General features: G+C 38.5%; 2 pseudogenes; one reads left to right on the forward strand and one right to left on the reverse strand.

Moving 5' to 3' along the window:
* Positions 1-4,198: 4,198 nt before the first annotated feature.
* Positions 4,199-4,270, forward strand: LOC143269838 (U2 spliceosomal RNA; annotated as a pseudogene).
* Positions 4,271-11,332: 7,062 nt separating this feature from the next.
* Positions 11,333-12,102, reverse strand: LOC102927937 (high mobility group protein B1 pseudogene; annotated as a pseudogene).
* Between the last annotated feature and the right edge of the window lie 59,987 nt (positions 12,103-72,089).

Consider the following 72,089-nt stretch of genomic DNA (forward strand, 5'->3'; position numbering starts at 1 on the left):
CTAGAAAATATCACCCTGAGTGAAGTAACCCAAACCCAGAAGGACAAACATGGTATGTAAGTATCCATAAGTGGATACTAGATATAAAGCAAAGAACATTCAGACTGCAACCCACAGAACCAGGGAGGCTGTATAGTAGGTGAGACCCTAGGATGACTGTGGCTTATAATAAGTTTTGGGTTAACCCAATTACTGGGCAAGCCTCAATGAAACATTTCACTATTAGGATAAGAATTTATACTGTGTCAAGCTGATAATAAAAATAAATAAATAAATTTTTTAAAAAAGATATACATTACTGCAATGTGTACCAAAGAATGCCACCCATTCAACTCTACATCAGTAACAGTCATGGACTGAATAAAATATGTTATAGTTAACACACATGCTATTATATCACACAGCTATATGAAGAAGTAAGCCATACATATTTATCATCTTTTCATTATACTCTTAACAAAATTATACTATTAAGGAAAAACAAGAGGTATAAAAGAGTATTTTATTGAGGAAAGTACATTATTGAGGAAATAAGAATAAATGTATTTATATATGATACATATAGGCACGTTTTAATTTCAAAAAGTACCCATAGGATAAAGCAGGGAAGAGAGGAGAGGACCAGGAAGGACAAGCAGAACTCAAAGAATTAAGTTCATATCTATCTTTGACTATTAAACCATGTAACTATTTCCCAAGGATCAAGTGTGTTGCAATTAGAGATACTTCTGGATGGATTTCTGTGAGGACAAGCAGCCATCACCAGTCTTAGAGGAAGAAGGGTTCCTGGAATCCTTCCAGTCACAACTGCAGGAGAAATCCCCGGCAAATCAAGGAAATGCAAGTGACACTGGGGATTTCCTTACTTCTTTGATGCTAATCACATATCTGAGCAGATCCGGGACTTAGGGGCCCAGGTTTACGTACTTTCAAAATTAGGAAATGTTTTGGTTGTTACTTCCTAGAAGTTCCCACTCATTTTCTTTTCTTGAAGCGTGACATACTTTCTCCATTTTCAGGCCCCAGCCTGCTTGTTGGCTGGTGATCACAGTACCAAAATCTTAAAATAAAAATAAAAAAGAAAGAAAGAAAGAAAAAAAAAGAAAGAAAGAAAGAAAGAAAGAAAGAAAGAAAGAAAGAAAGAAAGAAAGAAAGAAAGAAAGAAAGAAAATGCCGGAAGTAGTTATCTTGTCTCCAAATTATAAGGACTTCTCTATTTTTTTAATGGAGAAAAGCATGGAGGCCTGGGTCTAAAAGAGATACCAAAGCAAAACCTTGGAAATCATAAAACTGGCACAAAATGCCTTTTTTTCTTGATATAAATGTCTAGAATGTGTGAAAAACCTTCCCTGTAGATCTATTTCATGCTCATGTCATACAATCACTTGCAAAATATTAAGATGTTGCTCAACTAACCCTTTCCGTGAAGACAATGACATCACCAACATATGGGGCATAATCCAAGGTATATCAGAAAAGGTAGTTTATGTGGACCCAACACAACCAAAAAGAGTTTCAAAGTCTATATAAATGGCTTTATTTCTCTATACAACACACACACACACACACACACACACACACACACACACACACACACACACCACATACACTCGCAGTTTTTAACAAAAGAGAGGTTTCCAAATACACTTGTCTGATAGTCCCAGGCCTGTCTCTGACTCCAGGCCTAGGTCTACAATAATAGATTATTGATTATATATAGCTCTGGCTTTATATTATCCCTTTCATACCTCTTTTCTCTGTATCTTACCTCAGCTATGCCTGCCATTTAGATATTGATTTTAACCTTAAAAGAAAGAAATTTGTTGAGCATTTCCCACCTTAATAAATCAACCAGCCATCTATAACAAGATAGACTAAGATTGGAGCCACACAGACCATCATTTGAAAGCTGTTCTATTTGAAAGCCACCCATTCTTTGGACTGCCATGATTTTTTCTTTTTCTCGTTCATATCTCTTGTTTTTATATAGATATATGCCAAGGAAGTCTTCATTGCCTCTGTCAATTTTTTCCTACTAATTTGTGCTTAAAATAGCACACATTTATTATTTCATTGCTGTGTAGGTCAATACTCCAGGATTGCCTCTTTGAATTCTCAAGCCTGAAATCAAGGGATCAGTCTACCTGATGTGTGTCAGTGTGTCCCAAAGGCCTGCTTGTTTAAGGCTTGATTTAAGCCTTTGGGGGCTCTTGGGAAGAGGTAGAATTACTGGGATATGGGGCCCAGTGGTTCCATAATGAGGTGTTTGGAAGAATACAATTGAAGGAAATATTATAGTTCCAGTCTCTCCTTTTTCTTTCTCTCGGCTTCCTGGCCACTTTGATGTGAGCAGCTTCTTCCACTAAAGGCCGTTGCCACGATGAACTGCCTTGCCACAGGCTCAAAAGCAACAAATTAAATCAGCTATTGACTTAAACTCCAAAATTACTAACCAAGACAAATACCCCTTTTTCCAAGTTTGATAACCCAGTTGTTACATCAGCCAAAAGCTGACTAAGACAGCCAACATATTGAGAAGAATCTGCTACTAAGCTCCTACATATTCCCAACAGCATCTGATCACTTCCAGGGGTTGAACTGTGGCCTCCAGTTCCATGCTGGTTGTTTTGTGGACTCGTCATTTTAGGGTCAATAGCTTTCTCTCTGTCCTCTCCTCAGTTCTCGCCTATGGGTCCCTATGTCTCAAAACCAGCACAATTGCCCCAATACTCCCCACACCTGGAATCACTCTGGGTTCTCTTTCTTCTGTTTATCTTTTACATTCCCCTTCTGTCACATCTTCCTGATTCATATTATTTTTTGGTTTATTTGTTATTATATTAAGCCAACCAGGATAATTTCCCTATTTTAGGTTCATAACCTTAATTACATCTGTAATAATTTTCACTATATGATATAAGGCATACATGGTTTCAAGAGATTATATTTTAGTCATTTAATTTTGGGGAGTGAGGAGTTAACTCTTCCATCTCATGCACATATCAAGTTAGGACATCTTTTTTTCATGCAAATCTAATCCCTTTCGTCCATCGTTAACAGAGATAAGGTTCAAGTTCGGATGCTAAGAACACAGAGAGCACTTAAAGTTTAAGACATGATTTTGTTTTAGAAGAGCTAGAGACAGACATGAATTAAGATGCAAAGTAGACAGATGCTCAGGATTATTTATTTGGCTGATATAGTACAAAAATTACCCCACCATACTCCATGCCAACTCATCTTCATTTGTGTTTAGAGTATGAATAACCACAAAGGGTACTAGGGGGCAGACAAAAAAATGGGCAAGTCCTAAAGGATAGCAACTTCCAAATGAGGCTGAAATGTAAAAACTCCATGTTGATAACACCTGTCTTATTTGTGATTGATTCTCACACTGGAAAATAGTTGAACTGAAGACACCAAAGACACCAGAGAAACTAGACTATGTGACAGTCTGAATAATATAGGGACAGATATTTACTATTTTTCCCAGCCCGTTTAACAACCCTGACTCTATCATATATTTGCTAGTGAGGCCACAATAATTTTATATGAAATAACAGTAACTGATCAATGCTAAACTCCTTTGGACTGACTACTCTGAGACATATTTTCTTGCTACTCTTACCTCCTTTCCTCTAGAAACTTATTTTCCCTAGAGTAAATATCTTCATGTTTATCTGAAAAGTATAAAGTCTAGTCATTGAAAGACTTCTCTACATCTGAATATATCCTCACTTTGATGCTGTCCTAAGAGTCCTGGCCCATATGTGACACAGCAGATTCTAGAAAAATCATAGAAGACCGGATGCTAGATCTTTCCCAAAGGGGAAGAAAAGATCTCTCTATTTTTTTTCATTAGCTCGGCAACTCAAATTTACTCCTCAGCTACCACATGGTGAAAAGAAAGCCCGACTCCTGCTAATTGTCCTCTGACCTGTACTCTTACATTGTGGCCTGGCACTGCACACACACACCAGACAATACAGACTCATGCATTCATGCACACATATGTACATACATACACACACACACACACACACACACACACACACACACACACACACACATAAGCAAAGAGAAATTTTAAAAGAAATGAAGGGCCTGTTTGGTTCTTAAACCCACCTGGCTGCCTGCCCTTTATGCCTTTGCTTCCATCTAGGCTTCAAACAAAATCAACTCTCAGTAGAAGAAATTAATCACTTCTCGGCCTTTTGGCTAAGATCAAGTGTAGTAGAAGAAATTAAAGTGAAAATGAGTGAAACCTCATCTGCCCAGCCTCAGAAAATGGCACCCCAGTTCTGGTCATCTCATATTCAAATTGAGATTTCAGAATACCTGAACAATTCAGGTCAAAATGTCCTGATATTTGAAAGAAGCACCTACCAGATAGGTGCTAATTGGAGAACATTCAGACATTGGTTCACATTCTGAATCCATGGACTAGCAAGCGTTCAAGCCTACATTGTATTTTGCTGATGAAACATTCTCTAAATGGGACTCTGGGGAAAAAATGGGGGGAAAAAAGAAGTTTATGACTCATGAAAGTTTTAATGAAAGCCCAGGCCCCCATACTAACTCTTTTGGATTGTATACAGATGCCAAATATTCTTTTTTTCCCCCAAATGTGCATTGATATGAAGGTGTCAGATCCCCTGGAACTGGAGTTACAGAAAGTTTTGAGGTGCCATGTGGGTGCTGGAAATTGAACACAGGTCTTCTGGAAGAGCAACCAATGCTCTTAACCAATTGAGCCAACTCACCAGCCCCCAACTTTCTTTTTTAAAAAATCAACTTTTAAATAATAATTCTACCCATTGTGAATCTTTAAGGATGAGCTTCCCAACACACTTATATCTTGAATCTTAAATTCTAAAGACCACAGGCTCTAAACCCACCATTATCTCATAAGATCTAAATTTCTAGAATAATCAAGCTCATTATAATGTTAATCCTGGAGCACAAAACAGTGCCCAGTGTACACATATTTGCCAGTAACAATTTCTTTAATAAATAGGTTTAGTTCTATATGGAAGACAAAATGATTGGAGGTGTTAACCTCAAGGATTTAAAATGTCCCATGATGTATTTTATCAGATTGTTAAATTTTAACATTGTTTATCTCTAAAATCATCGATATACTACTTAATCCTAAGACCAAGATATTTGAAAGTTGGAGTTTTACTTGCCAGATGAAAAGAGAAAAGAAACTCACCCTCTAAAAGTATTACACCAGCTCAGACCACCTCATAGCCCCTTCAAAATCCATCAAAACCAGCCAATCAGAGCCCTGTGGCATCTTTTCTATCTGTGGAATGGCTAGTTAAAAATCACCCCAGTCTTCTGTATTACATAGAGTTCTCTTGTCTTCTTACATGAATGGTTGCTATCATTACATCAGCCTCCAGTAACTTCAATACATGAATGGCTAGCTTACGGTCCAAGAGTGGATGGGCTTTTCTGTCCCTTTCAGAGGCATCTGCCAACCAACAGGAACAGGGAGACAAAGCTATCTTTAAGTATTCTGCCCCAATCAATGAATAGGCCATGCCTAAAAAGCAGCTTCAGATGAGACTGTGTGAACGTGGAGGATACCCAGGGGCTTCTGAAAACCTCCTTCCAGCGTGAGAGAGAACTCTCTTTGCATATAGGAATGAAAGTAAATTGAACTGAGAGCCGAGCTGTGTCTACTTGACTTTGAAGGGTAGGCCTAATAGAGGGGGGTGGTGAAAACAATTCAATAAGTGACAGGGACAAAAGGGGGTGTGTTATATGTGAACAGCCTTGCTTACTCAAACTGAGGAGCGGATTCCTTGATAGTGAGGAGATAGAACATATAAGCTCTCCTTCTACACTGAGTGATCTTGTCTTCCTTTGATTCAGCTTTTAATATTATTCCACTATTAATATAACCACACTGGAGATAAATTAGATGAATAGAAGTATAAAAATGCAATGACCTATCTATAATTCCAGTAAACACAGAGAATTCTTGTTCTCTCTCTCTCTCTCTCTCTCTCTCTCTCTCTCTCTCTCTCTCTCTCTCTCTCTCTCCCTCTCTCTCTCTCTGTGTGTGTGTGTGTGTGTGTGTGTGTGTGTGTGTGTGTATGTGTGTGTGTTTCTGAATGTGGAAGGTACAGGATGATACAGAAGCATGTGTGCCCATGTGTATGGAAGCCAGAGGTTAGTCTTGGGTATTATTCCTCAGGAGCCATCCACCTTGTTTTTGGGACAGACTCAGGTCTGGTACTAGTCAACTAGTCAGTCTGGGTAGCTAGCAACAGGAGGCTTCCTCCTATCTCTACTTCCCTGGCTATAGGCTTACAAACTTATGCTATGACATCCTGGTCTTATGTGGATTCTGGGAAGGGCGTGTGTCAAACTTATGTCCTCCTGCTGATGAAGCGAGTTATGTTCCTCGAAGTGCTACTTTTTTGGTACATTTTTTCCAGTGTAATTACCATTTGAGAGTTTTATTCAGATGAAACCAGACTAAACATATAAAAATATCTGACCTGACTCCCCTGCTTCCTTTATTCCTTTACCTTAAGAGAAAGGAGCCCCTCCACTGAGTTCTGAGTTCTGTGGGTATTTAGTGAGAATGACTTTCAACATTTCAGCACACACACACACACACACACACACACACACACACACACACACACACACACACTCCATTTATTATTTGTGGAAAAGGGGGATTTATAAACCATGGAGGATGCATGGATGTCAGAAGACATCTTTGGAGAATAGATTCATTCCTTAATACATGTGAGTCCTGGAATTGAACACAAGTCCTCAGGCATGGCAGCAAATACATTTACACCCTGAGCAGTCTCACTGGCCCTTATGTCTTTTTTGTATTATATTCATAATATTTTACATTATGGACATTTTGTACATAGTAGGGGGTGAGTGAAGTACTGAATGAGTGTATTGCTTGCCAAGAGCACAGTCTTTGCAAGGACTCCAAGGCTTCAGAGCTGTAGGAGTGCCAATACCTTCCTTTGGATCAAGTGCAAATGTTAACAGTGTGTGCAGGAAATCCATTATAGCTCCCCACCCCCAGGATGTTTACCACCTGAACTGCTCCCTTACAGAGACTGCACCTACCAAGGTTAGCTAGCCATTCACTTGTTTATCTGTGTGTAATTATCCTGCCTACTTGTTCAGCAGTATGCAATAACCATGCCTCCTTGTTCAACTGTATGTAAGGAACATATTGAGCATTCAAGAGGCTGCAGCCTCTGCTTCAGCTTTTCTGTGTGTCCCTGGGTTTGTCATTTCTTCATTCCCTTGCCACCCAAGTAAGTCAATCCCTGGAGCCATGCAGAATGCAGCAGTCCATGACACTGAAAGTTCTTTATGAACATCATTTTTTATTTATTTGTACTTGTAGTGCTGGAGATTGAACCCAGGTCCTTGTTAATCCTTACCATGGAACTACACTCTTCAGCTCAAAGCATCATTTTAACAGTAAAAAGAAAATCATGCAGATAAGTTATAGAATTATAGATATGCACTTTAAATTTACTTAGTTACATCTGAAGTGGTGTTTCAACAATTATTAGAAATCATTAAAAATATGGCAATAAACATCTTTGCCTAGCTCCAGCATGGAAATCTTGTGGACTCAACGTTAAAAATTCGTTGGTGTGTGTGTGTGTGCGTGTGCGTGTGCGTGTGCGTGTGCGTGTGTGTGTGTGTGTGTGTGTGTGTGTGAGAGAGAGAGAGAGAGAGAGAGAGAGAGAGAGATCGAGAGAGATCTGAGAGAGAGGTCAATTGGGTGTATGCATGCCATGGTGCACATGTGGATGTCAGAGGACCATTTCATGAAGCCAATTCTCTCCTCCCACTTTACATAGGCTTCAGGGATAAAATTCAGGTCAACTGGCTTGAAATCAAATACTTTCTCCACCTGAGCTGGCTTCCTGGTCCTGTCCTTCAAACTTGGATAGATCATCTAGGGAGTGTTTGGTTTGTTTTTGTTCCCACTTAAGATTCATTGAGCTAGAAAGCTGACCATGATGAGATGGAGGGCAGTTAGTCCATCATATACTTCAAATGTGTTTGATTAGGAGAAGCACTAAGCATTGATTAATGGAAATATAGTTAACATAGAAATACAGCCTTTGAAAGAGAAAATTCATTTAATTATATACCTTTTAACTATATAATCAGAACTATTTATTTGAGTTTCAAGACTGAATACCCAAAGCACTTTTCCAATATTTAAAGTATGTTACACTAAATTAAGAAAGGTAATAGTTTACGTTCTGCTTCTACTAATTAATAAGACATCTTTTACTTTAATTTTAAACATATAGTATAGAGGAAAATAGTACTTAACTGTACAGAAAAATCTGTACATATTTCTATCATTTCCTTCACTATACAAAATCTTTTATTGCATTCAATATAATGGTTTTAAAACAACTGCCCCAATTTGGTTCCATTTGGTCTGTTTTTTCATTCTTTGTATTTTGTCTATTTTCCCACTTGGGTAGGAAATGTGACTTATAAAGAATTAACTTAAATGATGCAGAGAGAAGCAAATGGCTTGGCGAATCTCCAGGTACACTTAGTGACCCATTGCCTGAAAATGGAAAAATTGACCACAAGAATTTTGCTTAAAACGCTTCCTCCCACCACTAAGCCTGTGCCTGTAGGCTTGGGGGAAGCCATAGAAGGAGGGAGTTCCGGTCAGACAAACATTTACTCACTTGAAAGTAACTTCCTCGTATTTCCTCAAGATTCTTGTTTAGTCAGAGACTGAATTGGTTCTCACAGAGAAATACATAGAAGATGCAGTCAAATTCTTTTACTTTGCAAAAGTAATGTGCTCCAATATGGCTTTAACATTTCAAACTGACCAAAGAAAAATGAAGCTTGAGCTTCTTGTGTGTGCTTCCTCGAAGAGAGCCTGAAGGCAAAGCTGTTTGCTAATGTTTGTACTCCAATAACCATATTTTTCTGATTATGAGATGAGGCACTTGTTATCTGTGTCAAGGAGGAGGGTAGGTCCTTGAATTCACATTAAAAGTACGAAAGCAGCCACATCTGGAAGATTTGGGCCCCGCCCAAGCCTCATAGTTTCAATCCTCTGGCATTTCAGCTCTTCTTAGGAGCCCACATGGAAGCTGTCAGAGCAAACCCACAGGGGATTGGTGACATTAGGCTGGACACATGCAGGATCCTCCCCGACACATCTCACTGGTGAATATAAAGTAAGTGGAACACTTTTACCAATTGTTTCAGTCTACAAATTTTCCAGAAGCTTCTTGACCTCCAAAACATTAGTCTCTAGTTAAAGCAAAGAGTAGAGCTGGGGGGAAATAGGTGAAGCCTGTTTTGTTCCAAAGTGCCGAGGCTTCTGAACATTTGGACCACCTGTCTGAAGAGATTGGCTCCACAAAAAATTAAGTTCATGACTGAATTTCATTCTTAATGTATAAGTCTGGGTGGAACTACCGAGTGATATCCCACAAAAGTGCACATGGAAAGAAGGTATTGCAAGGGTATAAGTCTGAATGGTTCTTTTTGCTTGAAGCAAAAAGTCCTAATTAGTCTACTAAAGAGCAAAGAGGGGGAGTGTGGAGGGAAGGATGTTTCCAGAAATAGGATTTTTTTGTGGTATGATTTTTGTAAGATTATGGGAAAATATTTTAGATATTTATAAAGGCTTTTCAAATCTTTGTCACTGCAATTCACCATCTCAGAGGATTTAGGAATTACTGATAAACTAATGAATAATTGCATAAATGAGTGAATTATACAGGTTGTGATTAAAGATCTTTGAACTGTGTGTATGAGAATTCATGTAAAAATCTTGTTAAGAAGACCTTATTATTATTATATTACTAACAATATTAGATTACTAACAATATTTTAGATATTTACAGAATGCATGTATTGACTACAGATTACCACTGAAGCTCACAAGTATTATTTAGCTAGTCATACAATGAAGAAATGAATATTTTTCTTTTTGAAATACTATAGCTTGAACCAAGGCCTCATGCAGACCAGACAAGAGCCTATCATTGAGCTACATCCCCAGCCTTGGGGCAAATATTTGAAGGATATGTCCTGCAGAATATGTATGCTCAACATACAGTCCTCATTCCCTTTGCTCCAAAGTGGGTCTAACTTAGCCAGCGTGCTTTCCTTCTGCATGTTGCACTATCTCCCTCTATTTACTTTCCAAAGCAACAGACAAGCTGAAGGATTGATCAGGAAAATCGGACTTCAAGGTCATTCTTGACCAAATAGCAAATCTCCTAGCCTGGGATACATGAATCTTGTCTCAAAAGTTTATATATATATATATATATATATATATATATATATATATATATATATATATATTTATATATATATATGTTTATATATATATAAGTATGTATGTATATGTGTGTGTGCTTGTTATGTGTGTGTGTATTACATGTTATAGGTAATTTTATATCAAAAGTCCAGAAAATTAAGTAAAACATAAATCTAGTTTAAAAAATATAGAAAGCTTAGATAGTGAAACTTTCTGGAAAGAAAAATAAGGGTACCAAAGAGTAACATCTAATAGTAGTAAGACAGCTATCTGTTCCTTTTAAAACCAAAACAGTATTTGTGAAAATTTTTAGTAAATATTCCAATTAGTGCAAATACTTCTTATTGAATAAGTAATGAAATTAGCAAAATACTTTCAAAAAGTAAAGAGTTTGGATTAAAAGTCATTTTAATGACATTGTAATTTAACATGTCTGAATGGAATAAACATATTTGCATAATGAATTAATATATTTACATATAAAACCACGAACAATAGCAGTCATATAGTGGTTAAATATTTGTATGTAATCTTTAGAATTATACATTTGTGTCTCCCAAAATTTCAAGATATGTTCTAAATAATTAGAGAATTTTTAAATAAAAAAAGGTATTTACTTAGAAGCATTCAGAATGTCAATAAAACAGCTGCAATTTTTTTTTTTTGCAATTACAGAGTGGTATTCAGTTAACAGAACAATTATCTTCGTAATAAGCTGCATCAGAGACAACTGAAGATGAAAAAAACAAAAATAAAAACAAAACAAACAAACAAACAAAAAAACCCTACCGTCCCCATATATAACTAATTTGTGCTGTGCACCAACAAGAAACTGCTTTAAATTTCCATGCCAATTTACAACCCGGAGACTGTACTAGGCAAGGTTAGTGGCTATTGAGAACACAGGGCTATCTAAAGACACATTCGGTAGTGTGTTAAGTATACCATAAAAGACACTGTAAGGTTTAAAAACAAATCTTATACAGCCTTACATTTCAATTTTTTTCTTTAAAAGCAGTGAGTTGTGTACAGGGGGGTTAAATGTTTTATAGACAAGAAAAAAACTGCGTTAGAAGCAACTTTTTCATCATCTTCTTCATCTTTGTCTTCCTCTTCTTCCTCCTCTTCCTCACCCTCTTCATCCTCCTCCCCATCTTCCTCTTCCTTCTTTTTCTTGCTCTCTTCAGCCCTGATGACCCCCTTCTTCGCTGCATCAGGTTTTCCTTTAGCTCTGTAGACAGCAATATCCTTCTTGTACTTCTCCTTCAGCTCAGCAGCCTTCTTCTCGTAGGGCTGCTTGTCGTCCACAGCAGTGTTGTTCCACATCTCCCCCAGCTTCTTCCCCACGTCCCCGATGGACAAGCCGGGGTCCTCTCCTTTGATTTTGGGGCGATACTCAGAACAGAACAAGAAGAAGGCCGAAGGAAGCCTCTTGGGTGCATTGGGGTCCTTGAACTTCTTTTTGGTCTCCCCTTTGGGGGGATGTAGGTTTTCATTTCTCTCTCATAATGAGCCTTGTCAGCCTTTGTCATGTCTTCACATTTCCCCTTTTCTTTAGCAGACATGGTCTTCCACCTTTCTGAGCACTTCTTCGAGAACTCTGAGAAGTTGACAGAAGCATCCGGGTGCTTCTTCTTGTGTTCCTCCCGGCAAGTTTGCACAAAGAATGCATATGAGGACATTTTGCCTCTCGGTTTCTTAGGATCTCCTTTGCCCATGTTTAGTTGATTTTCCTCCACGAGGCACAGAGTCGCCCAGTGCCCGTCCAGCTCTCGCTTGCCCCGGCGCTGTCTCTATGGAGCTCAATGATTTTTTTCAAAGCCTTAACATTTGCTCCTCATGATAGTCTCAGGTAGAATAATGGTTCTAATGTTTAAGATGTTTTCTAATACAAGATTGCTTATCTACCAGTGTATTTATAATATATTTTTGTCATTTAATAAGATATGTTTAAAATTCATTTACTATGTTTGTTTGAGCACAGAATACACAAATCTGTATACTCCTTGCTTTTCTGAAGATTTGAACAGTCAAGCAACTGGAATACAGCTCAGTCATAGAGTACTTACTGACCCTGGCTTTATTGTCTAGAATTTCCAAAATGAACTAACAAATAAAAAGCTAAGTTTTATTTTGAAAAAAAAAATGTTCAAACCCATAGTCTGTTGAGTACTTTACTGGATGCACAGGACAAGGTGACACATTTTTTTTCCTGATTCTTAAAGGTCAATATACTGAATCTTATGTGGTTAGAATAACCAATGTTGATTCAATGAAGAGAAGACAAGCCTGGACCTTTCCTTGATGAGTCATGCTGACTCCTTGGTGGTGGTGAAGGCCTCAATCCATTGAACCTTGTCTTCACTGGCAAGCATACAAATGGACATTCTTTCTCACCATTGTACACAGTGGTGACCACAAATAGACATTTGGAATGTGTGGAAGGATCGTCATTGGACAGCTCATGCAAGACGACTCTGAGGTCATCCCTCTGGACAGTGAAGATAAAGACATATTTGTACATTTCTAAAACACAGGCTTCAGTTTCCAGGAAAAATGTTGTCTGATTAATTTGAGCATACTGGTATTTATTTTTCTTTTTTTCTGTTTTCAATAATAACGTAAAGATGCAAAAACAAAAAAAAATGGTGATTGGAGGGGTCATGATTTTAGATTCCCCAAATTTCTTTTCATTACATGTTTCTTCTCATTTGTATTTGGCAAATTCAGAGAAAGCACTCTATTATCTAGCCTATCTTGGTGAGTCCAAAGTTTTATACCTAAACCACTTTCTTATATTTTTGGTTGTGAGCCTAGCCTTTAATGGCTGAGCCATCCCTCCAGCCCATAAACCACTTTCTATCATAACTTGTACTACGAGCCTAAAAATATCCATTCAGACCTTAAAACATTTTCTAAGATAAACAACTTAAACTTTTTTGTTTCTTAACCTTTAAAACTTCATATCTCTTTTTGCAAGTTTCTTTTTTGATTTTGATAACAAGGAAAACTGTCAAACTGTAACTATCTAGTGTTCAACCCAATCAGAGTCCTGAAAAGGATAAAATATTACCTGAATAAGCAGAAAGTACAGAGCAAGCAACTTCCTAAACTACAAAAATGAAGAAACATATGGCTGCCTGAACAGCCATCCAAGGTTCCTCTGTAACACCGGAGCATCCATCTTTGGCCTATAGGTCGAGAATATCTGATACACTTGTCTGCGAAGCAGGAATTTTGAAGGACCGTCCTGCCTTGTCTTGGCAAAGTTTGGCAGTCACTTTCCTATGTATCCTACTTGTCCAATTCCGACAGCATTCTGTCAGCAGTCAAGGCAAGGGCATTTTCTTGCTCAGTGACTAGCTTTGCCACATTGACAGTAAACTCCATATGGAGGTTCTTTGATACCCATCATCATCTCTGAAGTAGATTGGTGCTGCCAGGAGCAGATGCATCTCATTGTCATGAAAAATCTATGCTATTAAAAAAATCTTAAATGCCATATTATGGGGATCTCGAAAGTTTTTGAAGACCACCTACCTATCTAAATTACATGAGGCTAAATAAAGCTTATTTCTGTCTACATCTAAACCCTTACTACAAGTTTGATTGTTATAGATAACTACCAACCTGTATTTCTTAATTATCCTAAATAGTTTTCAATAATAGTTTTCAAGGATGAGAACATTACATTTTTAAATAAGATTCATAGGTATAATACCTTAAACAAGAGTAGAAGCATATATATGTAGTATGTTATAACAAAAATAATCTTAAATTTGTATCAATATACAAAAATCCATGCCAATGTAAAATATTTGAGACTAGTAGTTGCCTTTTAGTTTAAAAATAGATTCAACAATGTATCCTTTTATCCTATCAGTCATAAATTCCCCCTTTTTACTAGTGGATGCCTTTCTATAAGCTGTGATTGCATGTTGTTCCCATTGGTTAATAAATAAGATGCTTTGGTCAATATCAAGTCAGTTTAGAAGCAGGAAATCCAAGGAGAGAGATAGGAAAAAGAAAGATGAAGTCTGGACAGATGCCAGCCACCGGCCAAGGAAAAGCAAGATGCAGCAGACTGGTAATGGCATGGCCACATGACAATATATAGATTAATAGAAATATGTTAATTTAAGATGAAAGAACCAGCTAGCAAGAATTCTTAGCCATAGGCCATACAGTTTGTAAATAATATTAAACTTCTGAGTGAATATTTTATAAATGGCTGTGGGATCGTGGGGCCAGGCAGGAACAGAGGAAATGTCTTCCTACATTTGGCACCCAGATATGGCAGCAAGAATTTTCACTAAAAACTTGAGAAAGTTTAAAAAGAAAGATTCTAAGATGGGAGCTAAAAACAGCTTCCTAGATATGTCTCACAGGTAAGCTGTGATATAGAGATATCATGGTATGTGGGCTTGAGCTACAGTATGGCCAGTTTACAATGTATGGACTTGATCTAAAGCATGGCAGATTCCTGCCTTAGTACACCGAGGTGTCTCCAAGCTGTGCAAGCATTCTGCATGGTAAATTTGACTTTACTCATACAGACAAAAAGGGTTCATGGACCAGCTGCATGCTGCCTGGTGACAGCATGCACCCCAGAGTGGGCTGGGTAAGTATGGCTTTCTCGTGTACCTCCACCATATTGGGAAGCTGAAGTGGATAGAGTCTTATATATATATAAGATATCTTGACTTCAAAATTTGTGTCTGAGAATACATTGTTTTGAAATGAGCTTCTACTTTTGTTTCCACAGAAAATGAAAATCTATGGATTGCTTCCAGGCTAATATGGTTTGATCAGCCAAGACCCCCTGAAAGATCTCCACTGACACCATGGCTCAGAGGATCCAACATCCAAAATCAATTCAAAGCAACTGGCTGAGATAATCCATCCTCACAGACTGCTACAGACAAGATTTAATTATAATTCTGAATTTTCTCAGGATCCCCATAAGATTACCAGTGCCCCCAATCAGCAGGAAGTAGGAGGAGAAACTATGTTCAAATTTCCAAAATATTGTTTATAAATGTTTATTTTTATTTAAAGGGGGTTGATTATAAATTCAATCACTTTCTAAAGAAGAAAGGGGGATAGTATAGATATAATAGCATGAAAGGGTAGATAATTGAATCTACTTTTAAAGAGCAACAACTTGTTTAAAATGTTTCACATTGCTATAAATTTTAGTTTATTGATACAAATTTAAAGTTAATTTTGTTATACTGTATGTGTATTTCTACTCTTGTTTCAGGTATTTTGTTTATGCAACTCAATTAAAATTTTAATGTATAATCAAGAAATACAGATTAATAATTAGTCATCTAAAATAATTACACTTACAGTCATGTTAGTTAAGTTATCTAGGTATACATAGATATATTTCAATTAGGTAGGTAATCTTCAAACACTTCAAAGGCCTACAGAATATGGCATTCAAATGTTTTAAATACTAAGACTTTGTAGATAATGAGACACGTCTGCTCCTGGCAGCACCCATTTACTTCAAAGAAGATGATGGACATTGAAGAAACTCCATGGCAAAGGTTAGCCATTTGGGCAAGAAACTGTTTACCTGGACTCCTTGACAAAATGTTTATCGACTGAATATGCAAGACCTATAAAAAAATGACCACTGAATCTTGCCAAAACAAGGAGAGATGTTCCTTCAGGTTCCTGTTTCACAGAGGAGACTGCCAGACATTCTACAGGACAAAGGAAAAAGCAAATGACAGACTCTAGGCCTGTAGGCTGAAGATGGATGTCTCAATGTTGCAGAGGAACTTTGCATGACTGTCTACACAACCAGCTGTCTCTGTCATTTCCAGAATTTTGGATGTTGCTTATAAAGCACTTCCTGTTTACTTAGGTAATATTATGTTCTTCTGGGGTCTTTGATGTAGTGAAGACTAGAAAGTTGTAACTTTCCTTAGTTATGATAAAAGATAAATTAGATATGAAAACAGACTTACAAATATAGGATAGAGTATTTTCTTTAATTTTGCCAAATAAAAATAGATTATATATTATAACTGTAATTCTTGCTTGATAACTGTTCTATTACATGTAATTTCACTATGTTAAAGTTAAAACCTTCCTTTTTGATTAGATAGAAGAGGGAAAGTATTGGGGGATGCCTTTCTATAAGCTGTGAATGAATGTTGTTTCCATTGGTTAATAAATAAGCTGCTTTGACCTATGGCAAGGCAGCTTAGAGGTGGGAAATCCAAGAAGAGAGACAAGAAAGAGAAAGGCAGAGTCTAGAGAGATGCCAGCCACCACCCAAGGAGAAGATGTCAGCAGGCTGGTAATGCCACAGCCATGTGGCAATACATAGATTAATAGAAATGGGTTAATTTAAGATGAAAGAGCTAGCTAGCAAGAATTATTAGCCATAGGTCAGATAGTTTGTAAGTAATATTAAGCCTCTGAGTGATTATTTTATAAGTGGCTATGGAACCTGGGGCAGGTCGGACCAGAGGAAACTTCCGGCTGCACCTTATTTTTCACTGGATAGGAGAGAAAGAAGGATACAGAAAAGAAAAAGAAAGAAAGCCCTTAATCTAACCTCTTTTGTTGAGTTTCTTCCCTGACCATGACCAATAACAATTTGCAATTAAAAAATGACAGGTATCTATAACCCACTGAAATACCAAAATCCACCTACCCTACCTCTTGGGAATGTGAAAATCATGTTCTTAAAATTACTTGCTTTTGTCTGGGGGTGAAAGCATCTTCAGGTGACTCTGAGAAAATAGTAATAATAGTCAAGTTATAGGAGATCTAGCTGTATCACTTCTTTTATAGCCCCTGTGTGATGGGAAAGGCAGAGTTTATCTAAAGTCCTGGCTGGAGTAGCTGAGGGTGGATTTAGCTAGCAGCTTTGAAGATGTTCTGGATGCAGATTTTTGAGGAAACTGCAGTGGAGGCATTCTGAGAGGCTAGATCACCTGGGCTACTTATTTTCATTGGCATCTGGTGCTTTTGTTCTGAAAAACTACAAATTTCAAAAGGTAACATACATATCAGCATAACATAAGTATGGAATGTGTGTTGTGCACAAGTCAACTAAAGATGATTTTATCTTCTTTGTTTGAGTTATGAGTCCATCTGGACTGCATAACCATACTGTAATACAAATCTCAGCTCATGACATATGAAAGGATGGCATGTAATAATGAGTCAGGACTCTATACCCAACAAGATTGATCATGTCTCATTCAATCTCAGAGCTGTTGCCATGCAAAGAGATGAACACATACATCACTGTGTTGTAGTTTTTCTTGGTTTCTTCCTTCATGTCTGTAGTCAAGATTTTCAGGAGGTCTTTCCTAGTCAAATTTGATCTTTATTAATTCTGAAGGAAATCATAACTTTTAGTTTCCTGTGGAAATAAAGGTATATCTTCTCCCCCAATACAACATATTTCCTGACTTCAATTCTGAAGTTAAGACATTCTTTAAATATAGAAGACAGTTTAATTTAGCAGTTTTTTCTACAATCCAATATCAACAGTTGTTCTTTGCTCATTAGCATTTAAAATTTTTAAATTAATAAAGTATTGTATAGGATTCAGACACCCGGTGTATTTCCCATCCTTATTTTTCTTTTTCTTTATATTACTTACTCTTTCTTTAAAGATTTTACTTTATGTTTAGACTATTTTTTATGACTGTTTATACCTATTTCCTTTTCTTTCTTTAGCATCTAAGCACATTTTCAAGCACACTGTACCTTTTCAGAGGTTTTCTCGGTCTATACTCAGCTTTTTGTGTGGCTGTCTGACTGCATGAGACAAGCCTTGAATGACAAGGCTAGCTGCCACAGAGAAACAGACAGGAAATGATAGTCACAGACAATGATCATAAACTGTGATGTCTGGGTATTGTGAATCCAGGAAAATGGTACAAAGCCCTTCTGTGCATCTGTGGGCTCCTTCTATGGCTCTGCTTAGCTGGATCCACTCCACTTGGGTCCATGAGAACCATAGGTCCTCTCCTGACCCAAGGTTGATTTAATTTAATTAATGCAAGTGAAACTTGGCATTCACAGTGTGAACAAATATCCTGCTACATGGACCAGTAGGATTAATATAATAAAACATTGACACTACCAAAAGCAATCTACAGATTCAATGCAATCCCTATCAAAACTACAGCACAGTTCTTTACAGACCTTGAAAGGACAATTCTCAACTTCATTTGGACAAACAAGCAAAAAAGCTCAGGATATCTAAAACAATATTGAGCAATAAAATAACTTCCAGAAGTATAACCATCCCTGATTTTAAGTTGTACTACAGAGCTATAGTAATAGAAACTGTATAGTAATGGCATATAGATAGACACATTGCTTAATGGAATCAAATTGAAGACCCAGAGACAAATCCACATACCTCTGGACACCTGGTTTTTTGATAAAGAAACAGAAGTGAACATTAGAGGGAAAATAGCACCTTCAACTAATGGTGCTGATCAATCTGGATATCTGCCCATAGAATAATTGAAATAGATCCAAATACATCACCCTGCACGAAACTCAAGTCCAAGTAGATCAAAGACTTCTATGTAAATCCAGATACACTGAACCTGATAGAAGAGGATGTGGAGAACAGCTTTTAACACCTTGGCACAAGAAACAACTTCCAGAACAGAACACTGATAATACAGGCACTGAGATTAATGATTAATAAATGCGACCTCATAAAACTGAAAAGCTTCTGTAAGGCAAAGGACACTGTCAATTTGACAAGGAGGCAGCCTACAGAACAGGAAAACCAACCCTACATCAGACAGAAGGCTGATTTAAAAAATATATAAAGAACTCAAGAAATTATGTGTAAAACAACAAAATAATACAATTTAAAAATGGGATACCGATCTACATAGGTAGTTCTCAATAGAAGAACCACAAATGGCTGAGAAACACTGAAAGAAATGTTTTACATCCTTAGTCAGAAAATCAAAACTACTTTGAGACTCTATCTTACACCTGTCAAAATGGCTAAGATCAATAACACAAATGCCAGCTCATGCTGGCAATGATGTGGAGCATTGCTGGTAGGAGTGCAGACTTGTACAGCCACTGTAGACATCAATATGGTGGTTTCTCAGAAAATTGGGACAAGATCTACCTCGAGAGATAGCTGTACCACCCTTGGGCATACAACCAAAGGATAGTCCATCCTACCACAAGGACACTGGCTCAGCTACATTCATTGCTGCTTTATTCATAATGCGTAGAAACTATAAACAACCTAGGTGTCCCTCAACCTAAGAATGGATAGAGAAAATGTGGTCAGTTTTCATAATGGAGTATTTCTAAGCTGTCAAAAAATGACATTATGAAATTTGTCATATTAACGGAACTAGAAAAAAATCATCCTGGGTAAGGTAACCCAGAGTCAGAAAGACAAATACGGTATGTATTCACTTCTAAATGGATATTAGCTGTTAAGTAAATGATAATCAATCTATAATACACAGAGCCAGAGAGGATAGGTGCAGAGGACAGCTCTAGGGCTTGCATGGATCTTCCTGGGAAGGGGAAATAGAATAAATTTTGTAGGTGAACTGAGGGTAGATAGGGCCTGGAGCTGGAAGGATGAGGCAAGTAGGGTGTGAGGAAGAAAATGCAGGGAGAGAGAGAGAGAGACAGAGAGAGAGAAAGAGAGAGAGAGAGAGAGCTGGAATTGGGGAGCATGGGGGTGGTATGCAAACCTAGCACAGTAGAAACTCCCTGGAATCTATGTGGGTGAACCTAGTGAAGATTCCTAGTAATGGAGGATACAGAGTCTGAACTGCACATCTTTTGTAGCCAGGCAAGGCTTTCATGGGTAGGACTAGGATACATTGCTTTGAGTTGTTGGCAGAAGGTATCCTATGGAGATTCATGAACAACCAAGGATGATGTTAGGACATAGGGTTGCTCTCTAAAAACTGACAGCAGGGCCTCATTGCTAAGGATAACAGCTCACTACACACAGAGAGATGGAGCTGTTTTGGCGTTGAGTCTTCATCCCCCATGCTCTACTCTCTTTGGAGTGTTGTGGTGGTATTGTGTCCCCCAATATATTGTGCACCCTAATACACTTATCTGGGGTCAGAGAACAGAACAGCCACTAGACAGACATAGAAGCCAGAAAATGGTGGCACTCACACCATTAATCCTAGCATTCCAGAGGCAGAGATCTGCCTGGATCTCTGTGAGTTCAAGGCCACACTGGAAACAGCCAGGTGTGGTAACAAGAGCCTTTAATCCCAGGAAGTGATGGCAGAAAGCAGAAAGGTATTTAAGGCATGAGGACCAGGAACTAGAGCTGGTTAAGCTTTCAGGCTTTTGCGAAGCAGTTCAGCTGACATCCATTTGGATAAGGACTCAGAGGCTTCCAGTCTGAGGAAACAGGATCAGCTGAGGAATTAGTGAGGTGAGGTGGCTGTGGCTTGTTCTGCTTCTCTGATCTTCCAGCATTCACCCCAGTAACTGGCACCAGGTTTGATTTTATTAATAAGACTCTTTAAGATTCATGCTACAGAGTGTTATGGTACTCTAGAAGCTACTGAAAGAGAAAACTGGACACCAATCCAGCCACAAAACCCTTCACCCATAATCTGTCCTGCCTGCAAGATACACCAGGGCAATGGTGGCACAGAACTTGTAGGATTAGCCAACCATTGTTTGATTTAAATTGAGGTCCATGCACAGGAGGGAGCTCATGCCCTATGCTGCCTGGAAGGCCAAGAACCAGAGACTGGATTTCCTGAGTCCAGGGTGAGGACCACACAACACTGGTAAAAGAAAGCACTGAAATTATTCCAATGATATCCTGCTATACTCATGGATCAGTGCCTTGCCTGATTGTCACCAGAGAGGCTTCCTCAGGCAGTGGGTGGGAGAAATTATAGAGACTCAAAACCAGACATTATGTAGAGAGAGAGAGAGAGAGAGAGTCTAAATTGGAGGTCTCCATTGGGTTCCTGCCCTTGGAGATCAAGGAATCATGCAAAAGAGGGGTGCAATGTAGGAGTCAGAGGAGATGGAGGATACCAGGAGAATATGGTTTACCAAATCAACTAAGCAGGACTCATATGGGCTCACAGAGACTGAAGCAGCAAGCACAGGGCCTGCATGGGTCTGCACCAGGTCCTCTGTGTATATGTTATGACTGTTAGCTTGGTCTTTCTGTTGGACTCCTAACAGTGGGAGCAGGCATGTCTCTGATCTTTTGGCTACTCTTGAGACTCTTTGCCTCTATTTGTTTGCCTTGTCCAACCTCAATGGAAGGGCTCTTGACTTTTCTTATTGTGTCTTATTTTGTTCTTCTTGGTGGTCATCTCTTGGAGGCCTTCTCTTTTATGAAGACTAAATGGAGGGGGAATGGATCTGGGAGAGATGGGTAGTGGTGAGGACAGCTGGGAGGAGAGGAAGGAGAAGAAACTGGTTGGATGTATTATGTGAGAGAAAAATCGACTTTCATACATCACATCCAGACCTCAGTTTCCCCTCCCTCCACTCCTCCCAGTCCCTCTCTCCACCCCACCTCTCCCCAAGATCAACTCCTCCTCTGTTTCTCTTAAGAAATAAAAAACAGCAGGTCTTCCAGGGATATCTGCCAGATCCACAGAACATGGTCTAGCAAGATACAATAAGACTGAGCACAAATTCTCATATCATGGTTGGATGTGGCAATCCAGTAGGAGGAAAAAGATTCTAAGAGTAGGCAAAGGAGTCACAGGCACCTCACCCAATTCCATTGTTGGGAGTCCCACAGAAAAATACAAGCTACCTCATCAATCCAGCCACCAAACTTTCAGCCTAAAATCTGTCCTACCTGTGGTGCATGCTGGAGCAATGGTGGCACAGAACGTGTGGGAGTGGCCGACCCATGACTAGTTCAACTTGAGCGCCACTCCATATGAGGGACTCCACTGTCTGGATGGGCAGGGACCGGAGGCAGGACAGCCCAGAGACCCAGGGTAAAACTAAACACAACTGGAAAAAAAAGTCAATGAAATGATTCCTAATGCTATTCTGCTGTACTCCTAGAGGAATGCTTTGCCCAATTGTCATCAGAGGGAGGTCATCCAAAAACGAATGAGAGCAGATACAGAGACTTGTAGCTGAATACTAGGCAGAGCCAGGGGAACCCCACAGAAGAGGGAGAGGAAAGACTGTAGAAGCCATAGGGGTTGAGGACACCAGGAGAACATGACCTGCAGAATCAACTAAGCAGAACTCAAAGGGGGCTCACAGAAACTGAAGGGATACATCTTTTTTTCTTAACCAACCATTAGTGAAATATTTATTTACATATATCACAACCAACCATACCCCATGACATTACCATCAGCCTGGTTCTCTGACCTGGAAGTCTACAAGGCCGTGTCTCTCCTTCCCTTTTCCCTTGACATCCTCTAGTCATTGACGCTCACTCAGGTTAACTCCCTAAAGTGCCTCTCAAATCTTTCTCCTGTGCATTGTCATGGCTGATACTGCTGTTCATATCACAGTCATGACTCCAGGGAGTCTGCCTCTGATCTTAATGCACTCTAACCTAGCCTCCAAGGTGTTTTCTGCAGCAAATCGTTAAGAGATCTATGAGATCTTGAGATCAGACTGTGCCACACAGTTTAACCTCTTCTAATGTCTCAGGCATGCACTATCTCTTCTCTTGCACAGAAGGTCTACAACCAGCTTGTTTTCACCCATGCCTCCTGCCTCACCTTCTATTTCCCTTCCAGCGCCATGCTTATCTATTTCACTTCTCTAAAGGCTCCTTGTTTCATCCTCACCCCCTACCCATGGTGACTTGCTCTGCTTAGAAAGCTTTCCTCACATGATTCTCTGGAAAACATATATTTAGCATTAAAACTCAGAACAGTATCATCAACTCTTCTAGAACACTTCCCCTGATTCTTACCCATTAGCTAAGCTGCACACCCCCAAGTACAATCTCTGTGTATTTCTATGGAGGCAGAGACAGAAACAGGGTGTAGTGTTCTAAGGTTAAAAGCAAATTCTAAGGATGCCTGGGTTACATTCATTTTTTACATATTTACAGAGGTAAGTTAATTGATTCTTCTATACCTTCCTTATTCTAACATGTGTAAAAGGAATATGTATTAGTTGTTTCTGGGGCTTTAGCAAGATATCACAAACTAGTTCATTTAAAACAGCAGAACTGTACACTGTCACAATTCTGGTAGCCCAAATCTTATATTGAAATAATATGAGGTCCACATCTCCTCTTGTTCCTCATTACTTGCAGATTCCAGTAGCTCTGGATATTCTTTCTCCATGGCTACATCACTCCACTCCCTGCTATGATCATAATGTATCTTACACTTCACAGTGTCTTCTTTGTTATTTTGTTTTGTTTTTAATACAGCCCAACCACAGTTTTCTCTCCCTCCATTCCTTCCAGTCACTGAATCCCATCTCCCCTCTTCCCTAAATCTACTCCTTTTGCCATTTCCTTTCAGAAAAATGGCAGACCTCCCAGGGATATCAATCAAACACAGTATAAAAAGATACAATGAGACTAGGTACTAACTCTCAAGTCAGAGCTGGGTGAGGTAACACAGTAAAGGGAATAGGGTCCCATGAAGGGGCAAAAGAGTCAGAGACACCCCCACTTCCACTGTTAGGAGTCCCCAACACCAAGCTAACAATGATAACATATATACAGAGGATCTAGCACAGACCTATAAGGTCTCTATGATTGCCTTTCCAGTCTCTGTGAGCCTCTGGGCTTGTGTTCTCCGGGTGTTCTTGAACTCTATGGCTCCTATAGTTCTTCTTCCTCCTCTTCTACAGGGTTCCCAATAAAAAAATAATCTTAAATTGTAATTGCTTCATTTTGCTCTGTTGACTGAGCATAATGTTATACTCACAATCTTGAATTACTGAGTGTAGTTGGAAGTTTCTCAGTCACTCCCGGCCCCACAGTCCCATAGCCACTTACAAAATAATCACTCAGAGGCTTATATTGATTATACACTGTATGGCCTATGGCTTCAGCTTATTGCTATCTAGCTCTTTCATCTTAAATTAATCCATTCCTATCAATCTATATGTTGCCAAATGACCATGGCGTTACTGGTCTGCTGGCATTTTGTTGCTCCTTGGATGGTGGCTGGCATCTCCCCACACACCACCCTTCTCTCTGTATCTCTGCTTGGATTTCCTGCCTGGCTATAAGCTTTCTTACCATAGGCCAAAACAGCTTTATTTATCATCCAACAGGAGCCACACATATTCACAATATACAGTAAGACATCCCATAGCAGCTGAGTATGTAGCTGAATAATAAAAGACGAAGTCAGTGAATTCCTATTTTCTTTCTTATTTTATTTTACAATACTATTCAGTTATACATAACAGCCACAGATTCCCTTGTTCTCCCCCTTCCTGCTCCCCTCTCCTCCCCCCATTCCACCCCCCATTCCCACCTCCTCCAGAGCAAGGCCTCCCCCAAGGGCTGAGATCGACCTGACAGACTCAGTCCAGGCAGGTCCGGTCCCCTCCTCCCAGATTGAGCCAAGTATCCCTGCATAAGTCCCAGGTTTCAAACAGCTAACTCATGCAATGAGCCCAGGACCTGGTACCACTGCCTAGATGCCTCCCAAACAGATCAAGCCAAATGTCTGTCTCACCTATTCAGAGGGCCTGATCCAGTTGGGGGACCCTCAGCCTTTGGTTCATAGTTCATGTGTTTCCATTCATTTGGTTATTTGTCCCTGTGCTTTATCCAACCTTGGTTTCAACAATTCTCGCTCATATAAACCCTCCTCTTTCTCACTAATTAGACTCCTGGCACTCCACCCGGGGCCTAGCCATGGATCTCTGCATCCAGATTCCTCAGTCCTTGGATGGGGTTTCTGGCACGACTACTAGGGTGTTTGGCCATCCCATCACCAGAGTAGGTCAGTCCCGGCTGTCTCTCGGCCATTGCCAGCAGTCTTTTGTGGGGGTATCTTTGTGGATTTCTGTGGGCCTCTTTAGCACTTTGTTTCTTCCTTTTCTCATGTGGTCTTTATACCATGGTCTCCTATTCCTTGTTCTCCCTCTCTGTTCTTGATCCAGCTGGGATCTCCCGCTCTCTTTCCCTCAACCCTCGCCCTTCATTGCTCCCACTCATGTCCAGGTTGTTCATGTAGATCTCAGCCATTTCTCCATCATTGGGCAATCCTCGTGTCTTTCTTGGGGTCCTGTTTTCCAGGTAGTCTCACTGGTGATGTGAGTAGCAGTCCAGTCATCCTTGTTCCACATCTAGCATCTTCCTATGAGTGAGTACATACCATATTTGTCTCTCTGAGTCTGGGTTACCTCACTCAGGATGATTTTTTCTAGATCCATCCATTTGCCTGCAAACCTCATGATATCATTGTTTTTCTCTGCTGAGTAGTATTCCATTGTGTATATGTGCCACAATTTATTTATCCATTCTTCAGTTGAAGGGCATCTAGGTTGTTTCCAGGTTTTCGCTATTACAAACAATGCTGATATGAACATAGCTGAGCAAGTGCTCTTGTGGTATGATTGAGCATTTCTTGGGTATATGCCCAAGAGTTCCTATTTTCAGAGGATGTGATTCATTGCATGTGAAACCTAAAGATTCCACCAAAAACCTTTTGAAGCTAATAAATAATTTCACCAACGTGACAAGATACAAAATTAACACACAAACATCAGTAGCATTTCCTCTATACCAATGGTAAAGATTCTGAAAAAGAGTGAAATTAGAAAAACGATAGATTTCACAACACCCTTTAAAAAATAAAATATCTGAAAAATAGCCAAGGAAACAAAATATGTCTACAGTGAAAACTCGGGCTGGTGTGGATGCTGTAAACAGGGAACTCTAATACACTATTGGTAGGAATATAAACTAGTGCAACTGCTTTGGAAATAAGTCTGGAAGGTTTTTTGAAAAACTAGAAATATCAGTGCCTCATGATCCTGTTATACCACTCCCAGGCATTTATCCAATGGATTTGAACCCTTACTACAGAGATAATCAGACATCCATGTTCATTGCTGATTTATTCACAATAGCTAGGACACAGAATAAACATAGATATCCACCAATTGAACAGATAATGAAAACTCAGTCCACTTGCACAATGCAATACTGCTCAGCTCTAAAGAAAATGCAACTTATGAGTAAATGGGTGAAACTTAAAATATAGACATAAGTCACCCAGGCCCCAAAGACAAATTTACATGGTCTCTCACGTGTAAGTGCTAGTTTCATAAACCTTTTTTTGTGTGTGTGTTTCGTCTGGAGTGCATATGGGAGCTAGGAAACTAATAATGCATGGGCAGGTGATGGATCACTTGACGCATGAGCAATAGATTATAGTTGAAATGAAAGTAGAGAGGGAGAATGCTGATGTAAAAAGATTCATCCAGATAGTGGAGTTATAGGAAGCAAGGCAACAGGGGAAGAACTTACCAAAATGAAGTGTGTATGAAAAAGCTTCATGGGAACCTGTGATTTTACAACCCAAGTAAAACATAACAAAATGAGATAGCAGAACACATGTGTAGTGGTTTGAAAGAAATGGCCCCCAAAGAGAGTGGCACTATTAGGAGGTGTGGCTTTGTTTGAGTGGGTATAGCCTGTTGGAGGAAGTGTGTCACTGTGAGGGTGAGCTTTGAGGCTTCTTTTGCTCAAGCTTTGTTTAGTGTGACTCTCAGTTGATTTCCTGTTACCTGTAAGATGTTGGTCTCCCAGCTTTTTCTCCAGTACCATGTCTGCCTGCATACTGCCGTACTCCCTGCCATGATGACAGTGGACAGAACTTCTAAAATTGTAAGTGAGCCACCCCAATTAAATGCTTTCATTTACAGGGGTTGCTCTGGTCATGGTGTCTCTTTGCAGCAGTAAAACTCGAAGACAACATGTGTTATGAAAGGACAGAGGAAGGGAAGATACTTGAATAAGTGGAGATGGGAACAGAGGGTGAGGGAAATAAAGGGGAGGGGTCAGCTAAACAAAATTAAGAATGTATAAAGAAGTCTTTGAAATACCATTATCTTGTAAGATGATTTAAAACAAGAGTTTGAACAGAGGTATCCCACATGAGTAAATAATGCTGCTTCCAGAACACATGTTTTTTGCTTGTTTGTTTGTTTTTGATTTATTTATTTATTTATTTATTTATTTATTTATTTATTCTTTAAGACAAAGTACTTCATTTCCAGGCCTGGATTACTTTTCTTTCAATCTTTACTCAGGGAGGCCCCAGAGGCTCCCAAACGAGTATGAGCTAAGGTATACACATTTTCACATTCGTAAAATCTCTGTTGCCATTCTTATCCAGACATCTTAGCAATGAACTATTGCATTTTTAAATAATTCAGAATTATGCTGAGGATAATGCCATTGAACCAATTATTTTGATTAGAATTCACAGATGTTCTCTAATGACTACTGATACAAGACTTGGCCAATGACATCAACTGCCTTGGTTCTAATATTTATAGTTACATGATAATCATAATAACCTATGTTTAAAGAGGTTTCTGTGTTAATTGGTGGTACCATATATGTATCAAGCACAACACAAGATTAAACAGTAATCTTAGGTTACCTCAAAAAATAATGAAGTAATATATACCAGCTAACCAATCTGCTGAATAAAAATAGTCAGTGATTTTATACAAGTGAATTCAAACCCTTACATTATCATTTTGTTCTTCCTTTTCTCCCCATAGAGCTGTGTTCTCTCAACGTAACTAGCATTATAAAGTTAAAACTAAGATGACAGCCATTTGAGGGCTGATGTTCTCAGAAATCTCAAGAATTCAGAAGAAATTGACTCCTTCTTTAAATGTGAAATTTCTAGGGAAGAAATGATGGTCCTGCATGTCGTTCCTGTTTCACTTTTAGACCAATCAGCAGAGGTGTAGTGGACAGAATCGTAAAGTTGCCTGTATTACACAATGCGTATAAACCCAGGAGTTAGGATGTAGTCTCTACAAGCAAAGAGAAAGAGAGACGGGAAGCAAACCAAAGGCAGTGGCAAACTGGCCTCTGTTGGTGGAAGTACCCGGGGCATTGTCACTGCTATGGTAGTTTACATAAGAAACGTCCCTCATAGGCTCATTACTTAATCACTTTATACCAGTTGATGCCACTGTTTCCTGGGTGGTTATGAAACTTTTAGGAGGTCAGGCTTTGCTAGAAAAAGTAAGTCACTGGAGTTGGGTGTTGAGAGTTTAAAGTCTAGCCCTACTTCTAGGTCCCTCTCTCTTCTTCCTGTTTGGGAGTGAGACGTGATCTCTAGGCCTCCTCCTCTGGCTGCCTGCTGCCATGCTTCATCTGCCATTATGGCCCCTCACTCTGGACCCATAATCCAAAAATAAACTCATCCTTCCCTAAGTTGCTTTGGGTCTTGGCATTTTATCACAGCTGTGGAAAAGCAACATAGAAGCATTGTGCTCCAACATGAAAGGTATGCTATAAGTTAATTTAAGTTTATTTCCCTCGGGTCAATCACTTTATTATATTTATTTTATTGTCTAGACCACTCATATTTGTTTATGATAGCGAGCCTCAAGGGACCCGAGTAAACAAGCTGATTTCAGTGCAGTTTCAGCTGTGAGCTCGTTCTACTGGCAGTGGCGCATTTGAAGCATCTTAGGTCTAAAAGGCAGGACATTACCAGAATTTGAGATTTCAACACATAGAGGAGAAAACAAGAAACTTATGATGAAAACTATTGACTCCACTGACCCTTCAATTCAGAGCCACAGTAAACACAATCAGCTGTGAGATGCTGAGATCATTTTGACACACCCAAAAATAATGAAAAAAAAAATCCAAAACTCATACCTACTTTGTTTCATGCTAGCTGTGTGCCACTAGATAAGGTATACACTTTTCTATGCATCTGTTTCTTCAAAGATTACAGAAAATAATAATAATTACTTATACTGTACTACATACTTGAGATAATTAAAAAAGAAGGGACATTTAAAAACAATGATCGTGGTTATTTTGTTATTAATAAATCATCATTGGAATTCTTTCCTCAAAAAAAAAAAGAATTAGAAATGCCAGTGTTTAAAGGTCTATGTTCTGCAACTAATTGACATTTCAGGAAGATATCACAGTTCAGTACTTGGCATAGTCACATACAAGTAAAACTTAACATTGGAAGGGGACCACACAGTCCTAAACTAGAAGGAGGTCTGAGTGTTACTAAGTATCTTTGTGTTTGAGGCTGCTAGGCAAAGTCTTCTGCCCCATACTTATCTGATTTGTGGCTATTCTAGCCATATGGTGAACGTTATAGCCACATTTTTTGTCATATCCCGAGAAAGTAAAAAAAGGAGAGCCAAGGGATTATTTCAGATTAATTCTCCTTTTTCTAAATTATGTGCATGTAGGGTCAGGGAGGAAAGACAAATAACTCATTACTGAAATCAGTGGAGTTCAGTGGCTTCGATTTTAAATGATGGAGTGGCTCTCTAGGTTTTCCTTTACCATTCTGGTCTAATCCAAAACCAGCTTCTGTGAGAGCCAGCTGCTAATGGCTCACAGATGCCCACTTTCTGTGGGTCAGGCAACCCCAGATGTCAGCTACTTCACTTGGAGAGATCTGCTCAACCTCTACGGGCCATCCAAAGGCAACATCTGGTTAATATGGTAGATAAAGGATTACCTTCTTGCCTCAAAAGGACAACCTAGCTATGAGTTAATGATTAAAAGGGCTTTCCCCTGGATCTTGCCAAGGCCACATCTTAACTGTGTTTAAGAACTGTGTTCTTGCCCAACACTTTCCCTTTCTCTATACTGCTCTGCTTTTTCCCTGGTGGGTGATTATGCTAATGCATTGCTTTCACAAAAAAAAATGAGTCTCAAACTCTGCTTCTAGGGACTCAGCATAAAGCTGTGTTGCAACAACCAGTGTTATAAGAAAGAGATTAATTCAACAGATCAATTTAAACCCTTCAAAATAAATAAATTCTAGAAACATAGACTTTTAGGAGAAAAATCTCACAGGATTAATAATGTGAAAGTTCAAATAGGAAGAAGCAAGGCATTGATTGTTTCACACCTCAGTCTGTCCCCATATCCTGGTAGGTATGTTCAACCTGCAGCCTACAGGCAACATGTACTTTAGGATAGCTACAAATGTTGCCCAGCACAAAACAGTAAATGAACTAAAAACTTAATGAAATGGTTTTTGGTAACTCAACTCCATGGTTCTGAACTTTGTAGATGACAATGTGTTTCAATGTCAGAACATTTGACATGGCTATAAGTTTAGCAATAGTTTTTGACTGATATGTTGATTTGGTTGATTGGTTACTTGTCTAGTGTGGTGGTTTAAATGAGAATGACTCCCATAGACTCATATATTTAAATATTTGGTCCCCAGTTGGTGGAACTGTTTGAGAATGACAGAAAAACCCACACCATTTCCAGTAAGCTCTCTCTTTCTCTCTGTCTTATGCTTGCAAATAAAGATGTAAGATCTTAGCTGTTGCTCCAAAGCCATGCTGGCCTGCCTGCCTATTGTCATGCTTCCCACTATGGTGGTCATTGACTCAACCTTGAGACTACAAGCCTCTATTGAATGTTTCCTTTCATGAGTTGCCTTGATCATGGTATTTGGTCAAAGGCAATAGAAAGGTAACTAAGACACCGATCATTTAACTCCTCTCCTGCCTGACCTATGGAAAATATTCTCTAGATGGAGCATTGAGAGGTAAAGTTCTCTATCTCAAAATGTATGTGAATAAAATGTGAAATTGTCTCCTCCAGGGACAGATTACCCAGTCAGCCCTTGGTCCAGCATCTTGATAACCCAGGACACTGATAGAGGTATAGAGGTCTTTGTACATGACAGTTGTTATGAGGTTCCTGCAGAAGGAGCTGGTGATGATCTCTAGAGATTCCAGTAGCATCAGAAAACTGTAGGACAGGTCAATGAACAGCATGACAGAATTGCTTCGGTCTGGTGATTGTTCTTGTGGCTTCTAATCACTGTTCACACACCTGTCCCCTTTCTCGGTGATATTGGTTCCATTGGTTTTCACCAATAAAGCCTCCTTTGAAGGAAAAATAATACCTTTACCTAAAGCCATTAAACTACAGATACAATATCGGACATAGATAATCAAGTGACAATTTTCTAATATAAAACAAATTATTTGATCACAGGTATGAATATAAAAGCCAATATCACCAGGACAATTAATTGATTACTAGTAATGTGTTGACTGATGTTGTCAACTTCCACTTTTTGTCATTGTGTTTGTTAATATGTTTGAGTATCTGTAACATAATAGGCACATTAGAGGTAAGCAATCATCAAGTGTAACACGAATCTTTAAAGGTCTTCTAAGAAACTGCTGCAGGCCTCAGGAATATATCATAAGAACTCAGCTGGTTATGACAAAGTCACTACCTGGAGGGATCAGGGAATTCCTCCAAAGGAAGCCAAATTCCAAGGAGCTTTTGGTGTTACTTGGCTTGTTATATATCAGCTGTATTCTGTTATGAAAATCATGTGTGCCTTCATAGTTTTCCCAATTGATTTTTCCCTAAGAAGGGCTAACAGTATGGACTGATCACTCTCTGGACATAAACATGCAAGGTGTTTGGAGAACAGCCTCAGGAAAAGCTTCCTCAGTCATCTCCCTTAGCCACTTTCAAGGACTAACTGTAATAACAGTGCACATGCAAGTCTCCTGATTTAAGGTAAATTACACAAGGAGACACTGCCTAGGTCAGGTGAACATTAAGTAATAGCTTTACACAATTTAGCTCGGACCCTTCTTTCTTACAGCCTTACTAACTTTATAGACCTCTAATTCCTTACCTACCCACTTGTAGGAATATTTACATAACTTTCTGCTCTAACAGCTATGCTCAGCCCGAACCCCAGTTCAAGCCTCCCTGTAATTATCATCATTGGCAGCACCCAGCCAGGTCCATCTCCAGATGGAGGAAAGTACCTTATCAGAGATACCTCTGTACTCTCTAAGAACAGACTTAAGCAACCAGGCCACCATTTGAGAAGGCCTGGAAGATGTGCCAATTAAGCTTAACTTCCTCCTTTCCCAAATCTTACCTCTAGCTCCAGATCTCTAACTATCACCAGAGGCATCTAGCTGTACACAAGTTGCCTAGCAACAAAGCACACTTTCGCCCATCCTGCAGAAAAATGGCAGATAGCTTGGACAGATAGGAACCACAGGAAAAAAGGAGACAATTTTATTTTCTTCCATTGACCTAGCAACTTATAGAGTCTTAACATTTTCTACCAATCACATTTAAGATTATAGTTGTGCACATAAGATTCCTCTTCTTAGATATTACCCGAATTTAACCTTTAGTTAATTCATTTCCTCATTGGTCACCTCCCTTTGGTGTTGCAAATGATAATTAATGGTTATTGCACCTCTGTGTGATTCTTATCACCCCTCCCTTTGACCCTGGAAGCCTGGCTTGCACTTCTAAGGGAATACTGCTTGTAAGTGTATATATACCAGGACTTCCAGGGCACAAGAACAGAAAAGAGAAAAGAGAATGGAAGAACTAGATGGGTAAGAACTTGAGAGGAATAAACTGAGATGGGGAAGAACTAGACTGAAGGGCTAGAAAAGAGTACTAGAGGAACGAGATGAAAGATGAGGAAGATCCAGATACAGACGAACAAGATGAGGAAGAACAAGATGAGAGAAAAGGAGATGGGAGAGGAGCTGATATGGGAAAGAACTAGATGGATGAGAACCTAGAAGGAGCAGAACTAGATGAAAAAATTAAGATAGAACCTAGAGGAGACAACAGATAAATGTAAAGAGAAATTGGACAAAAAAGGAACTAAAAATGAGAGCAGAGTATAAACTTGTAGACAGAGAACTGACAGAATAATAAAGTGTATGGACTAAGGAATTTCATGTACATAGATTCATTTTCTTTCTTCAAAGATTAATTATCAACTGGTTGTAGATTCTTCCCAGACCCTGGGAGGGGACTATTGAGGGGCTGAACCCCCATAGTTACCAATTTTAAAAAAACCCGATCATATATTGGAGTGAAAGCTGAAAGATTAGAAAAACAGAAAAAGCCAACCATGTTCTTACCTCTATGAAATCCTCAGCCTCAAGTGCATGAGTTCCTGTTTCCTCACACCTTATTTACTTTTCTTTGTCCTGCCATATTATTTCCTGGATTAAAGGCCTGTGTCCTTCCCAAGCAAAGACATGATATTTCAAGTGCTAGGATTAAGGTGTGTACCACCACACCTGGCTCTGTTCCCATTGTGGCCTTGAACTCACAGAGATCCAGATGGATCTCTGCCTCCCGAGTGTTAGGATTAAGGATGTGTGCCACCACTGCTTGACCTCTGTGTCTAATTCGGTGGCTGGCTCCATCCTCTGATCCTCAGATAAGTTTATCAAGGTCCACAATATATCATCACATTCAAGTCCTATATTAAAGCACCATAGAGTTTAAATATTCCAAATAATACAGCAAATGAACAATAGAGGCTCACAATTTGGGGGGAAAGATGATAGGTGCAAATATATGGGAAAGAGTGAAGTTTAGTTGTGGAGTCTAACTTCCCACGGGCAATTTCTAAATTCAGGAAAGTAGATTAAAGACCCTAAAATCAGGAAAAAGAAATAGTCTCAGTACAAGCAATGGCACCAAAGAAAGCCCAACATGGTGGCAGTACAGTTATTGAAGACAGGAGTTTCATGGGAGCTTATTTGTCTGTTTATTGTAAGAGGTAATTCTTTATGAAATTCCCTGAAAGAATCATGCAGACTACTTTAATAGTGCAGAACAGTGACCCGACAGAGCTGAATTTAAACTTGAATGGATAGACAGGGTATCTTGACCACTAAATTGGTAAGAATAAAAGTAAGAGTTTGGGCAGGAGCTGCTTCTGGTTCCTCAGGGAAGGAAGAGCCACAAGAGAGGGAGCTTAGTCAGAGGGTGGAACCAAGAAATGGGCTCCTCCCTTAGACAAGCAGGCTAGGAGGACATTACGAGGAGGAGGCGGTTGCTACATAGTTAACTGGACAGGGAAATGTGATGTGTTGGCCAAAGCAATGCCAGGGAGAGGAGGGAGAAAAGAAATGCAGGAATGAAACCATGGACTTCGGCAACAAAGAAAGGAAGCTCAAGGAGGGAGGAGCCTTGCTTCATAGAGATGCCCACTTGAGGATGTATAGCCTGGATGCCCTGGGCAGACTACCAGGGTTCCCCTCCCCCTGAGATGGGCTCATCTCTTCCACAAATGAGGTTTCCTAATGGGTGGCCACATGCCATCACTTCTCAAGCCCAGTAGTAGTAGTGTGGTTTTATCCCTGCCTATCTCTTATCTTTGTTTGCCTTATAATGTCTGATGATTGTAGCCAGAATTTTCACAGCAGAAACTCTGACACATGTAAACACATATTTTCTCTGTCTGTCTCTGTTTGCCTGTCTATCTGTCTGCCTGCCTCTCTCTCCCCCCCAACATACATACACACACACACACACACACACACACACACACACACACACACACACACAAACACAACCGATAGGAACAAGATACTGGAGAAAGACTAAATTTTGGGAAACAAAAATTGAAAGCATTTTGATTATCTGTTTAATCCCATTGTATTTGCCTCATTAATAAAGTAGGCCAACTTGGGAAATGGAAAGCCTTCGTTATCTTTTTAGCAAAGATCTATGGAGTCATACAAAGAATAATGGTTGAACTCCATTATTAAACATTGAACTAAATGGAAATCACTCTAGAAGGACATAAATGAAATAAACAAATGAATTTAGGGAGAAAAAAGAAAATGAGGTTATCAGTGGATTAAAGTTTGAAAACCATAAGAAAATAAAGACTTAATTTTTTTGAGAATTGAATTAAGAAAAACAATGCTGTTAATTGTGAATTAAATGTCAGAGAAAATGTGTTGGCAGTGTGAATTAACTGGATTGTAGAAGCTAATCTCCCAAAGGAAGGGGCGGACGCTTTATCTAGCTTATTAGCGGCAACACAGTCACTGGCAAGAGTTAGGATAAAATGACATAATAGGTCTTTTCCAACTCCGATTTCCATCATTCGGCTAAGGAAATCTCGCCAGGGCTTACACAACTGAGTGTCCTTGTAGAAAAATAAGCAACAGAATTATCAGATAATACAGAGGCATACCACCCCTAACAATGTTACAGCAATGATCACACCACCAATAAAGCCACAGAATCCAGCCCAGAACAGTCCAGAAGAATAATTATTGACATGGACCATGAATAAATACAAGCTTTCATTCCTCTCATTTTCTTAATCCTCAAATCTGAAAGGACTGGGGTGGCAGGGTCTCAGGAGTGTTGGAAGGCAGGCACTTTGCATAATCTCCTCCTGAAGGTTTGCTCTGTTTGGAAGAGGTTATCCTTTGAAGACAACTGGACAAGATCCAGAAAGTATTTTTTTTCCTGCTCCCACAATCTTTTGCCCACTCTCACCCCTTCCTCTTGGCTCAAACCATCTATGGGAAAACGAGAAAATTATAGCAAACCTCAGATCCTTTCTTGGGGAATTGTGTGTGGAGTCTTATATCCTAATAGCCTGTTGGCAAATCTAAACTCTATTCAAAGAAAACCCGCTTTGTAATGGTGTGAGCATTCCTGGGAAAATGTATTTTCTCTTCTCCCTTCCTCTCTTTTTATCTGGTAGCTTAAGTTTTCTGGCTTAATTATTTGATTGGGGCTTCCATTATTCTGTCTTTGGAAAGAGCCACTTGTGGCTACAAAACATAGAGTATTGTAGAGAAATGCCTGTGATGATTTAATCTGGAGCAAGAATCTCTCTGTGGAAGCTGACAAGCTAAGGATAAGAAGAATTGACAGAGCTGAAGTTCAAATACTGGCAAGAGTGAGCACCAGGCCCAGGTCTGAGGCTCTGCTTCTTCTCGTCTTTGCCTTTATAAATGTCTATTCTGGGATTCTGCCTCTGAATCACTAAAGTTGGGCAATCAAGAAAACCTGGCATGGAAAGGACTCATGTTGTATTTTCCCAAGAGAATATAACAGCTGCAAGGTTGGGGTAAATAGTGTACATTTTCTAAACATGAATGGACAGTTTTTAATCCCGTGGATCACAGAAAAATCATGTTTTAACATCTACTTCTAGTTGGCTTTCTTCTAGTACCCTTTCTAACTATGCTCAGAAACTCAAAAGACTCCAAAGAAGACAAAGTTGGATATAGAGTCACTTGTGGACACTCATCATCCCAGGGCAGGGTTCCCACAGATATTGATAAGACAGTGGACAGTTTAACATAACAAAAATCTGGTTGTTCCTGTTCTAGATCCTCCCTCTGAGGGAAGGTGCTAATTTTCTCGTTTTCTACAATTAAGACACATAACTGAATTCACTCATTCCATTCAGAAGATATTCTAAATTTTAATTATGTTTACAAATGATACACATTTATGGGGTATAGTGTGACATCTCTATATGTATATGTAATGCATGTTCATGTTAGGGTAATTCCAAATTTTTATCCTTGTTTTGTGTTGCACATATTCATATTTTGTAATGAAAATTAGTTGCCATGGAGTGGATACACACAAAATAAATACGTAAGATAAAATATGAAAACATTTCATAAGGAAATGAAGGGCAAAGGAAGGTTGGGATGGGAGAAGGAAAAGAAAGGGGGAATAATCGCTTCTTAAAGTCATTTAGCTCTTAATGCAGAAGAGTCAAAGAAGATCTAAAGGTGTCATTTCAGTTCCTTCTAAAATTTTGGCCGGGTGGTGGTGGCGCAGGCTTTTAATCCTAGCATTCGGGAGGCAGAGGCAGGCAGATCTCTGTGAGTTCGAGGCCAGCCTGGTCTCCATAGCGAGTTCCAAGAAAGGTGCAAAGCTACACAGAGAAACCCTGTCACAAAAAATAAAAAAAAAAAAAAACAAAAAATCCCCTAAATTTTGTCTTTCTGTGTTACCCACTAGGTAATGGGCCTAAGCAAACATTTTTTTTTCATGATAGTAGTAAATTTTATTTTTATAAATGAGTTTCTAAAACTATATACACGTGCCTTCAAATGCATATACTTTTGCTTTTCAAAAGCATGTGATGTAAACAGTTAAAGAACAACTGTTTGTTGACATTCTAAATGGAGGACTGTAGAGAATCTGAACTACTTCTGGGCTCTCTACCAACAATATTATTAATTACATTTGATGTCAACTCAACCTTAACTAGTGATTCCATAACTATTTAAAATTAATCCAATATTGGTGTAATATATTGCAAGAAATATTGTAAGAACAATTGCAGGTAATTGATAGAAGCTTTGTCATATATATAAGATGGTGTAGTAATGTTTAAAGTAATCCTAAGGAATGTCCCATATAGATTTTTATGGTTGATATAAAAGAGACCATTCTGCATTTCTTTGACAGGGTGTTTTGTTGTACTAAAATGTACTGTGGTTTTGGTGGTAGAATATACTGTAATGGATCATCTCTACTTCTGTATTTATTTATTACTAGACCTCAGCCACAGTCTCCTCTACCTCCATTCTCTGCCTGGAGGATGAATTGTATATAGTCATGCATTTGATATTAATATATCAGAGATCTACAGATATGTTTTGCACTTTATATACTGTTGTATACTTACAATAAAAGTTTTACCAAAAAATTAAATGCATTTAATCTTATTACAAGATAAAAAGAGAAAGATTCTTTTTTTTTTTTTTTTTTGGTTTTTCGAGACAGGGTTTCTCTGTGTAGCTTTGCGCCTTTCCTGGAACTCACTTGGTAGTCCAGGCTGGCCTCGAACTCACAGAGATCCGCCTGGCTCTGCCTCCCGAGTGCTGGGATTAAAGGCGTGCGCCACCACCGCCCGGCAAAAAGAGAAAGATTCTTTAACCACCACTCACGTAAAATTAAACTAAGAAAACTTGGATTTTTCTCATTGGCTAAAAGGGAGACTAAAGACCCTGTAGTATTTATAGTAGAGTTTATGATTTCATACAAAGGTCACATTTTTTTCCAGATTAGATTTTTTTTTTTAATACCAGCCTGGTCATCCTGGCTCTAGCCCTATCAGTATCTAACCCAAGAAGAAAAGACGTGGAAGCATCCAGATACTGTTAATGGCATGTTGTAAGTCCTTTCAGACATGGTAGCTCTCTTTCAAGGGGCATTTGCAGTGAACCGAGGTGGATCTTTCCATTGGCTAAGTCTGTAATCCTTGGTGGGCTGGGTGGATCCAAGAAGAAAAGAGGATGTTTTCTTTCTTCACTGTTTAAATCTCCTGTGAGTAATTCCCCACAGCTGGAAATAAACACCCCTTTACAAGTGGAGGAAAAGAAGTCTCAGAACAAAACAGCCCTCTGTGTTTATCAAGCTAAAACAAATCATGGCAGTGGCCCCTCACTTCAGCTAAAAGGGAGTCTCCTGGACCTGTTGAATTGGGGACTACAGTGGGACAGACTAATTGTACTCTGGGGTTTGAGGATAGAATAGGATTATTCTAAGTTTTCTTTTAAAGATGAAAAGGGATAAGGACAAGAAACAAGCTTGAAATGACTGTGTGTGTGCAAACGGCTTCTTTAAAAACTGTTATAAGATTGTCCAGCAATTAAATAGCTATAATTATAAGCCCAAACAACAATTCACCAGGCCAGCTGCTGATGCAGTGAAGCTGTATTTTCAGAACAGACTAAGTATATCATTTCTAAAATAAATGTTATCGTGGAAATAGCCCTAGAGAGTATGTATCTGCCTAGAGAGGGATGATGGTTACTTTCAAAGATGCCAGGAACTCCATTGTCCTCTGCAGTGTGGATATAAGATGGTACCTGTAAGATTGCTGAGAATGTGTTCAGTTTTGTTTTGCAAACAAATCTTTGCTGTTAGCAGTTTTAGAGCAACACATACAGAATATTCATGGGTTTTAGACTCATTTATCCATTCAGTCTAGCTTGGCAGAGAATGCTGATAGAGCTGCTAAGTGATTTTGCAAGGTCATCCATTAGTGGTTGACTTAACTTGGAGACTTCTCTGCATTACTCTATTACAGTCATTATTTTTACAGTAATTGGTTTAATTAGCTCACTTCATGTAAAGCTCCTGAGGTCCATAAGATTTAGAATGAATAGGCACAGCCTGGCACACAGCCTAGTTTAGTAAGCGAGAGAGTAAGAGAGTAAAGAGAGGAGGGGAGAGGTAGAACACACAGATGCTGGTGAAGGACAGAACTATGGTAAATAATCACCTGTATCAATAAAAATTTTTTAGATTTATTTACTATATATGTATGAGTGTTTCGTCTGTGTGTCTGTCTGAGTGCCACATGTCTTCTTGATGAATGAAAAGAACAGAAGACATCATTAGATCCTCTGGAACTGGAGTTACAGACTGTTGCAAGCTGCCATGAAGGTGCTAGGAACCAAACCCAAGTCTTCTGTAAGAGCAACAAGTGCTCTTAACTGCTGAACTCCCATCTATAATAATTTTTATGACATAGTAATGAATTTCTGGCCCTTCATATATAAACTTATTTCTATTCTGGAGATTTTTTTCTTTCCACGCTAGTCTCTGGAAGATTGCTTTGCCAGAGAGGAGTGTGCAAATAAGAAAGGCATTTATACTCATTCGAACCTTCTTTCTCAACTTCTCCAACAACTGTACTCAAGCTTATAGAAGCTCATTCTTCTGCTGCACTGTCAGTCACACTGACCCAATCTTAAGCATTGCCACTGGGGATTGTTAAAAACCAGTTTCTTGAGTCTCAGTCTAGCCCATGGAGTCTGGGCACACTGGCAGTTAAAGTGGAAGATCCATGCTAATAAACAATCACCTGGGGTAACCTCACTATTCCCATGGAGTAGGCTGGATACCTCTTACCCATCAAACTAAAATGTCCTGATCTTTGCTCTCTCATTATCTTTGACCACATTATAAGTTTCTAATGTAAAAGGACTAAGCCTTACAATTATTCCACATTTCGTTAGTACAACTAAGTACTGGCTATGGCTAAGCATGAGATGCTATGGTGAAATGGTGCAAAATTACAGTTTGGTAGGGAATAGTTCTGCCTAATGTTAGCACTTCACATTTTCTACAGAGTACAGGGTACCATAGCTGTTTACTTAATGACCATTCATCAGTTGTGGAGTAAATTATTGAGTGGATTAATACATGAAAATAAATGAAATTATTTGAATAGATCATGATCCAAAATTGTGAGACCAGCGAACTTCCCATTGTGGTATTGTTCCCCAAACGTTAAAAAGCAAGCTGAGGAACATGACAGTGGCAGCTGAGAGTGTGTTCTAGTTTAACGAGGACATTTCACCAGCAACATTTCACATCAGCCTACCGAGACAGACGATGCAGACTCCATTTGACTGACGAACAAGCTCTATTTCAACAGCTTAATTGACAGTCAGCTTCAATCCTGTCTTAAATTCTCACTGAGACAAAGTTTAGCCAGAAATAAAGGGCCCAATAATACATCCACAACCTAGAACCCAGGTTTCAAAGACAAACCTGAGAAGACAGCATTTACCACTTGCCACACAACCTCCCATTCAAAGCCCTTACTTGATTTTTAAACTAGATCCGGTACTTCTCTCATAGATTGGTAAAGATCAGTGAGCCGTGAAAAAGTCTTTTAGGTTTTTTAAATACAAAAAAAAAAAAAAAAAATGGAATACGATTCAGACCAGGATGGCTGCCTTGCTGTTGATTGTATGCCTCTTCATGATGAATAGGTAGTCCAAAGAAATAGTAGACTTGGGACAAGTTGTGTTTTGACCACAATGGGTAGGCTTTCATTGGCCACATGGACATGCAGTTTTGTCTTTTAGTGGGTATGTGTGTCACAATACCCCAGTCTACTAAGTAGGCACTAAAAATACCATCTTGTATATAGAATATTTGAAGCATAAATATGTCTAGATATACAGAGAGAGAGACAGAGACAGAGAAAGAGAGATACATACAGAGAGAGGCAGAAGGAGAGAGAGGGAAGGAGGGAAGGAGAGAGGGAGGGAGGGAGAGATAAGAAGAAAATATTTGATTCATCGTAAGTACTCATACTGAGGATTGATTTATTTTCTGGTGAAAAGGTCCAGACATATGAGCTGAAAATGCCTTTTAAAGTTTATATCAGATAAGTGTTTGATAAAAAGGTGTGGGATAACCATTAACTTCCAGCCACTGCCTGAGTCAACTATTTGTGAATAATGGGCAACTATTTGTGAATAAGCCTAGTCTTGTCTTTTTTCCCTTCTGCCATAAAAATAGAGAGAACAGGAACTTTCTCCTCTCTGGGGCATCAGAGGAAACAACCTGATGTGTTAGGGCAGAAAAGAAGGAGACCCTGTCAACCAGGGAGGGCTGTGATTAACCCCTGGGAGCTTAGAGATCAGCCAGGCCAGACCTCGGCTGTGACAGTATATGAAGGTTAGAAGTTCACTTTTCCTTAATTGATCCCAGACTGGTTGTAAACGATTGTCGTCGTTGGTGGCAGCCTGCCAGGCAAGCTGCTCTAGGTGTCCTGGTAAATCCAAGTGACTGCGCCCTTCCCCCTAGACACACTCAGGAAAGGACCGCATCAAGCTTCCTCAAACTTCTCCTGTTCTTCAGGGAGAATATTTTCCTCATATTTACCTAATGTGTTTGTCTTAAGAGCAGAAAGTGGTTGTTTATTAGTTGAAAGCTTTGGTAAAAGCAAAAAACACTGTTATCTTGTATCATACAGAGCTCAAGATATTATTAACGTATGAAATGGCCTAAAAATATTCTCTATCTAGTAGAGCTATCAGGCAGCCTAGTAGAGAAGTAACAAGTAAGCAGAACCTTTTCTAGTCAAGCTTCTGGGGATACGAGTAGGTCCAAAAGCAGTGGGAAAATAATTCTGAGAATATGCCCTCTTGGTGTCTACCAGTGGCACCATTCTGCATACCATGGCACAGATTTGCAACCAAAGCAAATGGCACAGATAAAACATATCAATTTTAGTTAGATTGTGTTTGCTTTACCTTTACCCCTTGTCTGTGTGTACACACTACCCAGTCTTACCACATGTGCAGGTTCAGGCATCCACCATCACAGTCAAGACTGAGAACAATCCCACGAACATCTCCACAGAGTCCTACATGTTCACCTGCTTCTGTCCCTGCCTCCTCCCAGATGCCATGGCCACCCCAAACTTGGCTCTAACGCTGGCAACCACAGATCGTTTACTCCACTTATCTAAATTCGTCATGTAAAAATGCTGCATAAAGTGCAGTCATCAAGGTCCTCACATCCAAAAACATAAGGAAGTCTCAGCTGGTAGTAAGGTTATTCATGCTAATGTTACGAAGAACTATAAAAATGGTGGGGTTTCCTCATGCCAACCATAGATTTAGAGAACTATATTTTTTTTATAAGGAGTATATTTCCTCTGCTTTCTGATGTGCTTATAAAAGAGAAGTGGCGCCGGGCGGTGATGGCGCACGCCTTTAATCCCAGCACTTGGGAGGCAGAGCCAGGCAGATCTCTGTGAGTTCGAGGCCAGCCTGGGCTACCAAGTGAGTTCCAGGAAAGGCGCAAAGCTACACAGAGAAACCCTGTCTCAAAAAACCAAAAAATAAAAGAAAAGAAAAAGAAAAGAAAAGTGGCATTAAGAAGTATCCATGGGGAGACAGCGTTTACAAACAGACTTTCCTGTGGGAAAATGCTTTGTGTTGGCAAAACACTGCCAGGAAGAAGACTGGAATCTATAACACAGATCAGTTCACACTTTCTAGGAGCCTTTGCTATTCCGCTTACAAAGATAACCCAGTAGCTTTCCCCAAAGCGAGGCAAAGCTCTTCACAAGCTGGACCTTTGCCTCTGAGATCAAAGTCAATCATTGAAAAGAGCACATCTGGCAAGATCTTTTTTACAATTCATCAGAGCCATGCCATCTTTAGTGGAAAAAGAAGCAAGCAATAATGATAATTTTTATGAGGCATTGTCTGTGATGAAAATGATAAGCATTACATATATAAGTTACATAAAGTATTTAATTCTAAAAGATGTATGGTAAGGCTATAAAATGCCATTTTATCAATAAGATTTTGATCATATGAAGAATAAATAACTTTCAGTTTAAATAAACTCAAAATCTCACACCTACTAAATGGCATGGCTGGCATTCGAATCAAGGTTTTGAGCTCAAAACCTTGATCTGTTCTGGGCCAGCAGGATATTTTACTTGATTTTCTTCCTATTTTTTCCGATGTTTTAAAGTGTAATAAAATTGTAATGAATATAGAAGTTGCAGAACCAGCATGAGAAACAGCAAAAAAGCTTTTGGACACATTTATTTTTCATTGAAGATATATTTAGTTTTCATGTTCCTTTAGCTCATTTATTTTAGAATAGTCATAAATACCATGGTCTCGGCCTCTGAAGAATCTCACCAAACACTTGTAATATGATTAAAGGTGAAGTAAACTGGAAATATTTGAAGATGGACATTTCTAACCATCCACTCCTCCCATCACAGAGCGAATACTCAGTTCCTACCTTGACCATCGTATTGATGATAGTGGTGTGATCAGGTATAAGGTCACTTTCTTTAGGTAAGATTTCTCTACTGTAGGATGTGGACAGCAATGTTTGTTTACCTGAATACATAGGAGGACAGATTTCTGGAAGCTTATAGAGGTGTTCAAAAGGCTCAAGTACATCCATCTTGGTTTATCATTTTTCATGGAAAATAAAGCACAGCTATGAAGAGGTACCTGGAACTTTTCTGCTTGGGTATAGGAGGAGTTGGGGTTTAGATGCTGAATCCAATGTTCTTCAGGTGTATGATATTAATCATCATTTAAGAGGTCCATTGTCAACGTTTGAAAATGAATGAGCACTTGGCTCAGTAAGAAACGCTGTTCAAATTCAGGCAAGTAAAATGATCAGGTCTTATGCCATGTCTTATGCCACAGGCCTGTCTATGGCTTCTGTACTGAGCTCTCTTCTTGTTCAAGGGAAAACTCAAATCTTGGAAATATGGCATATTTTCTCCATCCTGGTCTCTGGTCTTACAGGAGTTGGTGAAGGTACAGTCTGACGAGTGATACAATGTCAAAGAAATTGAAGGTTCTGTCCATTTTCTGGTGTTTTCCACTAGAATTACATACAGCTCACTGGACTTGTGGTTAAGAAGTTGTCCTTTGGGTTGGTGACAAGCTATTTTTCTAAATTTTTTTTATGGTTTTCTATGGTTGATCATGTGCCATAATGGCTCTGGGAAAACTGTCAATGGTCTATACTTCACACAAATTCTCTATATCATTGTCCCCCTTTCTCACATCTATTCACTTTCCCAAAGCAAACCTCTTCTCCTTTTCTGTTTCCCATTAGACAGAACTTAGGAAGTCCATTTTCTTCATAATGCTTATCATAGTTTCTGTCATCCTTGTTTATGGAGTTTTATTAAGGTTCAGTTCAACAAGTGTGCAAAGACTACAGGTGCTGTCATAATTGTAGCTGTCAAACTGGTTGGCCATTGTGTGTGTGGATATTGCATTAAACAACTTTGTAAGGGATTCTGTGGTTGGTTTTGAACATTGAAATTGGTAGATGCAAACAGAATGTCTTCCTGGTCCAGTTTGTTTTCTGTTGCTATGACAGAGCACTGACCAAAGCCAACTTGGGGGGAAAAGAGAGATTGTTTTAGCTTACAGTCTCTAGCCCAGCACTGAAGAAAGGCAGGTTGAGAGCTCAGGACAAGCATCTGTAAGTGGGAACGGAGGCAGAAACCATGGAGAAGGGATGTTCACTGACTTGCACACCTTGTTTTCTTATACAAACCTGATCCACCTGATCATGAGTGGGACAGCCCAGAGTGGAATGGACCTTCCTACATCAATTATTCATGTAAGAAAAATGCCCCCATTGGCAGTCCCGCAGGCCAGTCTGGTGGTAGCAGTTCTTCAGTTGATGTGCCCTCTTTGCAGGTGACTCTAGTTTTTGTCAAGTTGACAAAAGCCAAGCAGCACACTCCTCCCCACCATGGGGTGGGCCTCGTGTAGTCAGAAAAAGGTCTTAATAAAACAGAAACACTAACCATTTAGAGAGAATGGCTTATAGGTGACTGGACATGGGACTTTGACCTAGGACCTGAATGGGTTTTTCCTTTCACACTTGTACTGAAACACCAGCTATTCCAGGGGCCCCATCTGGATGGCTTGTGAACTGGAACAGCATTGGCAGTGCTAGGTACCCATCCTGTGGACCTATCTTACGAGACCTTGGGAACTGAACAAGTCCCGAATTACATGACCAGCCCCTGATAATAAAGTCTCTTTTAGTCCTGTTTCTCTGAAGAATGTCGAGAAAGACAGACAATTTTAATCTCATTTAATTACATGATAACTTGACTGTTACTCTTGTTTCTCTCACAACTTTGAGGACTCTGGATGTCCATAACTTTAAATGTTAATATAAGATTATGAATCCTATAAATGTCATAATCCTTGCCTACAATTGTCTGCCTCAGATAAATGGAGACCAATAGCTAAAAAGTGTTATAAACAATCTCTTTAACATACACCCAGTGTATCATTTCTTTTTTTCAGTTTTCACTGTTTTCTAACAACATATTATGAATGTACTAAAAAAAAATCAGTCTACAGATTTTTTGTAGTTTACACCGTCACTTATTCAACATTAATTTTCTAATATATGACAGGTCCAATATGTGGCCCTGGAAATGCTAACATGTAAGATAGGATCCTTATTTGTGCAAATTAAAAAATATAGAGGGAAAGATTATATATATATATATATGTATATATACATATGTGTGTACATATATATGTACAATAAAATGTTAATGACTAGTAAAACAAAAGGGAGAAAACTTAGTTATATAGCACTAGTAGGTTTATTTTCAGAAAGCTGATTTGAACTGTGTTTTAAAGTACCTTATGGTATAGACCAAATTATAAAAAAAATTGCCAAACCTAAACAGATACTAATCACTTACTCTACACATAAAAGAAAATAGATTGAATTATTGGAGGAACATGATACGATTAGTGTAACTTAAAACTAACTTTCATTTATCTAGCCATATGACAGTTAATTTTGATTGCCACTCTGGCTGAATTTACAGCTACCTGGGAGACCAGTGAAAGCACAATTTCATATGTGCCTTGTAGATATTTCATATATGTTAGCCCTTACTTGCTTCTGAGACAAAATGAGGCACTCAAAGGAACAGCATAAGGGTAGAAGATTTGTTTCAGTTTATTATTTTAAACATTTCCATACATGGCCATTTGGCTCTGTTCCTTCTGAATCTGTGTGGTGAGGCATGGCATTACAGTAGGAAGAATGTAGTAGAATGCTATAGTTCACCTTATGACAGATGGGAAGCAGAGAGAGAGGAGGGGCCGAGGACAAGATACATCATTCAGATTCATACCACCACTGACAAAACTCTCCCAACAGGCCCCACCCCCAACAGCCCACTCAGGTTGAATTCTTCAGTGGCCTAAGCCATTGATGAAGTCAACACCTTTATAACTGAATCACACCTCAGGAACACTATCAGCTGGAGATTAAGGCCTTGGCAAAAATCCACACATGGACCTTTCAGGAAACATTTCATATTGAACTCTGGTGACTATGAGTGCTGTAGAATCTGTGAAATCTTTTCAGATCCTGATACACAGCTTGTACATAGTGATACCAAGTGTCTTCTTGTCTTCCTCAATAGCCCAAGGGGCCATAGCAACAAAGAGCAAGCCCTTTAGATTCTTGTACATTTTTTATATCCTGTTTTTAAAAAGGCACTTAGTTGTTCAGTAGTATTAAGATTAATCAGGAACCCAAGGACAGGAAAATGTATGACAATTTGACAACTTGAAAGAGAGGAGGGAAATAAAAATACTAAATTCAATGTTGTTGATCATTAGAGTATTATAGGAAACCAATTCCTTGATGTATTTTTTTCTCCTTTAGTTCTTCAAAATACTGTTTGACAGACAAGTTGGCTGAATCACAGATGTTAGTAGCACACAGTCACACATATTATGTTATAGATCTTCTATATGAGCTAAACTCTATGCCTACCCATAGTCCATCTCTGAAATCTTATTTGGATACCAAGTAACAGGAACGACTAAATCCTAACCTTAGTTCCAAAAGTTTTTCTTTATGTTCCAGTGTCCTCAAAAGTCCTGTCTACATGGTTCAGTACTGAAGGAGATCATTTGTAGACACCTGGCCTTTCCATTGTGACCTTCCAGTGTCCTGCAGTGGCCAGGTGGGCTGTAGCTCCAGCCTTTCCCCTCTAGGGAGAGCTCCTGGGTGGTCAAACAAGTCCTGTGGGCTTGCACAGCTGCCTTCCATATTGCCTTCCAAATAGCTGGGCACGTGAGCTGCTCCAACAGACAGGAGTCACATTGTGCAAACTGCTGCTTATTCCTGGCAGCTTTGACACTGGCCGGGTCCCTCCAGGAAATGAAGAAAAAGCTCCAAGTGAGCTTGACAAGAGCTGCCCTGGGAAAGGAAACAACAGACATTTCTTGACCTTACTAAATTCCCAGTACAGTCTCTTTCAATGGCACATGCTGTATCTTAAGCTACAATAGTTCTCTATGGCCTGCCACTGTGTTCATTATCCAGTATGTGCTCAGTTAAATATCACTGAGTGAATGGGTGCATGTGTAACTACATGAAAGGTGTGCAGTTCTGTCTATTTCATATAAGGCCAATAAGGAAGCACAACATTTATTTGAAAGTGCTTTGACAAGTTCCTTGAGCCTAAGCTTACCTTCTGTTACCACCCTGCTCTCAATATGTCCCTCCTCAGTTTCTTCTAATTACCTACAATTGTCACTTTTGTTAAGGATGCACTCTGATAAATCTGATTATATGATCAAAATGAAATGCAGTTTTGGTATGCTCCTGGATTCCTCTCTTATAAAACACATCCTGTCCTCTTATAGTCAATGATAGATAGTTATTGGAACATGATATATGTATATTTTTCTTGGATGATAATTTGATACATTGTACAGTAAGTAATGATCAAATGTAGGTAACACATACTTCCATTTCCTCAACACTAGTCATTTCTGTTTGGTGAGAAGTTACATGTTATTCTTTTTTGCTTATATTCAAATACACCTTATATTGTTCTACTATGCTAGAAAACCAGAACTAATGTCTCCTACATAACTCTGTCTTGAATGACCTCTTCAAACTTCTTTCTGTGCTTAAATCCTGCTCTTCTATCGCTAGTAATCTCTGCTTCACTGGGTTCTTTGAGGCGATCCACTTTTAGTTTCTACAAATGAGTGAGAACTTAGTATTTGTAATTCTGTATTACAGATAGTACTTACCTTTGTTTATTTGTGATATTAGGGTGAGCTAATAGAAACATGTAATTGTAACAGGGACCCAGTCCTTTGTAGGCCCAGAGACCTTAGCATAACTGACTCCATGATGGACGTGCCATTCAAGCTATAAAACTCAGCATCACCTTCCAAAACTAAAACAAAGTTCTAATCCACCAAAGTTCATATTTATGTGAAAGTCTCTAAATGTGCTAACCTAGCTTTTTGGCTTCTGTAGTTCTACTTCTGGCTAACTGTTCTCATTAATTGAAGTATGCCAATCCAAAACATGGTTTCTGTGCTTAAAAGCTCATCATGAGAAAGGCTTGGGGCTTCACTAGGATCCAGAACACCCAGTGTAGTCACTGGCTGGCTAATAAAGACTTCCTGTTGGCTTAAACCCATGTCTGATCAGTCTTCCCTGGTGAATAGCCTACAACATAATGCTAAAAGAAGATCTATCTGGCAATTTGTCTCATTTGTTGTCCATATTTAGGGAGCCTTTGTTTTGAAAAAGATAAAATCATACACAAACATTATATATGTATATCTACAGAGTCCTAAGTCTTTGAGTTATATCAAGACGAACTATAGCTTAATCAGATATTATAAATAAAAGTTCCATGGTAACAACTCATCTCAACTCATCATGATTGTATATAAAGGACATTTCTTTTGCCATGACAAATGTAGAATCACATTTAGAATCAAGCTCCAAAAAAGCTGTGGTAATGAAAGTATTTTAACCTAATGTTGAGCACAAGTCCCTTTTATTAAATAGGGAAAACTGGTACATAATGTGTTAAAGAGTAAGTAGAACTAAGTGTACCAGGTCTTGTTCTGCCTGTCTCTAGATTCCCATAATTGTCAAAGTGATTCTGTGTTAAATATTTTAATATCATAAATTAATAGGAAGTAAAGGGCAAGAACTCTATCCACCCCTTGATATTTCATTCATTATCTGATCCATCAGTTGACACATGTTCATTGAGTCACCTTGGAAGTTTGTTTAGTGTATGACACAGACCAGTCATGGTTCTAGGAATAGAGGAGTACACAAAATGTCTCAGATACTCATGGAATTTTCTTGGATACAAAAGACAATAAATAATAAATATAATTGATTGACAATGCATGTGTATTCATTGCTTTTTTTGCTGTTGTGATAAAATACCATGACCAGAAGGATCATAAGGAAGAATTAGTTTTGGTTTATAGTTCCATCAGAGGGCTGATTCCCGATGAGTGGGAAAGACACGGGTGTAGGATCAGAAAGCTCAGAAGAGATCTTATCTTCAAACATAGGCAGAAAGCAGAGAGCAAACTGGGACTGTGTTGAGGGTATAAAGACTCACAGCCCACCCCCAGTGCCATGCTTCCTTCAACAAGCCTGTCCCTCCTAAAGGTTTTGTAATCTCCCTAACAGCACCACCAACCAAGGATCAAGTGTTCAAATGTGAGACTATGGGGGACATTTATCCTTCAAACAACTATACCTGTGTTTATTAATACATACTTTTATTGCATTCACTCTAGTTAGAAATCCAGAGAGATATACAAAATGAATTGGAAATATAATAATATATTAATTCTATTCTTTGTGAAGCCAGAACTTTAAGGAGAAAATGGTCATATCATAAAATTGAGCACAGAGGTCATAACACCACTTAAGTCATCTTATTTCCTACATAAATAGTATGCTGTGCTATTAAACTATGTTAATGGTATTTGTCCTTTATTAAAATATACATTTTAAGTCAAGATTTATTTTATTTGTTCATGCATGTATGTATGTGTCCCTATGAGTGTGTGCACAGGTATCTGTATGAATACACGTGCCAATGTATGTGGAGGCAAAAAAGAAGGTATGTGATCTCTCACATTGCAGTTAGAAATACTTGCAGGATTCAGTTCTCAGCTCTGCATACAAACAGGAGTGGTGGTACCCACTGCCCTTCCAGCACTTAGACAATAGAGGCAGGAGAATCAGAAGTTCAAAGTCACCCTTAGCTTACAAAAGACTATCTTAAAGAGAAAGGGCAGGTGAAAAGGAGGGAACATTATTGTATAACTGTCAATTATTCCACTTCACTAGTTTCTGATAGTTAATCCTAATATGGATGAGAACAGTAGAGGGATTATGACGGAAATGTAAAATTAGGTCAAAGAATTACTAAGTAGCAAATGCTTAAATTTGAAAGTATGAAATTACTTAAGAGAAATCACGGCAAAGTCATTCACTATGGGAAACTATCATAGTTGACTTTGCTCTTTATAAATAAGTTTGTAAACTTAAAATTCTCTTTCCTGGAAACCCACTGTCTGTGATGGCGTAGTGTGTACAGATTATTTCACAATGTCTGCTTGCTTAGCGTTATGTTGATAAAACATCTGGATGTGGAGTAGTATTTTCTTTATCCATCCAACTTGCTGTGCTTAACTAAGACCTGTAATTGGCTTTCTTTATGAAAGTCATTTAAACATAGAGTTCAATATTTTTTCCTGCTTTTTAAACACTCTAGAATGTTCTAGATATTGCTAATGGTCATTTCCAGAAAATTACCTTGCCATTGACAACTATGCTGTAATATGACTGATCTTTGGCCACCAAGGCAGTTGCTTCCAATTTTATGCCATAACTATATCTACTAAGAATTGTTTTATTTTAAATATACTGTTTCCCCTAATTGTTTTCCTTAAACATGAAGACTCATGTATAAGCAAAAAATTTTACTTTGTCTCTGTCTTTATGATTTGAACTAGAATGTATGAATCTTTCATGGTTTATATCCCTTTGTATGAATATGGGAGAATCTATTTGAAGATAATATTTCAGGGCTCATTCTTCAGGAGACTTAGAACACAGGACGTATTTTAAATTTAAAATCCTCCTGAGTCTTTTCAATCCCACTTAGGACAAATCCAGATTTTTTTTATCATTATCTCTCTAAAGTTTCAAAATGCCCTGGCCTTTGCATTTCTGTCACTGTCATTTAGTCAGGACTGTCATTTCAATGTATTGCACAGAAATGGTCATCTGTCTCTGCTTTCAGTGTGGCAGACCATCCTCACTTTGGTCATTTGCTCTGTGTTGTGTGTTCTGGGCTGCATATTCTTCCCTTGGTTTTAACCATGTAATTCAGGCTTTAATGGAGCCCTCCATAACTGTCCCTGAAAGAACTACTCTCTTTTCTCTCACACTGTTCCATTTCAAGCTTTTGTAGAGAAAGTAATTTTCTTCATTTTTTTAATATTTTATTGTTTTTTTTTTTTGCTTCATCTTCGAATATGAGCTTCCTCATGCTAGCCATTCTATCCAAAATCCTCCTGACTCATAGCAGGCACTGAACTAATGGATGTTAAAAGAGTAGGTGTATGGATGATGTGTCTTTGATAAAGCGTTATCTTGCTTGGTATACTGGTGCACATCCATGATCATTGCCCTCAGGTAGTGGTGGCTGAAGGATCATTGCCAACCTAAGGCTATCCTTGTCCATATAGTGAGCTTCAGGCCAGCCAGGCTACATAGCAAGTGCCAGTTTTTTTTTTTTTAAGTGACAATATTATAAAATAAACTAACAATCACAACACCAAATAGCAACTTTTAATCTCCAGATTATAAAAGATCTTTAATGTATATCAAATACAAAAGAATATATAAGACATCTCTATATACCAATCAAATGGCTTGAAAATTATCAGTATTTCTAAAAGTGGTATTTCCTCATTACTCCTGAAGCATTCATGCATTCATTGTTACAGTGTCTGCTCTGCTTCTGAATTACCCACAGAAATTTTCTATTTGAATACACAAGGGATTATCTATTTTAAATAAACCAATCTCTTCATTCACAGTTCAAAATGAAGTTTACTGAGATCTCATTCCTTCAGTAAATCACAATCTATTAAGTGGGATTAGGATCACACAAGGAGAATGGCAATGTCAACTAGAAGTATAAAGCACAGTAAAGGAGCTAGAGAAAATATTTTAATGTTTCAGAAAATCTTGTTTATTATTATTATTAAGTATTATTTTGTCTTGCCTTTCAGTTCAGAAGTGGACTTTGACAGTTTTCTGTAACATTTGAATTTTTGTTTTGTTGTTTTTGGTTGGTTGGTTAGATCTTAAAGAATGGATATAATTTTGATATTGGCGGTTTGAAAAAATGATATTCTCAAGAGAAGAAACTTTCACAAATATAATAAAAGCATTGTTACAGTTCATAGACATCACAGCTGGGTAGAGCTATTGAGTGCTTCCCTCTTGGCAGCTTGCACAGAACTTTCTGGAACTGTGAAAGATAGACCTCACGGAAGAGGCTTTCAGCTCAGATGCGTCTCAAGTCTTCTGAGCAAAACTACTCCATTACACTTTAATTAAAATTAAAAAATAATTGAAGGTGAAAATAATAACAAAAGCAGAAAGACAAGTATATTTTAAGAAACATCAAGTTTTATTGCAATATAATTTGCATAACAGTAGAAATACTAGAAAGGTGAAATTAAGAGTTGTAGTTTGTTCAGGAAGAGATGTGGGATTCATGGACAACTGTTGAGGAAGGAAATAAAATAACACTGTAAAACTGCCTTGAAAGGAAGGCAAAGATTTTGACAATATCCATGGTAAATAGATAAGAATAGATAGACATGAAAAACTTAGTTGAGGGTAATGCCACAAAAGAGCAGTTCACCAAACACATGGATCCTTTCTTCTTCTTCTTCTTCTTCTTCTTCTTCTTCTTCTTCTTCTTCTTCTTCTTCTTCTTCTTCTTCTTCTTCTTCTTCTTCTTCTTCTTCTTCTTCTCCTTCTTCTCCTTCTTCTCCTTCTTCTCCTTCTTCTCCTTCTTCTCCTTCTTCTCCTTCTTCTCCTTCTTCTCCTTCTTCTCCTTCTTCTTCTCCTCCTCCTCCTTCTTCTTCTTGTGTTTGTCCCCTAAGTAGGACAACATGGGTATGTCAATCCAAAGTGTGAGACAGACTCTCAAAGACATTCAAGACCAAATCACTAAAGGAGTGACTTTAATGATGACTCCTCTAGGGATACCTGCCTTTGGAAAACTAGAAACTATGCAGACAATCTGGCTATTCCAAAATTATTCTGAAAGGATGACCTAGCTCTCAGCACCAGATAAGCTTCCAGGAGATAGTCAACATTCTCAACAACTTGCTAGTTGTGCCTTAAGATGACCATGGTCTCACCTATCTTCTCAATGAAAATGTTTTGACGGTTTGGACCAAGACCAGTCTAAATGAGCACTACTTAAACATCTTATCCCAAATATCATGAGGATAAAATGGTTGCCGTTTTATACCACTGAATTCTGGGGCAGCATATAATGCACTCTTTTTAAGAACAATGAACCAAAAAGAAACACTGAGTTGTTTGATTTTTGTTGTTTCTGTTTTTGTTTTGTTGTTTTAGGTGAAATAATCAATCATTAAGCAGAAAGTAAATGACAGACTCAGTACAGGAAAGTTAGAGGTCTTAGCACTGCTTAGAGTTGTGAAGCATGGGAGGAGGAGGAATAAAAAGAGTGTCACTTTATGTCTAGGAAGAAATAGTGTAGATGCTCCAGTAACTGAACATTTTAATTTTATAATGACCCTATGTAATTGCTCACTCCCTCAGCATTTATCAAATAATTATTATGAGTACAGTGTGTATTAGTGTACTGCAAACCGCAAATACACCATGAAAAGTCAGGAGTCCGATCAAAAAGAACTTTCAGATTACATGGATCATGGAACATAATCTAGTTAGTTAAGTACCATAGAAGGGTGAGTTCGGCTGAAATGAGGACAGAAAGATTGAACTAAAAGATGAAAACTGGGAAATACACCAAGATTTCTCCAACAATATCATGTCTGAGTTATTTGGCCTGAGATTCCAATATCTTCCTTTTACATCTGTGATTTTTCCGACATTATTACATCTCACTCTGACCCATTAAGTGTACTTTCCCACTTCCTACCAAACAAATATTCCATTCCAATTCCTTAGATACATTCCAGAGGCTTTCAGCAAGAGCTCTCTAACCTTGGTTTCTGTAGACTATTGACCTCTGCTGCCAGGAAAACTAAGTTGTTTATTGTCTCTCTAAGATGTTGTGCTTACATTCTTCAAAGCTATGTTCTCTGGGTTCGCTTGTCTGGAATGTCCATTCCTCCTCAAAGTATAAATGGGTAAACCCTAACTGAAGCTATATCTCCTTACTTTGGTTATAACACTTCAGTGTTGACTTTCTCTGAATTCCCGTAGCAATTGTAACTAGATTATTCAATATACAGTGCTGCTCTATTTATGCATCTAAAGGAATACTTGTACAGTGTTTGGACCCTAACTCATATTTTACCTTCACCATGCCTTGCACTGTGAAGTGTACAAAGGAAGCATTGGACTTGCTTTCATAATGCTGGTGGCATAGTTGATGATGAACTTGCTTTCTATGCCATAAGCTGCTTCTTTCTTTCTTAGAATCCAAGATGATCTCATGATTTCCTCCTCAATTAAAGTTTTAGAAAAAAATGAGTGATCATTTGAGATTAGTTTGTTTCCAGTGTTTTAGAACATTTTCATTTTTCAGTTATCAAAAAGTATTGTGCCCTAGACTAGAAGTAATATGGCTCTTTACATATTAGATTAGAAAATAAGGAATGTGATTTCAGTACTTTCTGTTCCTAAAATTAATAATTAAATAAACTTTTGTTTTAAAATTTCAATAAACCAGTCTTTATACTTTTCTTTAAGCCACAGCAAGGAGAAAGAGCACCAGGGAGGTCAATCTTGTGTACTGTTACTTGGAGAAATTTGACTGGGTCTGTGTTGCTTGCGGTGTTGTGATATACTAAATCACAATAGTTAACATTCAAATTAACTACCTCCATCAATATGTTCAGGAAAATAAAGTAGACTGGCAGGAAAACATGCAATTTTCAAAGGTGGACAGAATCCTGATGAAGCACAGCGAGGGCTAAAGGTCTAGTTTTGAATGTGTTATTTGATCCCCCTGGAGGAACAAAAGTAATTGACCCGGATGAAGTTCATGTTGACCAAAATGTTGGTTTATTTTGTGTGTCATCTTAAAAATAATATATATATATGACATGTTGCTTTTCACATTCCTGTTATTTATTTCCACACAGGAACAAAGAGCTCAGAATACAACTTTACTATTTTTTTTTTTATTCATTAGTCCCAGGCTAGCTGTGAAAATCTGTTAAAACAAAATGTCAGGGTGTGGTGCCCTTGGTGTTACACATTTTAAAAACATCTTTTGACAAGAGTAAGGCAACAGGAAAGACAGGACATCACCCTTCCCCACTGTTCCTGCCAATCCCACTAAATCCTGGAGTGAGCTCAAGGGTCCTGAAGTTTTTCCTCCTTTGTTAGGTGTTTACAATCTCACTCTGCCCCTGCTTCTGTTTCAGACAAGCAAGGAAAGTTCATTTTGAATTCTTAATACAATCCAGATACCACCACTCTGTGATGGTATCCTATGCAGAGGAGAAGTGGGATCCCATTCACTCTGTTAATTTCACAGTTATAAGTGCGGGAGGGAGGTGGGTTATAAAGACGTTTTTTTCCGAAAATATATTTGAAACAATTCCCTCATTATCTAGCAATTTTGGTCTACTATGAAAAAAATTGAAGCTCAAAGTTTTATTTCCCCCTCCAGAGAAATATTAAAAAAGATCGATGGTATATAAAGTGAAAAACATGTACAAAATATTTTTTCATTCTATGCAAATAAAAAGCATTCTGATATTATCGAAGTAGGTTTGAGTCTTTCATGCACCATGTTTTGCTTTTGTCTAGTATGAATTCTATCTAATTGGCTGGGAATAATGTAGGCCAAGGTTTGTTAATGATTTTTGGTGATCATTGACAAAACAGGAAAATGAGAGTGTTTAGGAGCAATTTTGCTGCTACTGACATTGGGAAATTGGGTGAAATGAGTCTTCATTATTCTAACAACATCTCTAATAGAAGTATATTAATAAAACGTGGTGCCTGGAAATAGCATGGCAGAAATGGCAGGGGTAGTGGGTTGACTGCACCTTGAGAAGGTAAGAATGAGGCAGAGGCACTGAAAATCTTAACTTTATCCAACTTATTAGTATGAACTATCATATATTATCAACGAAAGTCCTCCCTTGGCATGGATGTAAATATACACAAAGCTAGGAGGTAGCACACACGGATCCGGAATGGTGGAGGCCTCATGCCACCAAGGCAGAACACGGGGACATGACTGAATGTGACAAAGATAGAGTAGGGACCAGGTAATTTGGTTATTTAAGTTTAGCAGATTTTGCCCAATGGGACTTATTCGCATTAAATTGTCATTAATGTAGGGAAAGGTATACAATCAAATGTTGAATAGATAATTCAAATCATTCACATACCAGGTCTAGGAGAAAAGAGAGTACTGAGCTGGGGACATAGTAAGTTGTCTGAACTGGGATGGGGACATAATGGTTGCTTAGAGTTTGGGGAGTAATAGATCATATACACAATGGACTCTTAGTCAACACAAGGCGTTTGGTTCTAAGAAGTTACTTTCATTGAATAGACCCACCACTGTCATCTCCTCTAATTTATGCAAGCTCCCCCTGCCACACCTAAGGTTCTTGAGCCCAGAGTAAAGGGGTGGAGTAAAAGAACATTATTTTTGGCAAGAACAGTAAGATCTTTCAGAAGATGGGAAACTTCTTTGTCTATTAAATCTGTTTGAGTTCACTTTTTGGACCTAAGTTTCACTAGGGGCTTGAGTTTATAGAGAGTTTATAGAGAGTGTCTAAGGTTCAAAGAATTGCTGTGTGCCTAAGGAAAAAGAGTGGTGGATTACAGTTATGGATTTGGTCTTCTATGGGCCAGGAATGCTTTGGAAACTTCTTTCTAAGAAGTAAATTGGTTAGTGGGAAGAAATGTTGTCAAATCTGGTTAAGTGAGACAGTTGATGAGCTTGAACTGTTTGGGAGGCCCCCAGGCAGTAGGACCAGAACCTGTCCTTGGTGCATGAGCTGGCTGTTTGGAACCTGGGGCCTATGCTGAGACACTTTGCTCAGCTTTGATGCTGGGAGGAGGGGACTGGACCTGCCTCAACTGAATCTACCAGGCTGGGCTGAGTCCCCAGGGGAGACCTTGCCTTGGAGGAGGTGGGGATGGGGGGAAGGCTGGGGGTGGGTGAAAGGAGGGAGGACAAGGGGAATCTGTGGCTAATATGCAAAATTAAATTAATTATAAAGTAAAAATATTTTTAAAAAATTTGAAAAGTTGAGTAGCCTAGGAAATGTATTTCCAAGTCCCCAGGCTACTTTGTGATCAATACAGGCTTTGTAAACCACAAGCCGCCCTATTTAAAGAACTGTTGTCCCCAAAACTTGTTCTTGCACCATTCCCAGGCAAAGTGAGTTCCCACAAATGCAGACAGAAACAAAGGACTTGGTTTGGGAACATCCTAGATAAAAGTATGTTTATCAGAGAGGGCACTTATCAGACAGCTGACTCAGGTCTGCTTATCTACATGTTCTGAGAAAGAGATAAAAGGCCTCTAATCAACCTACTGTATACAGAAAGAAAGGCTGAAAAAAAAAAAAAAAGATGGCAATGCACTGTTCCTAGAGGTGGGTGGTGCTAACCTTAAAAGAAAAATAAAAAAATAAATGACCTCCTTATTTACAAAGATGCATAGAAATTCCTGTTGAATGCCAACAACTCAACTTGTCTCTGTTATAGATAAGTATGTGTCCTCTGGTTTGAGATTTTATTCATGCTATCCAATTCTTAGTTTTGCTAAGCTATTTCCTAACATAATGAAGGAAATAGTACAGAGAAATGGCTGTACCCAGAAGCTGCGAGGCACCCACATGTCCTTCAGCAATTATTTGTCTTCTTGTGATGCAAACTGAGATCTACAACATCATTGGATGCAGTAACAGGGGAAAAGATGGAGCCAGTGTAATAAGGCTAGAAATAAAAAAACTACAATGAATTCTGAACTGATTGCCAAACTAGGTCGTGCCTAAAACCTGATTTGACAAAAGCTTGGTTTGAGTTATACTAGAAAGGGGAACTCAATAATAGTGAAAAGAAAAAAAATCTCAAGCTTTTCTGTTTTACTTATTATTTATTTATTTATTTATTTATTCATTTGCTTACTTATTATCAGTAATTTTAACTAGTGATAAGTTATGTCTTTGGAGGCTGGACCCATGGATATAGAAGGCTAATTCTACTGTTGGTTTTAATTGTTATTTCTACCTAAAGATATCTTACAAATTTTCTAAGGATGCCTTATCAAAAACAGTTTTCTGAAATTTTATATTCCAGCTGAATATACATTTTTTAATGAAAATTCCCCCCAATGTCAAGTACTGTGGGAAGTTTGGACTATTTCAAAATATTGCAATGACCCTTATAAGTATTATTCACAGAAGTAAGGAACTTAAGATTTTTTTCTTAAACACTTTGCTCATTGTCAAACTAGACAACTAATAAAGACCTAGCTAAGATATTATATTCCTGATTATTTATATTTTTGCTTAAGTTTTTGTGGAAGATAGATAATTAAGTTAGTGCCCTGACTTCTCTTTGGGGATTCCAGAGATCTTGCATCAACCCAAGAGCCTTACCTGCCAACTTTATTCATTTTAGCTCTAAAACAGCACAGGCTATCCTCAAACTTGTTATTCCCTCAAGCTTTTCTGCATAATTCTCATCTTATCAATCACAGTAAATCATTTTCTACTGGCCATTCCTTGTAATACACTTCATATATTCCATCTTACTTTGTGTTAAGGGAAGGGATCAAAGCGAAGGAATGATGGTCTTTTCCTGCTAAGAGGTCATAGTTAAAAGAAGAAAATCATGGAGACATGTGAATAGTTAAAGCAATAGGTCAAGTTGCTCCAGCAGAAGCCAGTACCCAGAGCACCCTAGTCAGAACAGGGAAGCGAGGATACAGGCTAGTGATAGCTTTGTGGAAACACAGCTACAGAAGCATCAGACACTTAGGTCTCATGCAGACTGAAGAAAGGAAGTGTTTCCCAGACAATAAAATAAAGGTACAAAAATGTTCTATAAACAAAATAAGAAATATCTCTATTAAGATATAGGATTTGAGTAGAAAGGCACAAAAATTTAAGCAGAAGTTATGGGTTGAAAGGGCTGATACTCATGTTCATCAGTCATGGTAACAGAGATATTGACATGTGGGACAATAACATTAAACATGATGAACTACATCAAGTATATGAAACAACTCTTTGGTCCTAAGAATAACCTGGAATTATTACCTAGATTTACAAATGAAGAACCTAAGACACAGGGAGGTAAATAAACCCATATGAAATATATGATAAGGCCATATGTCAAATCAGTGATTGTAGGCCCCACATCCTTACTTACAAAAAGCTCACATAGCCACTACAGCACACTCCTAAAAAAAAAAAAAATCCAACATACATGTAACATTCACCATTTGTAATTCAGTAATTCCTGTTTAGTCTTCTTACACCTTAGCAGTGGTTCTCAAATTTCTTAGTGTTTCGACCCTTTCTTACAATTCTTCACATTGAAGCAACCTAAGCCATCAAATTATTTTCGTTGCTACTTCACGACTGTAATTTTGCTATGGTTTATTTATGGTAATGTAAACATTTTTGGAGATAGATCTTTGCCAAAGAGGTTGCAACCCACAGGTTAAAAACCACTGCATTACAGAAAAGTTTTGCATGCAAATTAAAGTTCCCTCCCTGGCCTATAAATACCGTTCCATTCTGTTTGAAGAGGATGGAATGGCTCTGTTGTCTTCTTTTTCCATCCAGCGACCATACAATGACATATGTTTACACACGGAGAGCTTGCTTTTCCCACCTGGATGAAAGAGAAAAACCTCAGTTTCTGGTGTGCAAAGAGCAGCTTGCTAAAGAAGTGAATGAAAGAGGTTCCCCAAGCTGTTTTTGATTGGTCAAACTTCAGCTTAGAATAAAGCCCTCACTTAGCTCTTGAAAACCAAGGAGAGATCACACCCAATTATTGACACCTTATAGATAATCCTTTTTTAAAAAAGACATGAAATCAGTCACTGAATGAAATCCTTGTAGGAGCATAAACAGCCCAACGTCATGCCTGTTTGTGATTAAGGCTAGCAAAATGAAAGATTGTTCAGTGGAAATTAATAAAGTAATGACACACATGCAAAAAAAAAAAAAAGCCAGTTAATCTCATTTAGGACTACCAACATGAGGAAACCAGCTCGTGAGGAAGTCTGTGGATCGCAAGGTTATATTTGACCACCAAAGAGCTACCTTCATTTGGAACAGGTGTGGATGAGTGGAGGCAAAACCCGACACTTCCTGGTATTCCTCCATCAGAGAGGAAATGAAAATCCCTCGGCTCAGGCTCATTTTCTTCTCTGCTTCAGTTACCTTGGGCCCACGTAGTTAGCATAAGGCATCTCTCCTGGAGAAGAAGGCATCTTCTGTCTAAGGACAAAGTCCCCTGGCTATCAGAAGAATGTCCTTTGTGCCAGCCCTCCCAGGTGGGAATTCCACAGGGAGTTCCTATGCATTTTGATTAAGTGTGCATTTTGGTACTCAGTACTCAATAAACTAGGGCTCACGGGCTAAAGAAAGCCTTCCCTAATTGTTTTCTAGGACCTGTGGACTCAAAGAAAAGATTTTACATCATTTTAACTATTAAAAATAAAAGATCAAAGGGAGGATACTTGAATTCAGATTTCAGCATGAATATTTAGGACTCTGCCATGACTCTTGCTTACACATTTTCTGTAGCTTCTCTGAGCTACAATGGCATGTACCAGTTGTTAAAAGCATAGAAGAACTAGGCCTGGGGTACAGGCCTACAGCCTCAGCTTCAGTCTCAGTTGAAGGCCATGCTGGAAAAACTTGTTTGATCTTGTCTTGGAGTTTTAAGAAACAAAGGGGAAAAAGATGATTTAAGGTATAGGTTAGTATAGTTTAATGGTGTAATGCTTTCCTAGAATTTGTGAGGCCCTGGGTTCCATCTGCACCACACACACACACACACACACACACACACACAGACACACACACACACACACACACACGAGAGAGAGAGAGAGAGAGAGAGAGAGAGAGAGAGAGAGAGAGACATGACAAAGAGAGACAGATAGGAACAGAGACACAGAGGACAGAGGGACAGAGACAATATAAGAAAAGGAATGTAGTTTCCAATTCTAAACTGTTTAGTATTTAGACATTTACAGAAAAAGTGTGAAGACCTCAGGTCTAAAACCTTAAGAAACACATTGACATCTTTTCCTCAAACTTTACCTCATCAGATTCTGAGTGCTTCTCAAAGGTATTTGCAAAATCCTCATTTAATTTCTATGGACCTTTGGGGGTTTTCTCACACTTGATACACAGCATTGGGTCAGAGCAAACTCCCCAATGAGTTGCCAAGAAACTTGTTATTATTGGATGGACTTACTGGAACTTACAATTTTAGGTTGAAATAGTTAAATATCAGCTCTTTTAGAAGTTCCATGTGAGTCTATGAGATGTTCTGCCGAGCAAAGTGTTTGAATTACCATTTTCCTCATTAGCTTTTCTCTGTCAGGTAATGGTACCTGGTTTTGCTAAGAGCTCTAGCAACTGGAGTAAGAATTACAGCACAGGGTTCTGGATGACCTAGCAAACAAACCATGAGTTTATGCTCACTGTAAACTGTCTGCATTTGTAACAACAGTACACAAAGGACACTGACCCTTGAAGCATCCCCTATAAGGTCAAGAGGTTCCTGTAAACCCATGTGTTCCAAAGAGCAGCGCAGAGTCGGTCATGAGGGGTTAGAGTTTCAGTTCCTTTCTTTACGTTTTCCAACTGTTAATGGATTTAACTTCAGAATAATGAACTGTGAGTGGGTGCTGCTGCAGTCAGCTTTCTAGATGTTTAATGAGAGAAGAGAAAAAAAAAAAACATGCCAGGCATCCAGATGTGTGTGTATAAGGAATACAAACATTTTACATAAATTTGAATGCTATGAGTGCTATCTGTACACACACAGTACACATATGTAATAACTCATAAGTAACTTCTCCAGGTTAAATCATGTTTAATAATTCATAATCAAACATCATCCCTATTTGATGAAAACAGCAAAGACTTCAAGTTTAGGGAATAAATATTTTCTCCTTGTTTGGCCTTTTGTATAATTTGTGTTATAATTCCTCTTAGCTGTGAAACCATGGAAGTAAAGGACATGCTTAACTTCCTAACAAATTGTTTAAACTTGTTGTGCTCCCAGAGATTTATGTGTACAGACTTGGTTATTGGTTTTTAAGTTTGAGGGAAGTGACTGATTACATCATAGGCCTCTAACCTAACCAAGAGATCAATTCTTTGGTGGATTCATGTCTATCATCACTAGGATACGATGGGAAACTAGAAGGTATGCTGCAGAATGGCCTATGTTGTACCTATCCCCTCCCTGTCACTTTCTGAGTCCTGGCTGCTGTGATTGAACAGCCCTCCTCGATCACAGGCCCTGTCATGGGCTCTGACTCACCATAGGCCCCAGATGAACAGACCAAGCTGACCATGGACTGAAAAGTCTGAAACTGCAACCCCAAATAATGATTTCTTCTCTCAAGTGGTTTATGTTAGAAATTCTGTTCCAATGGTGAACGTCTGACTAATAGAGCAGTCATTACTGTTACCAGTTTGCAACCTTGTTATTGCTGGGTCAGAAACATGAGGACTGAATGAAGAGGTGAGAGAGAGAATGTGCAGGATACTGGATGACAGAAGTGACCTTGAAAGTTAATCACATGTCTGTATCTTTCCAAGCAATCCAAATCATACCTCATGCACAGAAGAACACTTTCCATGACGCTTCCGCTTTGGGTTGAGGTAGAAAGGAGATTCTGCCGTGTAGAAAGAGCTAACAGTGTTAAACATTCAGTGTTGCACAGCAAATGGCAAGCGCTCTTCTGCTGAGTGTCAGCTGGAACCTCATGTCTCGTGTCGCGGTCTTTGGGTTCCTCGCCTTCAAGGTTAATTGTGCTCTTTGTTGTGGCTGCTTTAACAGATTTCCACAAACCTGGTGACTCAGGCAGCAGACTTTTAGCCTGTCACAGTTCTGGGTCAAATGCAGGAACTTGCTGTTCCAGGAGGGCTGTGCTTCTTCCAGGGCTCAAGGGAGAATTCATTTTGGCCCCTTTCAACTTCCAGGGTCTGTTATCATTGCTTGGCTTGTGGCTTCTCTCTCTCTCTCTCTCTCTCTCTCTCTCTCTCTCTCTCTCTCTCTCTCTCTCTCTCTCTCTCTCTCTCTCTCTGTGTGTGTGTGTGTGTGTGTGTTTCATCTTTATATATTCTGTTTTTGCCTAAGCTCTCTATTTTTTTCTTATAAACCACTTGAGATGATATGTAAGGTTTGCCTCGCTCCTGTAGACCAAAGTCCCTGCTGCAAGATCCTTAACACAGGCACATATTTTGCCATGTCATGTAACATTCACTGTTTGGCTACATAAGGCCAAGTTCAGAGATTCTGTAGAGGATGTCATAGATATATATTTAAGAGAACATATTTTTTTTGTAGTCTACCAAATAGTGACTTTTATAAGACTATGAAAAGAATTGCTTTTAAATTTTCTTTTAAAAATGCCATTGGTTTTGGTGCTAACTTAAGATTATTAAATTTTAGAGTTGATGGTCTTCTCTGAAAATATTATCATCTTGATTTGTTAACTCTACACAATAGCAAATAGACACATAGAATAACAGAAAACAAAATTCCCTAAGTAGGCCTATCATGTGGGCCATGGTTTCAAAGATTAAGACTTAAATGTGAATAAAATAGCAAAGAAATTTCTGTTATTAATTTTTCAGTTTGTTTTTACCCCACAAGAAAAGAGCCACTAAAGACCTCTTTGGTTAAAATCAGAGTACTGAAAGTGGGTTAAGAATACAATAATAACCTGTATTCAAGAGCAAGAGTAAAAGGGGCCCTGCAAAAGATGGCTAACATTTGACATGGAGAACTCACTCTGTAGTGCTGACGCCTGATTACAACCAGCTGCAAGCATGCAAGCCACACAATGATCTCTCATCCCTACAACCACTTGGAAATTTTCTTTCTTGCTCCCTTTCTCCCAAGAGTTTCATAAAATATGGCCAAGTCTTTCTCCTCTTAGTGAAGACTGACCTTTTCAAGTCCTTATTGAGATAAGAAAGATTTGATGTCTTGAAAGAACCCAGGGAAGCACAGGGTTTGCTTGTTTCTCCATAGTTGATTGACAGATCTTCCTATGTGACCTCTTGTGAAACACTCCATATTGTTTTCCAACAGCGTTGGCAGACTTCTCATCTTTATGGCCTAAAAAGCACCACTAAAATATAATAAACTGTTTTGAATAGGGGCTTCCACATCCCAGGAAAAATATGGATCAAGGGTTATCACTGCAAATAACCTGAAATGTCATTCTGCCAGCTGATTATCCAACACAGCAATTCTGGTCACATCAGTGCCATGCTCCAAGAAAGTCCTCTGTGCCTGTAGATCAGTATAACCTTAGCAAAACTAGAGCCCTCTTGAAAATTCTCTGTGATTGTAGGAAAGAGGAGTAATAAAGGAGGATTGGAGGAGTTAGAGACACTCTTGATGACAACTACATATTTTATATTAACTATGTAATATCTTAGGAAATGTGTGTTCAAGGAGCACTTTTTTTAAAAATTTTATTTTATTTTACAATACTATTCAGTTCTACGTAACAGCCACAGATTCCCTTGTTCTCTCCCTTCCTTCCCCCCTCCCCTTCCCCCCATCCCACCCACCATTCCCACCTTTAAGGAACACTTTAAACAAAAAAAAAAGAGAAGAATTATTAAAATCACTCCTTTAGTCTTCTTAAGAAGTTAAACTGAGGGGCACACAGTAATTTTGATATGTTCCTATCACTATTTGACATATAACATATTTTCTAAACATTTGTACTAGGTAAGTTATAGTAATGTAAATCATAAGAGTCTTTGTGTGTCATGATGCATCATTTACTTAAACAATACACTCAGTGTGAGAATTCAGCACCTAATCCCTCACAAATATTGTGTTGATACTGGGTACATGCAGTCATTTTGATTTTTGTGTAACTATCAAGCATCTAGGTTCACACTACACACTCAACAGGTAAACAACACAATTATATTTCTTTCTTGAGCGCCAGTGGCATGTAGTCCTTTTTGCCTGTTTAGTCTTTATAATAACTCTATGAATTTTCTTAAAGAGCCAGTACTAAATGTTAAACTTGTAATGAGCAGATTCTTGTCAGTACTGGATAGAAAACAAGAGAGTAGCAGGAACAAAGAAGTCATTTTTGTGCCATATTAAGTATTAGATGCCAAAATATGTTGACACTTGAAGTTGTTAAATGCCCGTCCATCGGTTACTCAACAGAAAGAGGCAAGCCCTTTTATTAGGAATTATTAAAGAATTCTATGAATTTTTATGATCATGGCTAAGTGTCTACTCATACACTGGAGAAAACAAAGACAGCAGGAATATTTCACAGAGATGTTTTACACAACCCCATAATGCTTTTATTCCTTTTCATAATAAATTCTCTTTAACTGTCCTTTACACCTTTACCTTTCTTCTAGACTTGGCTGAAACCAACTTAATGGCACTATCTGTACATGTATTTAATCTGTAACGTTAAACATATTAAATCAGGCAAACCAAAGGCAAATGCTGTCTCATAAACAATGATAGCAAAGACAGTTTTCTGTGTCTTTATGTCTGTCGCATATGGCAGTTTGTTTGTAGGGAGGTGACAGACATTGCATTGTGATCTCTTTCAATGTAAGCTTTGACATTATTCTGAGTAAGGTTATGCATTTTCTTTTACAGCTAATTAACAATTTCGTTGTTAGTTTTGTCTGTTTTGAGTATTGCAACACATCTTCGGTTCAGAATCAAATTTCCATGTATCTGGTAGCTCAAAAAATTACTCCTACGTCATGAAAATGTTTGACTTTGAAAAAATAATGTGTACACTAGTCCTCAATGAAGCTAAGAAGCCTGTCCTCCCTGTGAGTAAGTGTTGGGTACACTGAGCATATCTGCTCACTAGATAGATGGCATTATGAACTTGAATTTCAGACTTAGAATTTCTAGGTTCAAATGCCTAGGTTCATAAATTATGGTTATTTGACCTTAGGATTTTACCATTACTAATTCCGGTTATGCTTGGCTTGGCTTTGTCTCAAGTTGAGGTCTTTTTGCAGGGGGGCAGAATACAGCATGCAATCCTAAATCCTGAGTTTTCAAGTGTATGCCACCAGCCTAGTCTACATTTCTGATTCTTTTTTAAATTCCTAACAATTTCTTATTTATTTTTTTCCATACAATGGATTTTGAATGTGTTTTCTCCCCGACTGCTCTCAGGTACCCCCACCTCATTCCCCACCCAAATTTATGTTTGTTCTCACTCTTCCTCTCTCTGTTCTCTCTCTCTCTCTCTCTCTCTCTCTCTCTCTCTCTCTCTCTCTCTCTCTCTCTCTCTCTCTCTCTCCTCCTTTCTTTATTTCAAAACCAAACAAAGAAAATTTCCAAACATTACCTAACTACAAACCCTAAGACCTATAATAGCAAACTGTCTGCAAGATATATTGGTATAATAGTGGCATGGGTATTATGGGAGTACCCAGTCACTTTTTAATTGGATTTAGGCTCACTCCGTGAGATAGAACCCATATCTGACACTACATAAAGTATCAAGAACCTTAGAGCAGACAGGCCTAGGAGAAAATATACTATTACCCTGCTACAGAAACATAGCAATAAAATTGTTTCTAATGACATGGTGCTATAAGCACAGACCAGCGTCTCACCCAGCCCATATCAGAGAAGCTTCTTCTTGAAGTAGATGAGAATTAACAAAGTGATCCACAACTGGACATTGCACACAGGGTAAGAGACTTTAGAATACTTAGGCCTAAAAAGGACGTTTTCATCAAACCTGTCCCCTCTGAACTCAGGGAACTATATTAAGATGAGGTAGGGAGGCTGTGGATGACTCCAGGGAAACAATGTCTTCCCAAAACAATGAGACCGATGTACACATATGAACTCAAAGAAAATTGTGCACAACACCTGCACAGGTTCAAGCCAGTTCCCTGTACTGAGAGGAAGCCAACATGGTCTCCAATCCCAATCAAGAGTTGTTGACCACTGGCAAAGGGGAGAGTCAGTTTTCTCCAACGGAGCATCACTTTGTGTATGGGCTACACGGCAAGCCAGGCCCCATGCCCAGGAATGGCTGGACAGCACAGTATGAACTCTATGATTCTTTTGTGGATTTCTTGTTCTGTTTTGGATTCTTTTTATTGGTCTCCTTTTGTTTGTTTCTTTTGATTTTTGATTTTGTGATTTTGTGGGGTATTATTTTTTGTATATTTCTGATCTTTAATAGTTCAATCTGGGTGCCATACTGATGAAGTAACTTCTGAATTTGTGTCCCATTCACCACATGGCCTCCTATAAAGGAAAAGCTCAACTAACTATTAATATGTTTCTGAACATTCTTTTTATTGTGTTTTTAGTTAAAATATAATTACATCATTTGCTCTTTCCTTTTCTCCTTTCAGTCCCTCCCAACTACCCCCCTGGAATTCCTCCCATGCCCCCTACTCCCTGGTTGATAACCATTTTTAATATTATTTTTATATGTGTGTTTGTGTGTGTGTGTTACTATTTCTCTAGTAAAGGAACATACCAATAAAATGGCTTGCAATGACATAATGCTATACCAATGAACAGTGCTCCACTCAACCCATACAGGTGAAGCTTCTTGAAGTAAATGAAATAGATACACACACACACACACACACACACACACACACACACACACACACACAAGGAGAGAGAAGTACAACTTACTAGGTATGCTTTTGTTGTCTTTATGTTAATATCAATAATTATAGTATATCTTCATTTAATGACTTAGAAAGATTATATATATGTATACACACACACACACACACACACACACACACATATCACATGTAGTATTTCCACAATAAAAAATGTTTAGAGGATGGGAGCAAACAAAAGATATATGAAGCCCAAGCAAAGATATGGAGGCCCCAAACAACTTATCCATGGAAGCTGCAACATTACACCATTATTTTATATTAGCGTTGGAAAGCTGTTTTCTTCTCAGCCTAAAATAATTGGCTCATTTGTGTGCACTCAAGGATGTCTTATGTTTCCATAATGTATTACTGATACATTGCAAAAAAAAATCTTGGACCTAGGAAACATAATGACACAAGTTAAAACATAGATCTTGAAATTTACTTTTGTATAACCTAGGGAAACACACACACACACACACACACACACACACACACACGATCTGAGTTTTAGTTTTCACATACATTATGAGTCCCAGCCTGAGTTGGCTTTGAAAGACATGATGGAACTAATACCACTTTGCAGAGTTATTTTTAAGATTCAAAATAATACATAAACATCAATAGCAAGAATTGCTGCTAGCTGGGCAGTGGTGGTGCTCACCTTTAATCCCTACAGAGTGAGTTCCAGGAAAGGTGCAAAGCTACACAGAGAAACCCTGTCTCTGAAAAAAAAATGCTACTTAAGGATGTCTTATACTAAAGTGTATTTTTAACTTCCTCTGCATGTATGTACCAATGAATGAAGAGTGATAATCAGCTGGAACTGCACATAGATTCAGGAGCTAATCTCAAAGGCTGCCTAGAAAAACTACCAACTATAAGAAATTGGATGCACTGTTTAGAGTTTTTATAGAACACAAGAATGAAGTTCAGCATACATTCTAACTAAATTTTTTTAACCGGGAGAGTTCCAACTTATCTTTGAATTACAGAATTTTTTTCTGTGTTCTTTGCAGTACAGTGGGAGACTCCTCATCTTAAAATCCACAGTAGGCTAATTCATCAAAAGCTTAAAGAAAAGAGTCATGAGAAAGACACATAAGTTCTTAATCTAATTTAAAGCTTTTAAAATTGAATGCATTATTGAGACTTTTGATGTAAGGCCAAGATTTTTCTCTGGGAATAGATTCTCTCACAAAAATCATACCCACATTGTGTGTATGATTTCCATATTGATTTCCACCAACCTGAAGCCCAAAGTGTAAAAAGGACAGTTGTTAAGCAACTTGGAATCAGATACATCATACATAGGCTATTACCTCATCCTCATTTCTGCACATTTCTTGAATTTGTCTTATATACCCATATTCTTTCTTGCTTTTTAGTTTTGTTGTTCCTGTTGTTGTTTTGCAGTGCTCAGGATTGAATCCAGGGCCTTGTACATACCAATCACATGCACTACCACTAATTTATATGCCAGTCATTCCACTTGTATTTGATACCATTTTGTAGAATATTCACATTTTTACAAAGTACACAGATTATTATTCTTAGAATTATTTGTTGACTTATGTCCATGGCAATTGATTTGAATCACATTAGTTGGGTTATATAATAAAGAGTGTACTGGAATAAACTGGTTCTAGATGTTCCCTGCTTGATTAAGTCTTGGTAAGCATTCAATTTGGCACTTGGAAAGAGTTGTATATATGGACACACTAGAGAAGACCCTGCATGTAATCATGAGCATTCTATATACTATGGGCTAAAGTCTACATTATTTTTTTCTTTTTTTTTCCCCATTCTTTTTGTTTTTATTTATTTAGTGCTGGGATTACTGCCTTGTGCCAACATACTTGCTTGATTTTTTTTTTTTAATGCCGAATGCTGTTTATTGAAGGAGGGAGGAGGTCTTAAATACAGGCTCACAGCACAATGTGAGAACCCGGGAGGGCAGAAGTTCACTACTGTTTTACAATCTTGCATCTAAGCTGTTAACACCCATTATACAGGATACACAGACAAGGAACTTCCCTTAAGCATTCAGGAGGGTGGAACCTGGCAGGGAATTAGCATAGGGAGGATATCAAGGTCAAGGTCAGCAAGCAAGGCAATAGTTACCCAAAATGGGGGTCAGGGCCCTACAGGTCCCCCTTTTACTAAAAAATGAGCTTCTGACTTAGGTTGCGTGGGACGTCAGCAGGTCACTTTACCCATCATGGAGACTCCTGCCCAGGCCACACAGACACTCTTAGGTTGGTGAGTGCCCCACTCCCACCCCCAGGCATTACCCGTCTCTGAATACTCATTATCATACAGGCTCAATCGTGTGTGAGCTGCAGAGTTAATTGCTGCCAAAGATCTCAAAGTGATGCTGGGCTTGCAGTCTGTGTGTTCAACACAGAAAAGACCAACAGAAGTCCTAACTCACCTATAGCCAGTAGGCTAAAGGCAACTGAGCTATTCCCTTCCTAAAGGAGCCTTACTACAAATTGGAGTCCTTGTAAGATGGTATCCCAAAAGCAACTGGAACTTGAGTTTATAAATTTATAATTTTCAAAGCCAATCGAAATGTATATAACTATTGAATTAAATTTATCATGCCCAATAGAATGAAAGATTAACTGACTGTTGTAATTACTTTTGCTGCATTATTAATAGATATTATTATTTAGTCCAGCAGCCATTTTAAGGAAAGGTGAGTTAGAACATGCCTGCTCTGGTAAACTTCATTACAAGTTCTTATACTAACATGGAAAAAGCTACCATGCTCCCTTTTGTGACATAAATGGGCACCAGCACATTTGACTTCACACAAACAAAAAAAGAAAATTTATCATTAAGCTTTAGCCCATTATCTTACCTGCTATGATGCCTATGAACCAAAACTATGAACAGCACAGCACCATATTCCTAAGGGTGCAATAGTAGCATCCATATCTTATTGGTAACCTAGAATTCTCTAATTGGACTTAAGGTGCACTCAACAAGAAAGAAACAATGCCTAGTACTAGAAACCTAACCAATTAACCAGAGTCAGTGAAGCCATGATCTTAGAGGAGAGTCTACAATCACTACTTTACTAAACCCGCATCATCCCTAACTTCACTCTAAATATTTGTCTTTATTCTCGCAGGTAGTGTAGTTCACACCCTCATCATGGAAACCTCTATTTGCTTTGAATAGAAACCATTATAGAAAACCACAATCAATCAAAATGTGGAATTGTAGAGCTCAGTCATAGTAGATAGAGCTGCAATACAATTTCACCTAAGGCTCAAAAATCATTAGAGAAGAGAGGGAAGAAAGATTGCAAGAGCCAAAGGATCAGGAAGTTAGGTGTGAGATTATGTCTTCTAGAAATGTCAGAGAAGCTACACTCATGAAGTCTCAACAACATGGCTACCTAAACATGACCTCAACATGAAAGACACCAATAGATATGCTAATATGGAAGGAGGAAAGCTCATGAGACCTTGGT

The sequence above is a fragment of the Peromyscus maniculatus genome, chromosome 20, assembly GCF_049852395.1.
Source record: "Peromyscus maniculatus bairdii isolate BWxNUB_F1_BW_parent chromosome 20, HU_Pman_BW_mat_3.1, whole genome shotgun sequence".
Taxonomy (NCBI): Eukaryota; Metazoa; Chordata; class Mammalia; order Rodentia; family Cricetidae; genus Peromyscus; species Peromyscus maniculatus.